Source organism: Triticum urartu, chromosome 4A (assembly GCF_056163025.1).
Source record: "Triticum urartu cultivar PI428250 chromosome 4A, HENAU_Tu73, whole genome shotgun sequence".
Lineage (NCBI taxonomy): Eukaryota > Viridiplantae > Streptophyta > Magnoliopsida > Poales > Poaceae > Triticum > Triticum urartu.
In genome coordinates this window covers 154,487,137-154,559,225 of record NC_141876.1, presented here as the reverse complement: position 1 = coordinate 154,559,225, position 72,089 = coordinate 154,487,137, and the positions used below count along the sequence as shown (strand labels likewise).

The following is a 72,089-nucleotide window of genomic DNA, read 5'->3' as shown; positions in this document are numbered from 1 at the left end:
CCTCAGGTCCAGCAATTTATTTGAGAATTTTATGAATTCCAGAAGTATACGTTTGATCCAGATTACTACAGACTGTTCTGTTTTTCACAGAATCTGTTTTTCATGTGTTGTTTACTTATTTTGATGAATCTATGGCTAGTAAAATAGTTTATAAACCATATAGAAGTTGGAATACAGTAGGTTTAACACCAATATAAATAAATAATGAGTCCATTACAGTACCTTGAAGTGGTGATTTATTTTCTTATACTAACGGAGCTTACGAGTTTTTTGTTAAGTTTTGTGTTGTGAAGTTTTCAAGTTTTGGGTAAGGATTCGATGGACTATGGAATAAGGAGTGGAAAGAGCCTAAGCTTGGGGATTCCCAAGGCACCCCAAGGTAATATTCAAGGACAACCAAGAGCCTAATCTTGGGGATGCCCCGGAAGGCATCCCCTCTTTCGTCTTCGTTCATCGGTAACTTTACTTGGAGCTATATTTTTATTTACCACATGATATGTGTTTTGCTTGGAGCGTCAATTTATTTTGTTAGGATTTTCTTGCTGTTATTTAGAACAATGTTTTGCATCTTTTATTTCAATAAAAGTGGCATTAATAGTCTTTACTATGCCTATGTTACAAGTATACATGTTGCTGTTTGAAAACAGAAAGTTCACCGTTGTTGCAATAATTCCCTAGAAAAGTCAGAATCTGATAAAATGTTGAAACATTTTGCATATTAAGCTCTGATAAATTTACTACAGTGGGAATTTTCTTTCATAATTTTTGGAGCTAGGGAAGTATGGATGTTGCAGCATTCTTTACAGACTATCCTGTTTAGGCAGATTGCTGTTATATTTGCATTGTTTGCATATGTTTGCTTCTTTAATGATTCTATTTGAGGATAGGACTATTAAATATGCAGAGGCATTTAGTATGCAATGTTGAATAATAATTTTAGTGATTTGCTACAGTATAGTATGATAAGGTTTTTGCAATGGTTTATACTAACTTATCTCACGAGTCCTTATTGAGTTTTGTGTGGATGAAGCTTTTGAGATTTAGGGAGACCGTGATATGAGAGGAATTAAGGAGGCACAAAAGCTCAAGCTTGGGGATGCCCAAGGCACCCCTAGATAATATTTCAAGAAGTCTCAAGCGTCTAAGCTTGGGGATGCCCCGGTTGGCATCCCACCTTTCTTCTTCAACAACTATCGGTTAGTATCGGTTGATCCTAAGTTTTTGCTTCTTCACATGATTGCCATTCTTAGATGTCATTTTATTTTTCTTTGCTTGCTGTTTGAATAGAGTACCAAGATCTGAAATTATTAAATGTTAGAGAGTCTTCACATAGTTGCATAATTATTCGACTACTCATTGATCTTCACTTATATCTTTCGGAGTAGTTTGTTGTTTGCTCTAGTGCTTCACTTATATCTTTTAGAGCATGGTGGTAGTTTTATTTTGAAGAAATAGATTAACTCTCATGCTTCACTTAGATTATTTTGAGAGTCTTAATAGCATGGTAATTTGCTTAAAATCCTAATATGCTAGGTTTTCAAGAATAATAAAATTCTCTTATGAGTGTGTTGAATACTATGAGAAGTTTGATACTTGATAATTGTTTTGAGATATGGAGATGGTGATATTAGAGTCATGCTAGTTGAGTAGTTGTGAATTTGAGAGATACTTGTGTTGAAGTTTGTGATTCCCGTAGCATGCACGTATGGTGAACCGTTATGTGATGAAGTCGGAGCATGATTTATTTATTGATTGTCTTCCTTATGAGTGGCGGTCGGGGACGAGCGATGGTCTTTTCCTACCAATCTATCCCCCTAGGAGCATGCGCGTAATACTTTGCTTTGATAAATTCTATTTTTTTTGCAATAAGTATATGAGTTCTTTATGACTAATGTTGAGTCCATGGATTATACACACTCCCACCCTTGCTAGCCTCTCTAATACCGCGCAACTTTCGCGGTATCATACACCTACCATATCCTTCCTCAAAACAGCCACCATACCTACCTATTATGGCATTTCCATAGCCATTCCGATATATATTGCCATGCAACTTTCCACCATCCAGTTCATCATGACACATCCATCATTGTCATATTGCTTAGCATGATCATGTAGTTGACATAGTATTTGTGGCAAAGCCACCGTTCATAATTCTTTCATACTTGTCACTCGTGATTCATTGCATATCCCGGTACACTGCCGGAGGCATTCATATAGAGTCATACTTTGTTTTAGTATCGAGTTGTAATCATTGAGTTGTAAATAAATAGAAGTGTGATGATCATCATTCAATAGAGCATTGTCCCCAAAAAAGGGAAAGGCCAAAGAAAAAAAGAAGGCAAAAAAAAGGGACAATGCTACTATCCTTTTTTCCACACTTGTGCTTCAAAGTAGCACCATGATATAGCGAGTCTCATATATTGTGCTTCAAAGTAGCACCATGTTCTTCATATAGAGAGTCTCATATGTTGTCACTTTCATATACTAGTGGGAATTTTACGTTATAGAACTTGGCTTGTATATTCCAATGATGGGCTTCCTCAAATTGCCCTAGGTCTTCGTGAGCAAGCAAGTTGGATGCACACCCACTAGTTTCTTTGTTGAGCTTTCATACATTTATAGCTCTAGTGCATTCGTTGCATGGCAATCCCTAGTCACTCACATTGATATCTATTGATGGGCATCTCCATAGCCTGTTGATACGCCTAGTTGATGTGAGACTATCTTCCCCCTTTTTTGTCTTCTCCACAACCACCACTCTATTCCACCTATAGTGCTATATACATGGCTTACGCTCATGTATTGCGTGAAGATTGAAAAAGTTTGAGAACATCAAAAATATGAAACAATTGCTTGGCTTGTCATTGGGGTTGTGCATGATTTAAATATGTTGTGTGGTGAAGATGGAGCATAGCCAGACTATATGATTTTGTAGGGATAACTTTCTATGGACATGTTATTTTGAGAGGACATGATTGCTTTGTTAGTATGCTTGAAGTATTATTATTTTTATGTCAATACTAAACTTTTGTCTTGAATCTTATGGATCTGAATATTCATACCACAATTAAGAAGAATTACATTTAAACTATGCCAACTAGCATTCCACGTCAAAAATTATCCTTTTTATCATTTACCTACTCGAGGACGAGCAGGAATTAAGCTTGGGGATGCTTGATACGTCTCCAACGTATCTATAATTTTTTATTGATCCATGCTATATTATCTACTGTTTTGGGCATTATTGGGCTTTATTATCCACTTTTATATTACTTTCGGGACTAACCTATTAACCGGAGGCCGAGCCCAGATTTGTTGTTTTATGCCTATTTCAGTGTTTTGAAGGAAAGGAATATCAGACGGAGTCGAAACGGAACGGAATCAACTAGAGAAGTTATTTTTGGAACGAAAGCCACCCGATGGACTAGGACCCCACGTCAAGGAAGGAAGGAGGAGCTCACGAGGGTAGGGGGCGCGCCCACCCCCCTGGGGCGTGCCCCCCTATCTCGTGGGACCCTCGTGGCTCCCCTGACGTACCTCCTGCACCCATATATACCTACGTGACCTAAAACTTCCAGAACGAATAATAGATCGGGAGTTCCGCCGCCAGAAGCCTCCGTAGCCACCGAAAGCCAATCTAGACCCTTTTCAGCACCCTGTCGGAGGGGGCAATCCTTCTTCGGTGGCCATCTTCATCATCCCGGTGCTCTCCATGACGAGGAGAGAGTAGTTCTCCCTCGGGGCTGAGGGTATGTACCAGTAGCTATGTGTTTGGTCTCTCTCTCTCGTGTTCTTGAGGTGATACAATCTTGATGTATCGCGAGCTTTGCTATTATAGTTGGATCTTATGTTTCTCCTCCCCCTCTTCTCTCTTGTAATGAATTGAGTTTTCCCCTTGAAGTAATCTTATCGGATTGAGTCTTTAAAGACTTGAGAACACTTGATGTATGTCTTGTCGTGGATATCTGTGGTGACAATGGGATACCACGTGCCACTTGATGTATGTTTTGGTGACCAACTTGCGGGTTTCGTGACATTGGGAACCTATGCATAGGGGTTGGCACACGTTTTCGTCGTGATTCTTCGGTAGAACTTTGGGGCACTCTTTGAGGTCCTTTGTGTTGGTTGAATAAATGAATTGAGATTGTGTGATGCATATCGTATAATCATGCCCACAGATACTTGAGGTGACATTGGAGTATCTAGGTGACATTAGGGTTTTGGTTGATTTGTGTTTTAAGGTGTTATTCTAGTATGAACTCTAGGGCTGTTTGTGACATCTATAGGAATAGCCCAACGGATTGATTGGAAAGAATAACTTTGAGGTGGTTTCGTACCTTACCATAATCTCTTCGTTTGTTCTCTGCTGTTAGTGACTTTGGAGTGACTCTTTGTTGCATGTTGAGGGATAGTTATGTGATCCAATTATGTTAGTATTGTTGAGGGAACTTACACTAGCGAAAGTATGAACCCTAGGCCTTGTTTCCACACATTGCAATACCATTTACGCTCACTTTTATCATTCGTTACCTTGCTGTTTTTATATTTTCAGATTACAAAAACTATTATCTACCATCCATATACCACTTGTATCACCATCTCTTCGCCGAACTAGTGCACCTATACAATTTACCATTGTATTGGGTGTGTTGGGGACACAAGAGACTCTTTGTTATTTGGTTGCAGGGTTGCTTGAGAGAGACCATCTTCATCCTACGCCTCCTACGGATTGATAAAACTTAGGTCATCCACTTGAGGGAAATTTGCTATTGTCCTACAAACCTCTGCACTTGGAGGCCCAACAACGTCTACAAGAAGAAGGTTGTGTAGTAGACATCATTAATATAGTTGGATCATATGGTGTTTCCCCCCTCTCTATCTTGTTGTGATGAATTGAGTTTTCCTTTTGAGATTTTGTTCTTGTCGGATTGAGTACTTTTATGGATTTGAGAACACTTGATGTATGTCTTGCGAATGAATACTCGTGGTGGCAATGGGGTATTATTTTGATTCACTTGATATATGTTTTGGCACTCAACTCGCGAATTCCCGAGGTGACATTGGGGTAATCTACGCATAGGGGTTGATGCACGCTCTTATCTTTGTTTCTCCGGTAGAAATCTTGGGGCACTCTTTGAGGATCTTTGTGTTAGATTGAGTATTATGAATCTGAAATTATTTGGTGCTGTTTTAGTACGAACTCTTGGATAGATCGATGGGAAATAATAGCTTCGAGGTGGTTTCGTACCCTACAAACGATTTCTTCTTATGTTCTCCGCTAGATAGGAACTTTGGAGTGATTCTTCATCGCACTTTGAGGGACGGTTATATGATCCAATTATATTAGCATTGTTGAGAGATTGCACTAGCGAAAGTACGGACCCTATGCCTCATTTTCAAGCATTGCAATACCGTTTGTGCTCTGTTTTATCAATTGCTAAATTGCTGTTTTTTATTGTTCCTATTACAAAAATCAATATCTACTTTCCATATTACATTTGTATCACCTTCTCTTCACCTAACTAGTGCACCTATACAAATTACCATTATATTTGGTGTGTTGGGGACACAAGAGACTTTTTATTATTTGGTTGCAGGATTGTTTGAGAGAGATCATCTTCATCCTATGCCTCCCACGGATTGATAAACCTTAGGTCATCCACTTGAGAGAAAATTGCTATTGTCCTACAAAACTCCGTGCTTGGAGGCCCAACACGTGTCTACAGAAAATAAAGTTGTGTAGTAAACATCACATATTGATCTAGTGCCCAGTGTCAGTTCCTATTTGTTGCATGTTTTTTGTTTCGCAGAAAATCCATATCAAATGAAGTCCAAACGTGATAAAAATTTACGGAGAATTATTTTGGAATATATGTGATTTTTGGGAGGTGGAATCAAAGCAAACGGGGGCCCACAACCCCCAAGGTACACCAGGGCACGCCAGGGGTGCTAGACACGCCTAGGTGTCTTATGCCCTCCTCGTAAGGCGGTTGGGCCCCTTCTTCTGGCGCACGAAAGATAATTTATGGGAAAATATCGTGTAAAAATTTCAGCGCAATCGAAGTTACGGATCTCCAGGAATTTAAGAAACCGTGAAGGGCCAGATCTGGGGAACGCGAAACAGAAGTGGACAGGGAGGGAGATCTAATCTCGGAGGGGCACCCGCCCCTCCGCCGCCATGGAGGCCATGTACCAGGGGGAACTCTCTCCCATCTTGGGGGGGGCAAGGAAGAAGAAGGAGGAGGGGGGCTCTCTCCCCCTCTCTCTCGGTGGCGCCGGAGTGCCGCCGGGGCTAGGATCGTGACGTTGATCTACATCAACAATCTTGCTACCGTCAACACCAACTTCCCCCCTCTATGTAGTGGTGTAACACCCCTTCTCCCCACTGTAATTTCTACTTAAACATGGTGCTCAAACCCATATATTATTTCCCAATGATCTATGGTTATCCTATGATGTTTGAGTAGATCCGTTTTGTCCTGTGGGTTAATCGTGATCTTGGTTGGTATGATTGAATATTTTATTTATGGTGCTATCCTACGGTGCCCTCCATCTCGCGCAGACATGAGGGGTCCCCACTGTAGGGTGTTGCAATACGTTCATGATTTGCTTATGGTGGGTTGCAAGAGTGACAGAAGCTTAAACCCGAGTAGGTGGGTTGTTGCGTATGGGATAAAGAGGACTTGATACTTAATGCTATGATTGGGTTTCATGGCCTTAATGATCTTTAGTAGTTGCGGATGCTTGATAGGGGTCCAACCATAAGTGCATATGATCCAAGTAGAGAAAGTATGTTAGCTTATGCCTCTCCCTCATATAAAATTGCAAGAATGATTACCGGTACTTGCTATCGATTGCCTAGGGACAAATGTCTTTCTTGTTGACAAAAGCTATCTAATTTTATTACCTTGTAATTAATCCGTAGTTTTATTCTCGCAAAGTACTTGTAGTTTTATTCTTGTAAAATAGTTTCATAGTTGTTCTAGGTAAAGCAAACGTCCAAGTGTGCGTAGAGTTGTATCGGTGGTCGATAGAACTTGATTTGTTCTGCCTTTAGCTCCTCGCTAGGTTTGACACTCTTATTTATCGAAGAAGGCTACGAACGATCCCCTATACTTGTGGGTTATCAGGCATCCCCGTGATGAAGTCACGTGTGTCTGGCTAGATGATGATCGATGCATCACACCAAGAGCGCCCTAAGAATATCTCTCCATCGTCGGAGGAGCAAATCCCACTCTCGAGCTATCTGGCCACTTGTCAAACTTTCTGATAAACCTGTAAGTTGTCATTAAGATCACCGTGTTACAGGTGACGTTTGAGCAACCCCAAAGCCCAATGTACGATAAGCAGTGACCACGATACTCTCATGGTCTAAGGAGCAATTTCACATGTTAACACTTTGTGTTATTACAATTGAATGCAGGCGATATTGACTCAATTCATAACAAAGAAGATTGGGTGGATTCAATATGATCATTCTTCTAACGTCGTAATCTCAATGTTGTTTTAGGATCATTACACTTAACGATATCCTAAGATCCGGAAAACATGATCACCAACAACACTTGAGCTAGTCTCAGAGGCAAGACTGTGAATCTTTTATTTAACCATTCATCATTTCACACATGCATATGAGGTTTCCACTTAATCGCATATTCCAGGATCATAGCACTTATAACATGAAATATAAACTTTTAATTATGAATATGGAAGTCTAATAATAAAAATATTGTTGCCTCTAGGGCATATTTCCAACATTTAATAAATTCCAAAAATAGTATAGATTTCAAAAATTCATAGAAAATCAACCATAACACAGACGAAAATAATTTAAGTATGAAAAATCAACAAAAAAAATCCAATATTTCCACGTGTATAATTTTCATGCATGTCAGAACAACTTATACACACTAATCAGGTCAAATTAATTAAAGGGCATTTGAAATGCTTCATTTGGAGTTTGAATTTGAATCTTTGGCTCAAATCAACTTCATTTAATCATGTTGCTAATTGCATTAGCTCAATGAACAGTATGTTGTCATGTCATGATCATGCATCATATTGTTTCACTTGCCATGTATTGAATTGCCTTCTTCTCAGTGTTTGTTCTTCGCGATAGGATCTGTTTTCGAGAGCGTGATCAAGTACCTATCTGAGGAGCAGCACCCTGCAGCTGATTGATATGTCTCCAAAATATCTATATTTTTTGATTGTTTCATGCTATTATATTGTCAATCTTGTATGCTTCATATGCCATTTTATATCATTTTGGGGAACTAACCTATTAACTCAATGCCCAGTGCCAGTTCCTATTTTTGCCTATTTCTTTGTTTCATAGAAAAACCATACCAAACGAAGTCCAAACACGTTGAAACTTTGAGGTCATTTTTTATGGACTAGAAGAGACCCTAGAAACTTCGGGGGAGGCCATAAGATCCATGAGAGATCCACAAGCTCACACGGCGCCCCCCGGTGCGCCACTTGAGCTAGTGGGCGCCACGGAGGTCCATCTGACCTAATTCCAGCGTTATAAATTCGGAAATATTGGGAAACTCCCAGAGCGAGATCCGAAACAATTTTATCGCCGCCACAAGCCTCTATTATTTGGCGATCCCATATGGAGGCCTCCTCCGGTACTCTGCCAGAGGGGGAATCAATCACGAAGGCCATATTCATCAACCTTGTTGCCTCCATGATGATGTGTGAGTAGTTCGCACATGACCTTCAGGTCCATAGCAGTAGCTAGATGGCTCTCTCTCTCTCTCTCTCTTGATCTTCAATGCAATGATCTCTTCGGAGGTCTATTCGATGTAATATTTGCGGTGTTTGTTGGGATCCGAGCTATCATGCCGTCAATGAACTGAATCGAATCATCACTCGTGGAAGCATAGAAAGAACATCAAACCCTCACATCTATATGTGATCTAGATCGAAACTTGCACCTACTCATATAACCGCTCATGATTCCACTGTTGGGAAACATAGTAGCAAACAAAAAAGATCACCCTACGATCACCTAGGAACACTATGAAGATGCGATAAACGGTTTGGATCAGTTTGTTACTGACTCTGAGTGCGACCGAAGACGAGTTGGTGTAGATTCTACTTGGAGTCCCTCGAACTGTAGATGAACGATCCTGCGAACCGCCCATGCAGTGGCGGAGCTAGCGAATTTCTAAAGCCCGGGCACATTGTAAGCCTGAGTATATTTTGTCCTTCTAAGAAACCACAAGTAGTATCACATATCTGATCTATGAAAATGTGCTCAATACTGAAATTTGAACAAACATAATTTGAATAGACACAATGTTAAATTGCACAATTTTTCAATAAATTACAGAGAATAACTCACCTAGTTATCCCATGTTGCGGTAGCCCTCGTTGACAGTTTGGTGCTAGCCGTCTCTTAGTCGTGGCCTTCTACAGTTCGAACACTTGGCAGCGTGGCACAGCTACTGCGAACGGGGAAGAGTCACCGTCCGCTTGAGCCCGAGTGAAATTTCCACGGGAGAGGAGCCGCCGCCTCAGCGCTTGCTCTTTCAATCATACGTGAGCCTCGCCGGCCTTGCCCGGCAGAGTAGTGGCCCCTCCGCGCGACGAAACTCTTGCGGCTCACCATTCATCGGTGCCCTCCGGCAGTCCACTCTCGACGAGTGGCCAGATCGTCTTTGAGATCGGAGTATCGAGCTAGGGTTTGGGTGTGCCGCGCGAGCGCCTGTTCCCATCTCCCCGAGTTCTTCGTCTCTGCTCGACAGCCAAACAATCAATTTTCTCGAGTTAGTTGTAGCCCATGTTTATGAAAGGGTGCATGACCTCTTAGTTGTGCTAAGAAAGGCCCAATAGAAAAGAAATTGACCATGCTAGCCCAGTTATAGAGCACTTCTCCTTTTTGCAGCATATTTTCACGAGTTTTCAGCGTATAAGAGCAACTATTACGATTCTTGCGGCTTAGGAAGCTCACGGGCGTTTTGGAAAGTAGCAACATCAAGCCCGGGCACGTGCCTAGGGTGCCCGGAAGGTAAAATCGCCCCTGTGCCCATGAGCAGTCCCTCGAACGGAAGACCGAAAGGACAACCTCTATACGAGTTGCAGCGTATGGTCTTCATGATCCGGCAGTGCTTCACCGTCCAGAGCTAATCATCACCGAAAAATTAGAGGAAGGAGATTAGAACCACACTGGGCTTCTAATTATGAGGATTAGAGGATCTATGTCTAGCTCTAGTTGATCAACTAGGACCAACTAGAAGTAGAACTAGAGAACTAGAGGAGGCTCCAAAATTTGTGTGTTCAAAAGGTGCCAATACCTCTAGTATATATAGGTTGAGGGGGAAGGAGGGGGTGCCACACAAGTGGGAGGACTCCCCTCCCCTTATGTTGGCCCTAGGGGGAGGATTCCTCTCCCTTGTCTAATTTGGCTTCCCCAAGTGGGAAAGGGGGGCGCCTCCCCTATTGGGCCCTTGCGGCCCAATTCTCCTTCCACCTTTTTTGCCATTAAGCCCGTTGAATATAAATAAACATAAAAGCCTTCTAACTATCATTAGATCCTTTTATTATTAATTTAACATCTCCAAAAACATTTTATACCTATATATTATTTATCGGTAATATCCGGTATTGTCCGATAAACTCTGGAACTCTTCCGGTGATCCCGAAACGCTTCCGGTTCCTCTTGAAACTATTGTGAATATTAACGGAACTATTTCATGAATTTTTTCTTATTACTCCCGTCCTACTAATACTCATCATATCATGATTACCTTAAACTTGTGACCCTGTAGGTTCGGTAAAACGTAGACATGAACAAAACACTTTTGTTCAATGATCGATAGCGGAACCATGGACGTCCATATCGATCCCTATGAGTACACGAATGACATTCGAGTGAACCTTCGGTTATCATGTGTTGTTACCTTTGCTTCGCAATACTTTACAAAACCCGAGGTGAGATGTGTATCGGTATCCTCTTGAGTCATACACATGCTCACTATACTGGTCTCCTCGTTGCCGGTTTTGTTCTTCTTTTGTCGCCGCCATGTTCCGGCATCCCCATGACACTGTCACCTATGTCTGGCCAGACGATAATGGATGCCGTCACACCGAGAGGGCCCTAGAATATCTCTTCATCACTGGAGGAGCAAATCCCATTCTCGAACTATCTAGTCCCCAGTCAAACTTTTTGATGAACCTGTAAGTTGATGTTATGATCATCGTGTTACAAATCACATTTGAGCAAACCCAAAGTCCACTGTACGGTAAGAGGTCAATATGATACTCTCATGGTCTAAGGAATTAAAACATATGTTAACACTCCATGTTAGAACAATTGACTTCTGTCGATATTATCTCAAAGTATAACAATTCACTTCTGTCGATATGATCGTTCTGCTAACGTCATACTCTCAATATTGTGTTAGGACTACCGTTACGCTTAACGATGTCCTAAGATCCGGGAAATATGATCACTAACAACATTGAGCCAGTCCTAGAGGCAAGACTAGAAACCTAATATTACCGTTTATCATTCCACACATGCATATGAATTTTCCACTGAATCGCACATTCCAGGATCATAGTAGTTATAAAATAGAATACAAACTCTTAATTATGAATATAGAAATATAATAATATAATATTATTGCCTTTAGGGTATATTTTCAATAGATGTGATGCACTTTTGGTTGTAAGATTTAATATGATGCACTTTTGGTTGTAGAAATATGAATTTTTTTCTCTATATGATGTTTTGTTTTCGAAATGATGCGGCTGTATAGTGGCTGTAGGCTGCCGCACGGTCATCTCCCATTTTACATATTCAAATATGTATCATCCACTATAGTAATAGTTTTACATCGCCAAATATACATGATCTGTTGGAGTTGGCTTTAAAAAATGTAAAATGCACTTTCCGGTGATGTGAATTATACAACACCTACATTTCCATCTCCAAATATACAACATCTATTAAAGATGATCTTAGGAGCCGTCGGAGCGGAGATGTGACAACACCAACACTATGCTTAGTTTCATAGCTAGGCATCCGATCCGTACCACCGACGAGGTAGAGGGACTTGGCGAGAGGGTGGGAGATGTTACACAGTTAGGGTAGGGAGTTCCGCCACCTGTGTCGCCGCCGCAGAGCGCGTTCAGAGAAGGACATCAGAAGCAAATTAACAAGGAGCGAGGGTCCTTTTTGCTAAATGTCCACACATATTTCTCCAGCATATTTTGTAGCATCTATCTTCAATTTGACGGCTCAAATTTCCTTTTCTATTTTTTTTACCACAAGCTCAACTTTTATCTTAGTCGTTCCCCTTTCGACGATGTGTTCGGGGATGTGATGCAGCTGGTATACGATGCTAGACTAGATCCGGACGCTCCATATCCGCCCAAATGTTCGGGTGGCCTGCCTGGGCAGAAAAAAGCCACCCAATTGGCCAACCCGAACACAGCCCAAACGTCTGGACCAACCGACACGTCCCATACCCAGTCCACATATGGGTTGGGTACGGGGATGCCCCGACACGTCCGCCATGTTGGATCCAACCCACTATGGCCCACCCCGACCCCACATATATTCATCCTTATCCGCACTCTAGACTAAACCATAGCCACCACTCTGCTCCACTCCCCTCCGCCCAAAGCTCACGTCCCGCGAATTCCATCCTTTTTCGACATTGCGAAAAGTGGATCCGACTTCGAGATGTCCCGATCCATCGACTGGAACCTCGTCCCATGCGGGGTCAAGGAGGAGATGACCGTCTGCATGGCTCTCTGCCGCTCTTGGTAGGAGTGCGCTCGACCGTGCTCGGACTTGATGTGGAGGGAATCCATTGTGTGCGCTCAAATGACGGTTGGATCCACAGGGCTGGGGACTGGAGGCGCATGACCACAGGCTCGCCGGAAGCGGTGACCATTGCCTAGCATTGCAACCTCGGGGTGGCGGCGCAACCCCTTCATTGGCCCATCGTCCTCGAGCCATCGGGCTCCTAGTCGGAGGTCAACGCCGACATGGCTCACGAACTATCTACGAATACCGCGAGGCATGCATGCAATATGAGGCACATGACGTTGGTGGCCACGATAGCCCTCGAGGTGAAGGCTGCGGAGGCGGAGTCGCGTGCGTGTCGCCTCGCGCCACACTCCAAGGGTGTCGGGGTCGGGCTCCGACCACGAGTCCGGCCCATCCACGTCTATCGCGTACCTCATCTCCACCGGCGACTTCGAGGTCGAGGGCTCCGACGAGGAGTAGGACATGAGAGACGGCGACGCCTCGTGTTCCATGTGGGATAGTCCGTGTCCCATGTCCTACTGTACCTTGCCGACGACAGGACCTTCACTTCGCAGGTCTCATGGCTGTCGGACAAGTATACTGAGGGGACAACAAGGATGGTCGCCGACGAAGAATTAGATTAGATTTTAAGTTTCATGTAAATTGTATATATTTGATGATTTGCAAATGAGCACCGATTGTGACATTGAACATTTGAGTGTTGATCGATAACCGTGTTAGATGTAAATAAGTCAGGCTTTAGCTGGGTCGGGTTGTAGAGGCTCTAACTTCGGAGGTGTTTGTTTCAGCGTTTTTTACCTGTCATCCCTTTACGCCGTAAAGGGGAAACGTTACCTACGTTTGTTTAATGCACACCGTAAACACTTTCCTCCGTAAACAGGTCCAACCCAGTTATTGATCGATACCGCTCACCCCCTACCGGTAATTGCGATACCGTTCCCTTCTCTTCCTGCACGATCCCTTCTTCCTCCCCTCCCGACCCCTTCCTCCTCGTCCGTCGCCGCCGCCTCTCCTTCGAGATCAGAGTGACCGTTGACGCTTGACATCGAAAAAGGCTGCCGGCGCTTGACATCAGAGGCGGCCGACAGTGCACATGCTCGGGACGGCCAGCGGCGCGCAAGACTCGAGCGTCCGGCGACGCTTGATCTATCTACGGGGAGGATGGCGGCCGGCGAGCAGCAGGGCCGAGCAAGAAAAGCAGGGTGATGGCAATCGATTTCTTTACGGGAATGTGAACCAAACAAACTTGCAAACTGATTACACCTCCAAGGCTGTGATCTGATTACGTTTACCATTTCTCTAGCCAAACACCTCCTTCGTTTTAATCGTCAACGCTGGATTGTAAACAGAACCTGCGAGCCGTTGTCTCTCGAGAAAAAAACCCTAAGCGAGCCGTTGATATCTCCTTCTTTCATCCTGACCGTTCATTAACTGAAGCCTCTGTATGTTGCACTCGGCCCTGACAGCGTGCCGCCTCCTCCTCATCACCAAGCCCAACGCTAGGGTTTTGCCTGCCACCGCCGCCGCCATCCGCCTCTCCTCGTCGCGAGCATCTACGGTCGCCGCCACCGCCACTGCCACCGTCGGCCCTCCGATGGAGGTGCCGTCGGATTGGACGGCCGCCCGGGTCCGGGAGGTTTTCATCGACTTCTTCAAGTCCAAGTCGCACACGCCATGGCCGTCGAGCCCCGTGGTACCCGTCGACGACCCCACCCTCTTGTTCGCCAACGCCGGGATGAACCAGTTCAAGCCCGTATTCCTCGGCACCGCCGCTCCGGACTCGCAGCTTGGCCGCCTGAGCCGCGCCTGCAACACCCAGAAGTGCATCCGCGCCGGCGGCAAGCACAACGACCTCGACGACGTGGGGAAGGACACCTACCACCACACCTTTTTCGAGATGCTCGGGAACTGGTCCTTCGGAGACTACTTCAAGGAGGGGGCCATCGGGTATGCATGGGAGCTCCTCACCCAGGTATCGGGTTCTTGCCTTCACTCCCCCTTTTGATCGCTAGCGCGTTAGGATGTATATGCACTACTGTACTTCTACATCAGATTATGGATCAGTAAAATTTAAGTGAAAGTTGGGTCCACTTTGGTCATAAATCTATCCGAACAAGCAAAAATAAGCAAATGATGTCAAAAACTTTAGATGTACAAATTTCCCACTGATTTTAAACACTGGACACCATCTTACCACATACTGTTTGCTATTTCATGTGTACAGGTCTACAAATTGCCCACTGATAGAATTTATGCAACATACTTTGGTGGTGATGAGAAAGCTGGTCTCGCTCCGGATACCGAGTCGAAGAACATATGGTTGAAGTATCTACCTAATGAAAGAGTTCTGCCTTTCGGTTGCAAGGTATCCTGGATGTGCTTGGTTTGTTGGTTGAGCTCCTATCTATTGTGGACATTATGTTGTATTAGTTTCACTTTCTCCGTTTCTGTTGGGCCTAACTATTGACTGAATTTCCCTACTAAAGAACACTATATGATGTATTCTTTGAGCAGGATAATTTTTGGGAGATGGGTGACACAGGTCCTTGTGGGCCATGCACAGAGATCCATTTTGATCGTATTGGCAATCGTGACGCAGCTTCATTAGTGAATAATGATGACCCTACATGTATTGAGATATGGAATCTTGTGTTTATTCAGGTTAACATGCTATTTTCCCCATTTCTTTCCAGATTGTCAAGCTTTAATCCCAATACAATGTCAGTTACTCTGTTCAATGTGTGCACACCTATTTGCTTATTTATCTGTTGTATGCACTGACATTTGGCTGTTTTAATACCCAGTTCAACAGGGAATCAGATGGTACTTTGAGATCCTTGCCAGCAAAACACGTTGACACTGGAATGGGCTTCGAGCGTTTAACCTCTATCCTTCAGAATAAAATGAGCAATTACGATACAGACGTATTCATGCCATTATTTGATGCCATCCACAAGGTATTTTGTGCACACTTGCAGCTTCTTTTATGCTTATGAGTTGTGGCAACAGTATTTTTCTGCAGTAATTAATTGTTACCTAAAGTAAATGATATTCATTGTTAATTCAGTATGCATTATGAATGCAGCTGGCAGGCGCTGGAATTCAACCATACTCTGGTAAAGTGGGATCCGATGATGTTGGGAAAGTTGATATGGCATATAGGGTTGTTGCAGATCACATAAGAACCCTTTCTTTTGCTATCGCTGATGGTTCTCAACCTGGTGAGTTCATACTGTTTTGGTTGGGGATACATGATTTAAAATGATTGCCATCCATTTATAAGTATGGTTAGTTTCTGTAAAAAGATGGAATAATAACAATACACCTAAATGCTTGCTGCGTTGCATCCTGCACAACAGGATGTTAAAGTAGTTCTATTTCATATCTGTCCCCAAGTGAGCATAACGAGCTTGTGCGCTTATGTTATTTTGGTTCCTTAAACTAGACATTATTTTGAACTTATTATGCTCCTAAATTTTCTGTTACATATGTATGATATTTTTTATTCAAGATATGGATGTGGCACTGGAATAAAATGAAGTATATAGACATAAAGTCACCAATAGATCATCATATCCAATTTTGAAGAATTTGAATGAAAACAGATAGATCATTGTAGTACCCATTGTCAGCCAAAATGATTAGTCATTCTAAGAGAGGCTAGGTTTTTGGACTTGAATGATTAATTTTGGTTTAAGTATCCAAGTGTCAAAATCACTAGTTTGGGGACCTGACTTGCATTTACTATTTTAGGAAGAAATGCATTATTTCCCTTCTAGTTAATATGAAGTCATACCTGCTAATTTTTTATGGGCTTAGTTCATTGCGAACCAAAATTTATAGATTTCAAATGGACCCCTGAGTTGTTATAGTTCTTATCACATGAATTTATGTGTGAAATACCAATTAAGCCTTATTTCGACTGTCTTTTCCATGGTGGAAGTGTTGGCGCTAGTGGTTGGGTGTTGTAATTAAGTGATGGGTGCTTGTTGGAATAAATATGGCAAGGATATGTTGAATTGGGCCAGACTTGGAATAAATATGGCAAGGATATGTTGAATTGGGCCAGATATGGATGTGAGACAATATTAATTAGTAGTCCAGAATGACATATAATATGAAGTGAGCAGTTAATGATTCTCTTGCTTGCTGTTTATGCAATAGAAATCACCACTTGGATGTACTCCCGAAACGTCATATATTTAGGAACAGAGGGAGTATATAGCTGCAAAATAATATGATATGTTGCACATATGTTGCAGTTACATAATATTACCTCCGTCCCGAAAAGCTTATCTCAGATTTTTCTAGATGCGACACTAAAGCTTGTCTAGATACATTCGTATCTAGACAAATCTAAGACAAGTAATTAGGGATGGAGGGAGTATTTCGGTAATAAAGGTTCAGAACAACTGCAGAAAATATATTATTGTCTTCATTCAGTTTAATGGGATTGTTTTGGTGGATCCACCATCATGGTCAAGCTATCTAGTGAGGATGGTGTAGAACTGATTTTTTTTGTCGCAACTACTGAGCTATTGTATTTTTCTTGCATTTACAAATTACAATGTTTCAGAGCTTTGTTTTGTATTATACAATGACGTTTCTTTGTTCTAATATGAGTTTTTCTGTAGGAAATGAGGGAAGGGAGTATGTTCTAAGGCGTATACTTAGACGTGCTGTTCACTTTGGTCATCAAAAATTGATGGCAAAGCAAGGATTTTTTAGCTCGTAAGAACTGTAACCTGCATCTGCTGTATTCTGTACCCTCTTTTTGATGATATATTTGCATAGCTTTTTGTTTACCCAGAATGCTAAAAATGTAATGCAAGGCTTATGAGAATGACTGTAGGAATGTCATATGACAATAAAAAAAACTATGTTCACACACAATTTTAGTTAATTTATTATGAACCCAGGGTCATGTGCTATGTGTTACTTTAATTTGGGTTTGGGTTTGTGGGGCATAACTTGGCACTGGACTTACCATTGTTCCTGCGATGCCTTTTGTTTTAGGTTCATGTGTACTTTTTTTTTGCTAGCAAAGCTTTATAATAACTAGCATTTGGTCCTGATAATGAGGCATGGTTTTGAAAGTTATTTCACTCGCAGAGAAAAAAAGTGCTAGTGCGTTTTGCCATTGCCTGGCGCCTATCTCATCTACTCCCTCCGTCCGTGAATAAGTGTACATCTAGCTTTTCTCCCAAGTCAAAGTTTTAAAACTTTGACCAATTTTATAGAGAAAAGTAGCAGCATTTATGGCACTAAATTAGTATCACTAGATTCGTTTTGAAATGTAGTTTCATAATGTACCAATTTGATGTCATATATGCCACTACTCTTTCCTTAAAGTTGTTCAAAATTTTAAAACTTTGACTTAGGACAAAAGCTAAATGTACACTTATTCGCGGACGGAGGGAGTAAGCGCACACCTAGCATGATTAAGCGCTAGGCGTTCTGTTGTTGCCTAGCACCTAAGCACACTTAAGCGGATGCCTAGGGGTGTTTTTTTTCATGACTATCTTAATAGGTCTTGATGGCGTGGATTCTTGGGCATCACTGTCCTATGCTTGAGTGTGTGTTCTGGAACTGCTGTATTTTCCATAACTTGAATATTTATTTATTAATTAACTATCACTCTCACGATTGTAAAATTATTGTTATCTTAGAATGTGTACAGTCAGATTCTGACGGTTGACCAGCAATAATTTCATTGCTGGTCTAATTTTACATGGAAAGTGCTATATATGTCCAACTAAACCTTTTTGTTTTTACTTCTGCATCATTTTTTCAAGTTGTTTCTGATTCTCTCTCCATATTTCCGGCGACTGGCATCTCTCTCTCTCTCTCTCTCTCTCTCTCTCTCTCTCATCTCTCTCATCTTTTGGTTTTCGAAGCTGGCATTTGATTTACCATTATTTTGTGTCTTGCTCGTACAGCCTTGTAGATGTTTTTGTCCGAGTGATGGGTGATGTGTTTCCTGAGCTGAAAGACAATGAAAAGAAGATTAAAGATATAATTAAGGACGAAGAGGCAAGCTTTGAGAACACTCTAGCGAAGGTATTATTATTTGCCTGGAGTATTGCATAACAGTAACATCAGTTTAGCCCAAGTGAAGTTTGTTGGTGTAATTTCATTGGAATCAAATCCGAGTCTTTGCACACTCTTAGGCAGTGTTCTCATACTTTATCCTTTTCTGTGAAGCATACTTTATCCTTCTGAACATGTGCTAGTCTCAAAGTAATTTAGCTAGTTTGTTTTTGTAGTTGCCGGAGACTCTGGGCCAGTTTATACCTTGTATCTTCTATACCACTGTTTTGCTCGTGTGATACTGCTACAGGCTTTATATATATTAACGTGTTGTGCTGAGTAACCAGGCAGTGCCTTGTTTTAACACTACACATTAAGGAACATATCCATGATGATCGTTTCGATCTTGGTTTATGGCAGCTTAGCAAACTTCAATAGTTCAATCACAGTAATTAGCATACACGATAAATTGTCTCATCTTTTCTCTGAAATGACTAATTATAATCCAATTTATTTGGTTTCTACATGGGCATGATTCTGTTTATCATGTTTGTATTTTAAGGGTAGTTCCTACTAGGTGCATTGTCATTGTATTTCATAGAGACTAAGAAAGCTTACAGTTGAAGTTTAATTGGCCATTCTTTTCTTAAAACCATCATAATATGTGTTGTCATTTCTGGTCACTGTTCAGCCAGTTAACTGAGTGTGCTGTTGGTGTAATTTTCAGGGGTATGAGAGATTTAAGAAAGCTGCAGATGCTGTCAAGGAGAATGGCGGGGCAGTACTTAGTGGCCAGGCAAGTGCTTTGGTTTTGAATTACCACCACATTAGTTGATTTATTTTGTTTTCACTAGAAGATGTTTGCACCTAAGCAGATATATAGTTTGTTTGTTGTGTGAGCACGTGTTGTGTTATCTCATTGGACAGAAGGGGGGAAAGGGTCCATTGGCAAGTGATGGTATTTAGGAGATAATATAAATTATGAAGTTGGAGTCAAGGTATCCTGATTAGTAAGATGCATATATTTCATATTAAAATATTTGGAATATGTTCTTATCCTTTGCTAGAGCGGTTGCATTGTCATCCATTTTCATAGTGAGGATTAATCTGGATATATCTAGCCCTTCCCTCCCTCTCCAATACGCCATAGAGCATTGTTTTTAAGGTGTCCCGCCTTGGATGCTCGGCAAGCGCCCTGGCAGTACCTTGCAGCGCTTAGACGTCAGGGCGGTGAGTGCTCGCCTTGGGTCGCCTTACCGCATTAAGAACAATGTCTCAAAGCCTAACCATCCTTTAATGAAAATGGTTTCCTGGCAGGGGTGAAAATGGTTCGAATATCAACAAACTGACGGAACCCCTTAACAATGGCGTTAGGAACCAGAACTTGGATATCTGACGGATACAATATCGGTAGTTATTCTCGGATGTGGTTTTAACATTGTATAGGCACTATCTGCCAGAACCAGGATACCAGGATTCATGGATTATGAGTCCAAGGACTAGTCAAGACTAGTCTATGAGTCTCAACTCCAGGGCCGACTGCACTTCAGTGTCGACTAGTCTATGATTCGCAACTTCAGTGTCGACTAGTGTCGAGTAGTCACGCTTAGTCTATGAGTCTCAACCTCGGAACGACTCGTCGACTCGTAGGATTTTGATCAGATAGTATTCAACACACTATTTGATGAGACTCCCACCTGCTCATTTGTGAGCTTGTCTGCTGGCTTCAGGTGATCCTGGTGGTTGCATTGCTTGCTTTAGAGGAAACACAATACATGGATGTGAAGCCTGCCTGTGGGATGTTAACATGGGCCGTGCTGGCTGTTAATTGGGGCTTCTTGGTTATAGAAAGATTGGTTCGGGCCTTGTGTTGAGTTTTTCGTATATTTTTTACAGCTGGACATCAAGTTGTAATGAGTGTTGACAGGTTATGGTTTGTGTGGAGTCGGGCGCGTTGTATCCTGTGCCTCCTATATGATGAGGGGGGCACCACAAGTTAGCGACGGACACACAGGGGGAGCTGGCAGCATGCGTTGGTGTCCGGGCAGCTGGTGTTGCAGTATCAATGGGAGGAGCACCCGTAGTATCCACAGGGGATGGAGGCGATGTGCACTGAACCTCTTGCTGTGATTGCTTGGTCCTCACTAGGCCAACATGCACCTCTGTTATTGCAACCTCCTCACCTAGCCTCAAAATCAGGCAAATGATAGGTGTAGGTTCATTTCGCTCAACCTAAAAAATATATTTGGCACAGTTATATATATCTAACTAGAGACTTAGAGCTATCGTATCCGTTGAGCATTATTTATGTTTCTGTTTTCGATTAGAGCATTGTTTGCTGCCGACCATATTTGGTCGTTGTTCACTCCATATTCATGTCCAGGCACTCATCCGTTGAGCATCTCTATCCGCTCTGCTTGCACCCTTACCGGTGGTTAGATGAGGGCAAGGTCTCTACCCCTCAGTCCCAGACCTATACCAAGCCATGCAGTTATCAATCTGGTTCTCCTTCATCCATCCATAGCTCAATCGAATGTTGGAACAATAATTTTGCAAGGTTGGTTACAGCTCTGAACACTGCGCACCTAAGCATCGACAGGGCTCTTCCTACCGTGGTGGAGAGGCTCGTGTCTATTGGAGAAATTAGCTGGAGACATGAGAGACTTTCCAATTAGTCGTTGCATCTAAAATTAGTATGAAAAGTAGGCATCATATGTTAGATTAGTGCTTTGTCAGCCAGAGAGCTAGTTTATCTGTGCTCTTGGGTGTGTAGCCTTCCCTCCCTAGTTTCTATTCATTCCTTCGTATTTGAGAAACATGTCAAAACTAAGGAATTCGACTATTTGGAAAACTTGACCATATTCTCTACAATAATGTGGAATAATTCTTTTCTTCGTCCTTATTTTAAGAATCGGAGTCCACTACGTAGAAATATGTCTCTTAAATCATACTTCGGTCACGTTTATCAATGTTCTGTTACATCCTGCTGAACTTTTCAAGTTTATATTGCTATCCTTCATGTATTGCAACCGTTATTTGTTCTTTCAGGATGCATTTGTTCTGTGGGACACCTATGGTTATCCAATTGATTTGACTGAGGTTTGTTCTTCATGTTTTCATCAGTAAATTTAATCAAATTAATTTGGCAGTGATATATACTTTTCATGTTTATTATGTCGTTAAACTTGATAAAGCTTTTATTGTCTTTTCTGGTATCATTGTTGTTTCCTATCTCATAGGTCATGGCAGTTGACTTCGGGCTATCTGTTGACATGGAGGGTTTTAATGCTTCTATGGAAGAAGCAAGGCAAAAGGCTAGGAATGCTCGCTACAAGGTTGTGTTCATTTCTCCTTCAATATAAAACTTAATCCTTCGCTTGTGGTCTTCTATGCTATCCAAGTATTATCCCTGCTCTTTGTTGTTTAATGATGTTGTATTTAACTAAACCTAGCATCTCTTATATGCCAGTGATGCTCAATTCATTGAGCAACTTTAGTCTGTTTATATCATACTTATTTCTGACTTTGTTTTATATGTTTTTCCTGCAGGCTGGTGGTAAATCTATTGTCCTGGATGCAAATGCTACGTCGCAGCTGCGCAATCAGGGACTTGACAGCACAAATGATAGCCCAAAATTCCAACACAAGGTTAGATGATTAGTTAGATTATTTAGTTGTGGTTTGGCTATTAGGTACAGTTCTTTCCAATATTTCAGTGCCTGTTTGGGATTTCATAGAATTTCCATTCTAGTTTGGCCCAAACATTTAGAAAGCAACCCCCACTTCAAAAATCACCTTCAAGTAGTGAATTTACGTGGCTGCAAGCTTTTGATTGTTTTTGCAGTGTTCATATTTTGAAACACTTATATATTGGTTATATGACCAATATACCTAAAATCATTTTGCAGGTACATAGCAGTGTAGTGAAAGCTATCTATACTGGCTCAGAATTCGTAGCCACTGCATCTGGTGATGAAGACTTTGGCCTGGTTTTGGAAAGTACAAGCTTCTATGCAGAACAGGGTGGTCAGGTACAACTTCATGTTTGACAGTGTCACGTTGATGTGTTGAATGAAAACGCTAATTGCAATCACCTCTAGAGTTGAAATCATGCTATGAATTATCAGCTTACCTACTGAATAAGCATGGTATTCTGTTGTTTTAGGTCATGTGGGGCCATTACTATAGGAAGAAACCCCAGCTGACATCAGCTCGATAGCTACCTTAGTTTGCAAGTTAGATATTTTCTATAGTAACCATTGAGCTGATGTCTGATGGGGTATCCTCCTGTAGCAATGGCCCCACATGACAGTATTTTTTGATAGCTTTAACAGAATTATGTTGACCTATATTGATTCATTAGTAAAGTAGACACATAATTTCTGTTTGGAAGTTATTCTTTGATTGTAACCATAACAAAAAATGATTAATGCACCCTGAAGAGTGATACCTCCCATTGGTTGAAATCTGATTGGTATCCTGTGTTGTTTGTTGTACGTCATCCTAATAATCTACAGCACTCATGAATACTCCCTCCGTCCCATAATATAAGAGCGTTTTTATATTATGGCATGGAGGGAGTATATGCTTGAAGTATTTTTGTCATTACACCATTTCAAACACCACATTACGGTTGTATACAATAGTGTTGAGGACTTTGAAGTTGCCCGTACAATACACTAGCTTCAAGTTTTTCAGTCAAATTTTGACTAAATTAATACCCGTACATTGCACAACAAGCGTTGCAATTTGCATTCAACAGCCATTGATGTTTTCTCAATTATTTGAAGTCACCGTGCTGCCATGGTCGTTTCTTGTTCTATTTCAAAGAAGCGCATGTGACCTCTTTCTTGTGTGGGGTTTGGGGTTGTATATATAAACTTTTCCTCTTTTTAATGAACGATACACAGCTCTCCTGCATGTTTGTTGAGAGTTGCACCATGCATTGTATGAATTCTCTTGACATGCCATATGATATTTTTCGAATAGATCTATGACACTGGGAGTATCGAGGGGCCATCTGGATCTTTCACTGTAAACAATGTCCAAGTGTTTGCTGGCTATGTCCTGCATATCGGTTCATTTCTGGAAGGTCCGGACTCCAAGGCATTGTCTGTTGGCGATGAAGTGAAATGCAAGGTAACATTCTTCACTGATTAATTTCTTTATACCGAATCAGTTAACCTGTGAAATTTGCTAAATCACATGGCGATACTTCTATTACTCTTGGTAGGTTGATTACACACGGCGTACTCTCATTGCTCCAAACCACACATGTACCCATATGCTGAACTTTGCTCTAAGGGTATGTTTTCAAGCCTCTCAGATTTTACAAGGAGTGCTTTTTTTGCATTCATGATGGTTTCACTATTGTAAGTGTAGGAAGTACTTGGTGACCATGTTGACCAGAAAGGTTCCATTGTTCTTCCAGAGAAGCTGAGATTTGATTTCTCCCATGGTATGCTGTGATTCTTTTTATATTGTATTCACATGATGTTTTTCCTCAGCTTGTCAACTCAACTGTTGGTACATAACAGGGAAACCTGTTCAGCCCGAAGATTTGAGAAAAATCGAGTATATAGTGAACCAACAAATAAAGGATGAGCTGGAGGTATCTGCACAAGAAATAAAATTAGCTGACGCAAAGCGCATAAATGGTCTGCGAGCTGTGTTTGGTGAAGTGCGTCCTCTTACCCAGCTTGACATACCATGTTCTAATACCTTGTTTGCCTGACCTGTTGTTTCGTGTAATTCGTTTTGCATATGGACTTTGTAGATCTACCCTGATCCTGTAAGAGTTGTATCAATTGGTCGCAAAGTGGAAGATCTGCTTGCAAAACCTGAAAGCAAAGAATGGTTATCCATATCAACTGAGCTGTGTGGAGGTGTATTTACTACTCTGTTCTATGTAATTCTACATTTGTGTGTTTATGTCATCTAAAGTTTTTGTATACCAGGTACACACATTTCAAACACTAGAGATGCTGCGGCATTTGCCCTCATATCTGAAGAGGGTATCGCAAAAGGTGTTCGGAGGATAACGGCTGTTACTGCTGAGTGTGCCTCCCAGGCTATGAAGCTGGCATCATCTATCGATACTGATATTAATGAGGCATCTAAACTGGAAGGAGCCACATTGGAGAAGGTACTAAGTGTGCTTGTCTCTCTTAGTATGAGGCTGTGAGCTATATGGTTGTGTTACTCTGACAAATTGGATAATGGATATCATTAGAAGTTACTGTGGTTTTTGTTTGTTTTCTTGGAAATATTATGTCCTTAGCCTTTATATAAATAGATGATGTCCATTGTACTTTGTAGCTATTTCCTTCTGATCTGCTTTGTATTAGACCGTATCTAAGAATGATGTTTCTTCATCAGAAAATTGGGTCCATCAAGAATACACTGGATGCAGCTGCTATCCCAGCTGCAAGGAAAGCTGATCTAAAAGGCAATATCTCAAAGCTGGAGGTCTGTAAATGTTTCAGTTGATTTGGTGCATCTTGTCAAAGAGAAGTATTTATGATACTTGGTATTCTGTTCGTAGTTAAAATGAAAGCTGATTACAGCTGTTGCATATATCAGGATCAACTTAGGAAGGCGAAGAAGAAAATGGGTGAAGAAAATATCCAGAAGGCTGTCAAGATTGCCATAGATGCTGCAGAAGCTGCTCTTTCTGAAGGAAAAACCTTCTGTGTTACTCATGCTGATGTGGGTCTTGACACCACTGCTGTCCGGGAAGCAGTTGTCAAAGCCATGAACCGTTTCAAGGTCGGTACTCCAATCCATTTCTGTCAAGTAGTGTCCCCATCATGTAAAAATCACTGTAGATTCAGCATAATTTCCAACTTGCTCCAACAATTTATTTTTGTATGAATTAAAACATTAAAGTTGTATTCCTTGTGTTCTTTGGATGTGCTGGTGACCTCATGGGTTCGACTTTTCCAGGGTTTGCCGATAATGGTATTCAGCACAGATGAGGCATCAAACAAGGCTGTTATTTATGCCGGCGTACCTCCGGATGCACCCAATGGCTTCAAGGTGTTGGATTGGCTTACACCTTCAATCGCACCACTCAAGGGAAAAGGAGGAGGCGGCAAGAATGGTCTCGCCCAGGGCCAGGTGAGGCATTATTTAATCTTTATAAGAGAAGCCCCTTTGGTCAAAGTCTACTAATTGTCGTTGCCCAATATCTGTGAATCCTGCAATGCAGGGAAGTGATGCTTCTCGGGTCAAGGAGGCAATGGAGCTTGCTACCCAGATAGCTTCGATGAAGCTGAGCTGATTTGTTGAGACTGGTCTTCATTACATGTTAAAGTGGCTGCTTGATTGGTCGTTGTCACCCTACTTTCACAAATTGTGATACGTGAAGATAAATTTATTCATGAAAATCGACTAGAAGCAGTGTCCGTTTCCACATCACAGGATGGTGTTTAAGGGTCACAGTTGTTGTGTAATTACAGTTTGGTTTATCAAATGGAGTGTTATATTTGACGAACGTTACGAATCTAATAACAGTACCGAACACCTTTTCCTAGTGTAACTGCGGCATGCTTGGTTCATCATCCGTGGTTCTTGCTATCTCATTCCTTTGCAACAATGCACCAGAAAATATTCAAAAGCTGGATTAAGATCTGTTTTTATGATTAAATCCGTTGTGATGAGATTTTCGAAATTGGATCTCATGTTGGTATGTTTCGATGATTTCTTCTAGTTTGCCATATGTAAGTTATCAAACTGTTGACTCGTCGGTCATTAATACTCTCAGTTTCTTTTTGTAAGGTGTATTATTTTTGGCATGGGATCAAGACACATAATTATAAACGACACTTTTATCACATTGATCTCCAAGGTACGATTCCCACAAAGTATCACTCAATATCGTCCTATCTCTCTCTGTTCAGTTTTGTATAAGATCGCCTCTAAGGCCATTGCTAATCGTCTCCGAGAGTTCTTGGATGATATCATCAGTGTTCAACAAAGTGCGTTTGTCCATGGTCGCCTGATTACTGACAATGTGCTAATTGCACATGAAAGTGTGCATGCGATGAGAAGAAGGAAGAAAGGGGGGAATGCTGTATGTGCTATCAAGCTGGACATGATGAAAGTGTACGACGGTGTAGAATGGCATTACTTGCAAGCAATCATGTTGAAGCTTGGTTTCGGTATGGAGTTTGTTCGCCTAGTCATGAAGTGCGTCACTTCCATCAAATTCTCAATACGGGTGAATGGTGAACTTCTTTTTTTCACTCCCTCTAGGGGGCTGCGACAAGGGTGCCCAGCGTCTCCGTACTTATTCCTGCTATGTGCGGAAGGACTAACTTCACTTTTGAACCATTTTGGTGGTCAGAGAGTAGACAAAGGCATTCGAGTCAGCTACCGATCTCCGTGGATCAATCATCTTCTTTTCGCGGATGATAGTCTAATATTTATGCAGGCAAAGGTGGACAGTGCCCAAAGGCTCAATGAGATACTGAGAATTTATGAGAGGGGCTCAGGGCAGGCTGTCAATAAAGAGAAAAGCTCTATTTATTTCAGTCCGAACACCCTTGCTCCGGATAAGCTACTGATGAAACAAACTCTGAACATTGCGGTAGAAGCTTTCAGTGAGCGCTACCTTGGTCTACCTACAGCCGTGGGTAGGATCACAAGCGGTACTTTTGACCATATTGGAGAGAGGATTCGAAGCAAACTCCAAGGCGGGTCGGAAAGAATGATATCTTGTGCTGGAAGGGAAGTGCGTATAAAGACTGTAGCCCAAGCTATACCTATTTTCAGCGTGAGTTGTTTCAAGTTAACAAAGAAGGTGTGTAAAAGCCTCACTTCCTCCTTCGCCAAGTATTGGTGGAGCAGCTCCCTAGATCGTAATTCCATGCATTGGAAGGCTTGGATGGCTTTGGCAAGTCCAAAAGAGAAGGGCGGAATGGGATTCCGGAATCTTGAGCTTTTCAACACAGCTCTTCTCGGCAAACATGGTTGGCGACTGATGACGAACCCATCATCGCTGTGTGCTAGAGTTCTCAAAGGGAGATATTTTCCCACTTGTGATTTTATGCAAGCTACAGTTCCGCGTTTTTCCTCGGCGATGTGGCGTGCTATCATTGCGGGGAGGGAATCTTTGCAAGTCGGTCTGATCAAACGCATAGGAGATGGCAGGTCGATCTCTATCTGGGATGATAAGTGGATTCCCGGCACTCTTTCTATGACTCCGACTGTCAGAAGTACTAATACACAATTGCAAACAGTCTCAGACCTTATTGATACGGTTAATTGGTCATGGAAGGCTGATGTGGTCTGTCAAAACTTCATCACCCCCGATGCGGATGCAATCCTTAATATCCTCCTGATGCGGGGTGGGGGCGACGATGTTGTTGCATGGGCTCACGAACGGTCGGGATGCTATTCTATAAAATCAGCGTATCGTGCTCTAATGACTCGTAACGAGCATCTGGCTCTAGAGGAAGGGACGATCACCGAGACTTCATCGACAGACAAACAGCTATGGTCCCGGTTATGGAAGCTTAAGGTTTTGCCAAGGGTGAGAGTGTTCTGGTGGCGGGTATTGCATGGGATTCTTCCGGCTGAATCTACTCTCATGCACCGTCATATCACAACCATTGGCACCTGCAAACTGTGTCTTCACGCAGAGGAAGACATGAAGCATGCGTTACTGGATTGCACCCACGCCAGACGTTTTTGGAACGCGGCTCCGGACTGGCTTGACATCAAGCGACCGGAGCTGCACCCACTTACATGGTCTCGGGATGTTCTTTGCGATCCAATGTTCTCTGAATCTGAGAGAGCAAAATTGGTTACTGTCATGTGGGCGATCTGGACCTCAAGAAACAATGCCACGCATGACAAGAAGGAACTTGATCCTATTCAGTCCATGAAGAAAACCCAAGAAGCTCTCACTGTCCTCGAACTACCTCGCGATCACGCGCGAATCTTGCCGGGGCATGGTTGGAGACCGTCGGACTTGGGATGGATCAAGATCAACACTGATGTGAGTGTTGCCATGGAAGCTAGAAGGGGAGGGGCAGGTGGAGTCGCAAGAACACATTCATCCTTCCTAGCTGCATGGTGCAAACCTTACCCGGGAATCACAGATCCTCTTATAGCCGAAGCACTCGCTCTACGCAATGGTGTTCTCTTTGCTCATCTTCGAGGCTATTCTGAGGTGGTTTTCGAGTCTAATAATTTGGATATTGTGAATCTCTGGAACTCGCGTCACAATGTTCGTGCGATCGTGGCGCCTATCTTGTTCGAGATTAGGGAGCATGTTATTTATTTTAAGTCTTTTGTAATTCAGCATGTAGGGAGGTCAGCTAATGTTTTGGCTCATCTTTGTGCCAAACAAGCTAGCACCCTGGATGTAACCGAATGTTGGATGGACTCCATTCCGAGTCTTCTTGTAACCAGCCTCTCAGCTTATTCAGCTGGAGCTGTTAGTGTTGAATAAAGAGCTCCCAAATTTCCCTACAAAAAAAAGACATGTTCGGATGAAATTAGCCTTGGCAAATTTGTTGTTTAGTGGCAAGTAAATCAATTAGTCCAGGATACATGCAATCAACAGAGAGATTCTTTCTTTTGCCATAATGAGAGATACAGACAATTAGGTTAGAGATACTTTCCCAACTAGATTAGACATACTTTTTCTTTTTCTGGAGGGCTAATAAGGGAATTATAAAGAATTAAAAGAAATGCATCTTATATTTTAAATTTTTATCAAAAAACAAATACACCTTATAAAAAGAAATGGAGGGAGTACTTCTCAACGTTTTAATACGTATTATTTTTTCAGAAGTTATCAACTGGTACTATAAGAGATATTGATACTGTCCATATTAATTGACAAAAAATACACAGGTTGTCAAACTACTTGTAGATAATTATTGATTTTAAAAACTAGACTTCGCCACTATTCCCTCCGGCCCATAATATAATACTCCCCCCGTTTCTTTATATAAGGTGTATTTGTTTTTTGATAAAATGCAACAATGTAAGATGTATTTTTTCTAATTTCTCGTAATTCCGATCTTGTCCCTCCAGAAAGAGGAAAGTATCTCTCCCCTGATTGCATGTATCTCTCCCTGTAAGAAAGAAAAGAAAACTATCTCTCTCCCGATTTCATGTATCTCTTCCCTTCCTAGCCTAAATGATTTACTTGCCGCCAATCTATGAATTAGACAAGGGTAATTTTGTTCTAAGTAGTCCATAATTATGTGCATTGGTTAACGTGCTAAAAATAATACATCTTAGATAAAGAAATAGAGGGAGTAGCATTTTAGCATAAAAACGGCGCTATTATATTATGAGACGGAGGAAGTACATCACTGCTATGTGTGAGGACCCTGGGAGGATCTCACACCAAGTCCAGCATCAGATGGGAAAATTTGGGTAGTTGAGAGAGACAAAGAGGGGATGGGAAAACAGAGAAGCAGGTGAGTTTGAGAGGGCACCCCGTGAACCCATGGGCATATGCACCCATTTTTCCAAAAATGCATTTTAAGCACGCTTTAAAATATAAAAAAAATTCAAAAGAAAATATTAAGCAGACATGTTCGCAAATATGTGTGTGCGGCACAAAGTTTTGTGAAAAGAATGTCATTTTGTTGTCTCCATAAAAAGGATAAATTTCAGTGCTTCTAAATAGTGTTTCACGACATAATTTTTTGTCTTTTTTGCATATACCACAAAAAATGTTGTTTTTTCATGAAACTTTATGCACGCACATGGAGACATACCCGTGCAACTTTTTCAGATTTCTTTTAGCATTTAGAAATGTGTTTTTTAAAGTGGGTTCATCCATACACTTGTCGTGAGAGTTTAGATTATTTTTTTTTCTTCGGAGTGGTACATAACCCCACGCACGTCACGGCTCACATACAGCACAGGCTAGGCCCACTCCACCTGCCGGTTGTCTGGTGACGTCGTCAGCGACGGAGCCATGACACTGTTTTGAGCCCAAAGAATTGCCTCCGTTTTGCATCACTTGGATTACCTCCATGCAGGCCGTCCCTGAGTCCCGATCTTGCCGGTTCGAGCAACTTCTCGACATGCGAGAATTTCCTTCTCTCCCACCAGATATACCAAATGGTTGTGATAATCAATATCTCGCAATCAATACCCGGAACTAGGGGCGCCAGGCCATTAGGTGTACACAATCGCGATCAGTTTGGCACATATCATTGGCCATCTGTTGTAGACCCAATATTCTCCAGATTTCATTCACACGAGGACACAGGAATAGAGCATGCCCAACACTCTCGCAATCACAAGTACAAAGAGGGCCATTGTGAGCTTGTTATTCATGTCTCTGTTGGAAAGAACTCCAAGGCATTGGTAACTCTGGTAACTTTAGCACTGATAGTATTTTAACTATAAAATATGCAGCCTGTAAGAACATCGTAACTGTGTTGGTACCTATAACATGAGTAACATGATAAATAAATGTACCGTGTGCAATTTGGTAACGTGTACTAAATCAACAACACTTATTTTTGGGACGAACGGAGTATAACATATGGATCCTGGTAACTATGTAGTAATCATGACATTCAACTTGCTGCTACCCACTTGCCATCTGAAATTGCTCTTGAAATCATAGTTATGGGATGCTGGAACATTTGGGTTCATAGAAATAACAAGATTTTCAATAACATCACTCCAAGCTCTGCCTCATGGAAAGTCCTCCTCAAGCAAGATCTCAAGATTATTTGTTGTAGAATCAAAGAAAGAAAACTTCAAACATTTCATGACTGGATTGATATATAGTTCCCTTCGAGTCCACTTGATCTTTGATGTTTCCGAAGCTAGGAATTGGCTAAACCAAATGTATTTTTTACTTTGTTAGTTTTATTAATGAAAATACCGTAGAACCATTGTTCTATGGTCAGGGCTTAAAAAATGCTCATACAACAAGTTATCCAAGTGCAAGGAAAATCAAGAGGTCTGTTGAGGGCAACAACACAAGACATACCCAGAAGGAAAAAGGAAAAGCGATATTTCAACTCATGGCTTTATTTAGGTATAAGATACATAAATCCACATTTCAACACCTGGCTTCAAACAAGACCTGTTCCACATGCACGTAAGTTTAAGGCCGGTGCGCATAGAAACCCATTCTCTGCAAATACGATTTTTTTTTTGCGGGGATGCAAATACGAATTTAACTCCAGAATATCCATTGTTTGAGGATATCGTGTCCATGTTTTGAAAAGCCTCATATGAACTCAAAACAGCACACATTTTGACACATAAATTGATTCGTACTACTACAAGACAACTGCTTCTTTTTGTTTATTAAACATGGGCAGAAGGATGGCTGAGACACCAAGACGAATAATACAATCTCTCTCAAACGGACCCTTGTTTGTTTGTCCATATGTGCAGGCGCTAGCTGCTCGATGGTGACCGATTTTATGCAACGGAAAGATTCGATGGTTCCAACTGAGCAGTGAGCTGGTTGGCTTCTTCACATGGAGTGTAATGGATAGAGGACAGCACGACATTTCCACTGCACCACCATCAACAAGCAACCATGCCTGCAATGGCTCCCGCCCAGGAAGAGCCGTTGGGGCTCGTCAAGCCTGCGCCACCGCCACCGCCCCCTTCCTTCTTCCTCGACCAACCCTCGATAACCAACGGTGGCTCACAGTCACAGCAGCCGCAGGATGACCTGGCCTTGGCATACATCTCGCGCATGCTCATGGAGGAGGACATCACCGACAAGTTCTTCTACCAACACCCTGAGCATCCGACGCTCCTGCAGGCCGAGCAGCCCTTCGCTGAGATCCTCTCAGCCTCCGGCATCGCCACAGCTGGTGCCCATGGGTCCTCCGCTTTACTTCCAAGTCAAGGCAACAACACGGGCATCATGGCTTCCGCGTTCTTGTCCAGCGAGATACATAGTCCACCCTTGTTCTTGAACGGCACAGTCACAGCGGAGGCGCCCAGGAGCGGCGTCACCATGGGCGACCTGTCGAGCATGGCTTTCTTCAAAGGCATGGAGGAGGCCAACAGCTTCTTGCCCACAGTCAATGTGATGGTGGATGCTAGGGGGCGTAAGAAGAGGTCTGGCATGGATAGCGAGACGGAGGCGTGCATGGGCAGGAGCAGCAAGCAAATAGCGGTGCGGGTGCTGGCGCATAATGATTCGGAGGAGGAAGAGACCGCACTTGAGCTGGACCTGCTCATCCTCAACGGCTATGACATGTACTCCAATGAGACGATGAAGGAGAGGGGGGGCCAGGCGGCGCATCAGAGCATTTGCAGGAAGGCGCCGTGTGTGAGGCACAGCGCGAGGCAGATGGTGGTGGCTGATCTGGAAACGCTGCTGATCCGCTGTGCGGAGGCGGTGGCTACCAACGACCGGAGCAACGCCGGCGATCTACTGAAGAAGATCAAGCAGCACTCGCTACCAACAGGAGACGCAAGGCAGCGACTGGCATATTACTTCGCCGAGGGGCTGGAGGCACGACTGGCGGGCACAGGGAGGCAAATATACCACTCGATCACCGCGGCGAATCACACCTCCACCGTGGAGCTCTTCAAAAGCTACCACCTGTGCATAGCCGCCTGCTGCTTCCTGAAGGTGTCGCTTAACTTCTCCAACAAAAACATCTACAATGCCGTGGCGGGGAGAAAGAAGCTGCACATTGTGCACTATGGTGTCAACGATGGGTTCCAGTGGCCGGATTTGCTCCGGTGGCTAGCAGACAGGGAGGGTGGGCCACCGGAGGTGAGGATCACCGGCATTATTAGCCCGCAGCCTGGGCCCTGTCCGGTTAAGCAAGCCAAGGAGACAAAACGCAGGCTCAGCTACTGCGCAAGGCAGTTTGGCGTGCCATTCAAGTTCCATGCTATCATAGCCAAGTTAGAGACTGTCCACGCTGAGGACCTCGACATCGATCCAGACGAGGTGCTCGTCGTGAACAATATGTTTCATTTCAGGACATTGATGGATGAGAGCCTCACCTTTGACATGGAAAACCCAAGGGACCTGGTGCTCAACACTATCAGGAAGATGAAACCATCCATGCTCATCCACGCTGCTGTCAATGGAGCATATAGCTCGGCGTTCTTCATGACTCGTTTCCGCCAAGCGCTCAACAACTTCACAGCGCAGTTTGACATGATGGAGAGTACCATGATGCAGAACAAAGACAAGAGGTTACTGGTGGAGCGGCACATTTTTGCACGCTCTGTGATGAATATCATTGCCTGTGAGGGCCCTGACCGGGTGGAGCGCCCTCAGAACTACAAGGAGTGGCATGCGCGGAACCAGCGAGCCGGACTAAGGCAGCTGTCATTAGACCCTGACATTGTTAAGATGCTCAAGGACCAAGTGAAGAAGCAGTACCACAAGCATTTCATGATTGATGAGGATCAACGGTGGCTTCTGCTCGGATGGAAAGGCCGGGTGCTCTACGCCCTCTCGACATGGGTAGCTGATGATGCTAGTGGCTCTCAACTGGAGTAGATGGATGGATTGAAGTACGAGTGAATATAGATTTGCCTGTTGCACTATCAGATGTGTGTTTGCTCCTTTTTTGTATGTGTAACTTGGTAACAGAGACCATTATAAGATTTCAGAGATGCAGTGAGTGCACATATATCCATTTTAATCTGCATTGTGAGAGACAAGATTATGTGGAATCTCTGCATAGCTTGGTCTGATAAGGAGACTGGATATTTCTCTTCAATTTTCTCAATCAGAGATGACATGATATGTGAGAAACAGTGCGCTTGTAGGTTGTAATGCTAACCTGGTGGATAATTTGGAAGGAGCGCGATACGCACATCTTTGACAACAATGCCTGCGATGCTGACCAGTTGTCTCTCGATATCTTTGAAGAGCTCCAGAACCATGCAGGGACTCAGCGCACAGACGGAACCCCTTCTGCCTAATCTGTTCAAGTCTTTAGTGCTGTAATAGTAGCTGAACGTACTTAGGTTAATTGTACTCTTCCTGGCTCTGCCAGCTTCTCTTAATGAATGAAACTCGCATAGCACTGCTACAATTTCATCAAGAAAAGAAAAAAAGTTAGGAATGATGATTCTGACATGATACATACAATCAGTCATCACTCTAATGTCTAATAAGATGTCAGGAAAGTATCGAAATTGCAGCTAGTTTCCATGTCCTGATTAGTTTCAGTGATGCCTTGTCAAGGTTCCTGGTATTGCAGAAACTGGAGGATGCTTGCTCAACTAGTACTGAAGGTGCACAGGTTGGGTCGATGCATGTTAGCTGTTTGTATCCATGCGTCTTTTTTCTTTTTCTTTAATGTGCATTGGAATGTACATCCTACTATTGTTTTTTAGTCGTCTGCATCGGAAAGGAAGGTCACAAGTTTGTCATCTTGTCTTCATCGTTGTAGAATCAGTCAACTGCAGACAGTCCATTTATGATAGTACACAAAACATGTAGTACGCCTAGTACAGTTTTGTTATGTGGCCTGGTCTTCCGTTGGATGGTTGGAATCATCGAACACCCAGCCAAAATCTCCATGTTATCTCATACAACCAGGACAGACTGAGAGCATAGGAGCACCATCATTCATGGCACCCACGCCCTATGTCTTTCCCAATCCCAACCTGCAGCCTGCTCCGGCGTTGCAACAGCCGCATGATGACCTGGCCCTCGACTACATCTCGCGCATGCTCATGGAGGAGGACATCGTTGACAAGTTCATATACCAGTACCCTGACCCCGCCGCGCTGCTGCAGGCCCAGCATCCCTTCGCACAGATCCTCACCACCTCCGACACCACCACCTCATCCGACATGCTCACCTCAGCCTTGCCAATCAGACATATCCAGAACCCAGCCTTCTTTTTGAATGACAATGGCGTGGCAGATCCCAACAACAGCATGGACATGATCTCGAGCATGGCATTCTTCAGAGGAATGGAGGAAGCCAACAGATTCTTGCCCAGATACAGCGGGGCCGTGGAGGGTAGTAACATGCCTCACGGCGGCGGCGGCAACGGGGCAGAAGCTGGAAGGAGCAGCAAGCAAATGGCTGTGCAGGTGCACCCTGAATCCAAGGAGGAGAGCGATATGTTGGACCAGTTCATGCTCAACAGCTACGACATGTGCACCACTGAGGCACGTGAGCGATGTGACGAGGCGGAGCAGCAGCCCATCTCCACCAAGGCGCCGCGTGGGAGGCGCGGCGCTAGGCTGGCGGTGGTGGACGACCTGGAGACACTGCTGATCCGTTGCGCGGAGGCAGTGGCCACTAACGATCAGCGCAGCGCGTGCGAGCTGCTGTGGCGGGTCAAGCGGCACTCTTCCCCAACAGGAGACGCCACACAGCGACTGGCGCATTACTTTGCTGAGGGTCTAGAGGCACGGCTGGCTGGTAGAGGGAGCCAGCTTTACCGATCGCTAATGGTGAAGTGCACCCCCGTCGTCGAGGTCCTCAAGGCCTACAAGCTCTTCATGTCCGCCTGCTGCTTCATGAAGGTGTGTTTCCTCTTCTCCAACAAGACCATCTACAATGCCGTCATGGGGAGACACAAGCTGCACATTGTGCACTATGGTGTCAATGACGGGTTCCAGTGGCCAGACTTGCTCCGGTGGCTAGCAGAAAGGGAGGGCGGCCCTCCGAAGGTGAGGATCACCAGCATTACCAGCCTCTGGCCAGGATTCCGTCCTGCCGAGCAAACTTACGATACAGGACAACGGCTCTACCGCTGCGCAAAGCAGTTTGGCGTGCCATTCAAGTTCCGCGTCATCCCAGCCAAGGCAGAGGATGTCCGGGTAGAGGATCTCGACATCAATCCTGACGAGGTTCTTGTCGTGAACAGCCTAATCCATTTTAGGTCCCTGATGGACGAAAGTGTTGTCATCGACAGGCTAAACCCCAGGGACATGGTGCTAAACACTATCAGAAAGATGAAGCCAGCCGTATTCGTCCATGCCATCGTGAACGCATCATACAACACGACATTTTTCGTGACACGGTTCCGCCAAGTGCTCCACAACTTCGCAGCACACTTTGACATGATGGAAGCCACGGTGCCACGAGACAATGATGAGAGGCTGCTGGTGGAGCGGGACATCATCGCACGATGTGCCATGAACATCATCGCCTGTGAGGGGACAGACCGGGTGGAGCGCCCTCAAAACTACAGGGAGTGGCAGGCGCGGAACCAGCGAGCAGGGCTCAGACAGTTGGCACTGGACCCAGACATTGTTCAGTTTTTGAAGGACATAGTGAAGAAGCAGTACCACAAGCATTTCGTGATCAACGAGGATCACCAATGGCTTCTGCAGGGATGGAAAGGACGCGTGCTCTACGCCATCTCCACATGGGTATCTGACGATGCTAGCAGCACTCAAGTGACATAAATTTTAAGTACCAATGGATGCTTGGGCACATTTGATCTGCTTTTGTCAAGTATGGTCCCAAACATTTTTTAGCAGCTTGCACCAGTTATGATTTATGAGGATCTACGGTGCAATCTGCAACAAGGGTCTATGTTTACCATGGTAACGATGTACACATAAGGAATAAAGTCTGGAAAATCCTTCGTTTTTTGTGGAGAAATTATAAACTAAACTGCACAATCCATGAGCCAAACCAAAATGATTTGTGGGCATACAAATCCACAACTTTAAACCAGCAGAATAGCTTTCCTACAGAAGTGATTTAGTGGTCCATGGAAACTGTACAATCCACTTACCGTTTACCACAACCATCTTCTGCATAGAAATCTCAGGAACGAATCATCCTTGTGTCATGGCATAACTGACAGCATAGTCAACAAAATACATTTTCCCTTGAAACTAGCACAAACAGTAGTACTCCCTGTTAGGAATAAGCAACTTGTATTCCCATGAGGCCATAGGCCAATATATATACATGTACAGGTGTGGAACATATGCAGGAAACCCCTTATACAACGGGATAAATACAAAGGGGTACATGACTTATATTATAACTCTAACACCCCCCTCAAACTCATGGTGGATGAACAACACTGAGTTTGGAGAGATAAAAGCCATGTTGTACTCTAGTCTGGGCCTTCGTCAGGAAATCCGCCAACTGTAACTCGGAAGGCACATACTGTAGAGCAATAACCTGATCCTGCACACCAACGCGCACATAGAAAGCATTAACACCAATATGCTTGGTGAGCTCATGCTTCACAGGATCGCGCGCAATGCTGATAGCACCTGTACTGTCGGATAAGAGCAGAGTCGGTGTAGTGACAGAAACACCAAAATCCTGAAGTAACCACCGTAACCAAGTCACCTCTGCCGTCAAAAGAGCCATTGCTCGCAACTCAGCCTCGGCACTCGAACGGGAAACTGCAAGCTGTTTCTTCGTCTTCCAGGCAATGAGAGAACCACCAAGAAAAACACAGTAAGCAGAAAGTGAACGGCGATCTGAAGGATCACTAGCCCACGTAGCATCCGAATAGGCCTGAAGCTGTAAAGAACTGGAGCGAGGAAAGAATAGACGGTGAGAGATCGTGCCTCGAAGATATCGGAGAACACGAAGAAGATGACTATAGTGAACCGAGGTGGGAGCAGAGACAAACTGACTCAGAATATGAACTGGATAAGAGATGTCCGGACGAGTGACAGCTAGATAGACAAGACTGCCAACAAGATGACGATAACGCGTCGGGTCAGGGAGAGGATCACCATCAGTAGCACGAAGGTGAACACTGAGCTCCATAGGAGTCTCAACAACGCGCTCGTCAGTAAAAGCAGCACGAGCAAGAAGATCCTGGATATACTTTTCCTGGGATATAAAAAAGCCATCAGAGGTAGAAGAGACTTCAATCCCAAGAAAGTAGCGAAGAGATCCAAGACCAGACATAAGAAACTGCTCACTAAGACGGGCCTTTACAAAGGCAATATACTCGGGGTCATCCCCCGTGATGATCATGTCATCAACATAGAGAAGAAGAAGAGTCCGACCATGAGGAGAAAGGTGAATAAACAATGCTGGATCATGAGCACTTGCTGAAAAACCAGCAGCAGTGATCACAGAGGCAAAGCGCTCAAACCAGGCGCGGGGGGCTTGCTTAAGGCCATAGAGAGAGCGACGAAGACGACATACCATGCCATCAGGAACAGAATACCCAGGTGGTGGCTGCATGTACACCTCCTCACGCAGCTCACCATTAAGAAAGGCATTCTTAACATCAAGCTGAGATATAGACCAGTGGCGTGCAGAGGCAACGGCAAGAAGTGTACGAGCAGTGGTCATATGGGCCACAGGAGCAAAAGTCTCGTCATAATCACGACCGTGCTCCTGCTGAAAACCACGAGCCACAAGACGAGCTTTGTGACGCTCAAGAGAACCATCGGAGCGAGTCTTAACCTTGTAGACCCACTTACAAGTGATCGGACGGACTCCGGGAGGAAGAGAAACAAGATCCCAAGTACCAGTGCGTTCAAGAGCAGCAATCTCCTCTGCCATCGCAAACTGCCATTCAGGATGAACAACAGCCTGACGGTAAGAAGTCGGCTCAAGAACAGCAGCACCAGCGGTGGGAAATCCAAAGCGATCAACAAGCGGACGAGGACGAGAACACAAGCCATAAGTAGGCTGAGAGGAAGATGACGACTCATCCACAGAGGCATCGACTGGTCGTGGACGACGAGTGTAATGCTGAGGAAAAGATGGAATAATAGAAGGAGGAATCGTCAAGGTAGAATCGGGGGGTGGCGACGAAGAAGTCACCGGAGATGAAGGTGTAGAATCCGGTGACATGCTGGGAGAGGAGACCGGGGAGGAAGTCACCGGAGATGAAGGTGGAGAACCCGGTGACATGCTAGGCGAGGAGACCGGGGAAGATGGTGGCTGCAAATCAACTAGAGGTGGAGAAGGAGAGGAAGTGGAACGGAGAGGTACAGGCTCGACGGGGGTGATAGGTGAGTCAGGAAAAGTGAGGAAAGAGATATCATGCACTGAAAAAGTCGAGGAAGATGGGTGTGGGTAGAAGGGACGAGACTCATCAAAAGTCACGTCTCGAGAGATACGCATCCGATGACCGATAGGATTCCAACAACGATAGCCCTTATGCTCATCACTGTAGCCTAAGAAGACACACTCAACAGACTGAGCAGTCAGTTTGGTGCGTTCGCGAGGGGCAAGAAGAACATAGCAAACACAACCAAACGAGCGAAGCATCGAATAATCAGGAGAACGATCAAAAAGTCGCTCGAAAGGAACACCACCCTGTAGAGCAGCGGAAGGCTGTATATTGATAAGATAGGTGGATGTGGAGACGGCCTCAGCCCAAAAATGAGGCGGGAGAGAGGCAGCAATCATCAATGCACGAGCCGTCTCAAGAAGATGTCGATGCTTTCGCTCAGCCACACCATTCTGAGCATGAGCACCAGGACAAGAGAATTGAGAGAGAGTCCCTTGCTCAGCAAGAACACCACGCAACATCTTAGAGATATACTCGCCAGCGGAGTCAGCACGAAAAACACGAATGGGTGAAGAGAACTAAGTATGAACCATGGCAGCAAAATTCTTATAAATAGACAACACCTCAGAACAAGAAGTCATGAAATAAAGCCATATGTAACGAGAGAAATCATCTATGAAAATAATATAGTATTTATGACCACCTTTCGAAGCGAAAGGGGCCGGACCCCATACATCAGAATGGACTAAATCGAAAGGACGCTTGGACACTGACTCACTATCTCTACTCCTAATGTCTCAGTTGGTAGGTCGCGTTCCGGGTTTTATTTTCGTCCCACCTCACCCGGTCTTTTTTGGTACTTCTTTGGTACTTCCTCCCACCTCCCTCTCAGCCGCGAAAAACCAAGGAAAACCCCGCGATCGAGTCCCGCACACGCCCAACCTCCCGTCTCACGCTAAGCCGCATAGAACCAAAAAAAACCCTCAAGCCGAGTCCCCCGCCCGCCCCCACGCACTCCAGGCCCTAACATCCCGTCGCACCAAGACAGACGAACCAAAAAAATCTACGAATAGTCCACCGGTTATTTTTCGCTGGTTTTTATTTCGCCTCACCACTTTCGTTGGTTTTATTTCGCTGGTTTTATTTCGTCTCCCTCCCACCTGTCTTTTCGCTTCACCACCCACATAAACCCATCAGATTAGTTACCATAAAAAAATCGCAATCAATCAAGTATTGATGATCAGATTAGTTACCATATAAAAAATAAATCGCAATCAATCAAGTATTGATGGGATATTTCCTTATATTGATGTGATTTCCCCTTTTTTATCATCAATCGTCTCTACTGCCTAAAAAATGCGTAGCTTTCCTTTTCGCTTCACCACCCACATAAACCCATCAGATTAGTTACCATATAAAAAATAAATCGCAATCAATCAAGTATTGATGATCGGATTAGTTACCGTATAAAAAATAAATCGCAATCAATCAAGTATTGATGGGATATTTCCTTATATTGATGTGATTTTCCCTTTCTTATCATCAATCATCTCTACTGACTAAAAAAATGCGTAGCTTTCCTTTTCGCTTCACCACCCACATAAACCCATCAGATTAGTTACCATATAAAAAATAAATCACAATCAATCAAGTATTGATGATCAGATTAGTTACCATATAAAAAATAAATCACAATCAATCAAGTATTGATGGGATATTTTCTTATATTGATGTGATTTTGCGTAGCTTTCCTTTTCCTGCCAACCGACCGCGTCCCGTCTCCCTACATCCGCCCTCGTTGCTCTGCCTCCCACACGAACAAACCCTCTCGTTTGACCTCCCCCAAACCCCGCATGATGGAAAAACCCAGCCGCCTGCTTCCCCTCCTCTCGACCGCTCCATACGTCCAGATCGCGGCCCCATCCCCATCCTCCTCTCACGTCACGGCGGCCGATGGACTGCCGCCACCACCCTCCTACTCTCTCGCCGCCGCCGTCCTCCCGCTCGCTCGCCGCCGCCGTCGCCACCAATCCCGGCGAAGGCGCCGTTGCTGCTATGTCGCCTCCTTTCCCCATCCAAGCCTGACCATGGCAACGGCGCCCTCTCATGTGTCCCGCGGTGAGGTTTGGGGAGGCGCGACCACAATCCAGTAGGGATCTCACCGCGGACCCGTCCGCTGGGATGGGTGTTGCCTCCGTTGCGAATGGGATCGAAGGGAGGGACTACTTCGTCGTCAAGGTCGGCGAGGCAGCGGCCGATTGGGAGCCCGGTTGTGAACATGGGAGTTCGTCCCCATGGAGGCGGCGGCCGTGGAGATTGGATGTGAAGCAACCCCACTTGCCGGTGGTGGAGGCTTGCCGTCCATGTGATCCTTTCTTCTCCCGGTATCCCCATTCCTTGCCTCCCATTACAAAAGCGAGCATAAATGAGAGCAGGGGCTGATTTTCATCACTTCATTTCTCATATTTTTAGTTGCTTTTTTGAGATTATACAAGATGCTCCCGATCTGTTTTGTCAAATTACTTGGATCGTCTTATGGAATTGACAGCCATCGCATTTTTCACCTCATGTTATTTCTTAATCCTTGTCCCACTAGGCATCCACTACATGTTTGGTAATGACGTGATGTTGAGGCGGCTAGGAGAAGCTCAGCAGCCAGATCAAGGGCTATCGAGATGGATCTGGGAGCCAAGCAATAGTTCTTCTGTTAAATTTTGGTTATTATCTTTTCTATTGTTACGATTGTGGGATGGTTGATTTTGACTCGGTGTAACATTTGCATTTGTTTCCCCAGCTTGTTGGCGTAGATGCGTGGCACTGCGGCAACTAATCAAGAGCGAGGGCAGTGCACATCAGAGCTACGCTGAATGTAGCGAGCCAACCACGAATTGGGTATGTTCACATGAGGGATGGGAGAGGAGAGGAACATTAACATTTTTCATGATTTGGATGAAAATTTCAGTTCATAGTTTCTCCGTACGTGGCAACACACTAACGGTACTCATGGGCTTAGAATGAAAGTAGCGCCAGCAGAATCAGTAGGTTGGATGGGAAGGCGGTTGTTGCCCTTGTCCCTTGGTGCTAGCCTACCGTGGTGGCCTCACTAACTTGCTCATTGCGAATACGAGTTCGTGGGGTCGCGAGTTGCTGCAGATTTGTTTTTATCACTTTTTACAATATTTATTGATGTATCCCTAACTCATCGAGTCATTTTTAGCTTTGATTTCCCATATACGCCAGCCTAAATATCCCATGGTCAGAATATTTGCATGGTTAGTGGACATTGTCCCTTTCTTTCTAATGTTTAATATTTTATATTGCCGATAGAAATAATTTTATCCGCTTGATTTAGGAAGTGCACATAGGTAGGTCAACATATTTTGTAGCTCTTTCGGATGTAAAAGCATATGTTGCATAAGAAATTATTATCTTCCAAGCATACTCACATTTCACTAACAAATAGGGGGAGGTTCAGACTTCAGAGCAATGATAAAAAGGTTTATTCCTCACTCTTTTGTTGGAATTTTAGTTCCAAGTTAACATGATTTCTTATCCGCTTCATAAGTCATGCATGTGCTTAATTAGGTGATAAGTAGGGCTATTGTGGGGTTTGTTTAAACTCCAGCATAAGGAATTCTTGTTTAAGAAAAAAGACTTTTGGCTTCTTTAATTACAAATTGATTGCAACATCGTGTTAGTATGTGATTTCTCACATCTGGTTGTAATATTTGTGAAGACGTGCATTGCACGTGCACTTGGAAGCGGGCCCGTGGCCCGCGCCGGACGGCGCCGACGCTGACCCGGGCCACCTCCTCCACGTATTCTTGGAGCTGTGGCTGGCCGATTTACATGAAATTAATTCCCTCAGTTCTGGTGGCAAATATAATACACATAATCCATATTGTTATGCACTAGCGTGTGTGTGTGAAATAGATGGATTATGGTCCCGTACCCAATAAGATGGATATGCGTGTGTGTTAGAGAGAGGGAGAGGGGGAGAGAGAGTGAGGAAGAGGGAGAGAGTGTGTGTGTGTGTGAGGATTTGATGGTAAAAAAGGTCGCCAATGTCGTAATATTGAACTCTTTAAGTTAACGTGGCCCCGTTGCAACGCACGGGCGTTCTTCTAGTGTGAATATGGTAACTGAATCTACTTGCCAAGACGACAACCCTGACACTCTAAAGAGACATCTCCTGAGACAGACCCCAGAAGACCTCGACGAACTAAAGAAGACAACCGAGAACCACACAGATGACCAAGTCGATGATGCCACTGCTGGAAGGAACCAGTAACGGAGGCGACAGAAGCGGAAGAACTGGCGATGGTGGTGGTAGCGGAAGGAACATGAAGCCAGTCCAACTCCCAAAGACCCTGAGAATCACGGTGGCGAGGGCCAGCCCCAACCAGAGTGTGCGTGCGACGGTCCTGGACAGAACAAGAGTCAACGTCAAGGATGACGCGACAACCAGAATCAGTAAGTTGACCAGCAGAAAACAGATTCATGGTAAGTCGAGGAACATGAGCAACATCAGGAACAGAATAAGGAGTGGTAAGATTGCCTCTACTAGCAACAGAAAGTGGAGTACCATCAGCAGTGAAGACATGAACAGGAGAATCCAGTGATCGAAGAGAGGACAAAGTGGAAGAATGAGAAGACATATGAAAAGAAGCTCCAGAGTCCAGAACCCATGGGGATGTACCTGACTGTGTAGAGGGTGATTGCTCAGTGCGGGAAGCATCAGTCACAGAACCAGCAGTACCCGTCGAGGAAGAACCTGAAGCCGCGAGCAGACGCTTAAGTCTCAGAATATCCTGGTCAGTCAAAGCAATGGCTGAAGCTGTCGAGGTAGATGACGAAGTCCCTGAAGATGATGATCGCGCCTTGCGCAGGTGTTTCTTCTTCGTGTAGCACTGAGACTCAAGATGACCATCATTGTTGCAATAGTTGCAATGTGGACGGGGACGACCTGAGCCTCCAGAAGGAGTGGGCAAGAGCGGCGAAGCACTCGAGCGAGAGGGGGTCGGTGCAGCAGGTGGCGTAGGAGCACGAGTAGCGAGCACAGAGGGAACCTCCAGCAAACCAGCCCCACGTAAGCGAGTCTCCTCAGCACGAATCTCAGAAAGCGCCTCCATGAGAGAAATACGGCCACGAGCAAACAACTGAGCACGCCGGGGCTCAAACTCCTTACGGAGCCGAGACAGGAACTCATAGACGCGATGAAACTCCAAATTGGCCTGGACAGCCTGGCAACAGGGGCAGGTACGACAACCAGCACTGCGGAGAGAATCAAGCTGGCGCCAGATAGCAGAACTCTGTGCATAGAAGTCATCAACAGTAGAGTCACCCTGCTGAAGAGCATGCTCCTGACGGACCACAGAAAGGTATAAGGCATCACCAGAGGGCTGATAGCGCTGACGAAGACGGGTCCACATCTCAGAGACAGTAGGAAGACCCAGAAACTCGGAAGCAAACTGAGGCAGAACACTAGCAGTGAGAACAGCTGCAGCACGAGCATCATCATCAAGCCACTGGGTGTAAACAGACAGAGCACCATGATACGTCTGAAGAGCCTCCTCATAAGCCAAAACCCTCTCATCATAAGCACGATCAGCAGCCTCATCAGCAAGCTTAGCCGCATCCTTGGCGGCCTGATTAGCATCCGGATGAAGAACCGGTGGAGTCGGCGGAATAGGAGCCACCGGAGGAACCGGACGTGGCGGACAGCAGACCTCGCCAGAAAGAACACCCCAGAGACGGATGCCACGCATGTGAATGCGCATGAAGCCAGTGAACTCAGTGTAGTTAGTACCATCGAAGATCACCGGACAGCGAGGGACAGCAACATAGCCCGATGCAGCAGTCATTTTTTTTGGTCAACGACTGCGTGGAAGCCCGATCCGATCTGGAGGGCAGAATCGAGCAGCTAGGCGGTGGGATCCGATCTGGAAAGAAGTAGAGGCAAGCAGGAAGATGAGCGCCTCGTCACTTGAAGCTGGCTGCAGCTGGGCGATGGGAATCGGCGACTGAGACGACTGGAGGCCCGGCGGTTGGAGGCGATTTCGATCTGGAGCGGGGCCTGGAGCACATCGATCACGGGAGGTCGTGGTGAGCGCTTCTATCTGCAGCGGAACGGGGAGGAGAAGGAGATCGAGGAAGACTTCGATCAGGAGATCAATCACACGAGGCCGGTTGGAGATCGAGCAGGACTGCTTCGATCGGGATGGATCAATCGCACGAGTTGCAGCGTGCAAAAAATTGACCTAGCTCTAATACCATGTTAGGAATAAGCAACTTGTATTCCCATGAGGCCATAGGCCGATATACATACATGTACAGGTGTGGAACATATGCAGGAAACCCCTTATACAACGGGATAAATACAAAGGGGTACATGACTTATATTATAACTCTAACACTCCCGAGTTACCTCCTTTATGAAGTTGCGATGAGATGATATCTTGTGAGACATTCCAACATCTGAAATAAAAAAGAGGGAGATCAAAAAAGATCAACATGGGAAATCAAATATTAGTGCCAACAATGCTGAAAAATACTAAGAGAAACAAGTTTGGCCAATGAAACAGACATTAGGCTGAATGGGTGCACAAGTCACAAGTGTCCAAATCAATATAGTATACCATCAAAATATTTCAAGGGGGCATTACCAAATATGATACACTAAGTTGCAACAGGAAAAAACAACAAAACACCGTATTCAAGGATATGGTAGCCAGGAGATCAGATACGCAGACCAGGCAAATGCTGAAATGGAAGACAGTAAGAAGTGAGCTGCACATCCCCCCCCCCCCCCCCCCCCCCCCCCAAGAGAAACAAGTTTGGCCAATGAAACAGACATTAGGCTGAATGGGTGCACAAGTCACAAGTGTCCAAATCAATATAGTATACCATCAAAATATTTCAAGGGGGCATTACCAAATATGATACACTAAGTTGCAACAGGAAAAAACAACAAAACACCGTATTCAAGGATATGGTAGCCAGGAGATCAGATACGCAGACCAGGCAAATGCTGAAATGGAAGACAGTAAGAAGTGAGCTGCACATCCCCCCCCCCCCCCCCCCCCCCCCCCCGCTAAGAAAGATTTAAATTCTAATTCATAGATACTTACAGTGCATGAAATAGGATCCTTCTTGTACTCCCCCATTATAATTTTACTACATTGTACATTCAATTTTTCGCGTGGTAGTTCAGATTTTTTTTAGATTGTCTTCATGTTCAAGAATATGTCAATGCTCATTCTTCATCCGACTCCGAAGGAGGAAATTTTGGATCTCCATGCATCTACTATGTTATATTGACAGGTTGTGCACAGTTAAGAAAACAGCAAAAGCCAGTCGGGCCTTTGAAACTAGTCTGCAGAAGAACGGAGCTAGAAAATGGTGGCCTATGATAGCGGAAGCTCGTGCAAGTGAATCATCATTTAAACAACCTAGGTTAAATTCTTGATAAGCAACAAATAAATGTCTCTAGTGCAATCATCTAGTTCCATCGTAATAAACAATAAAAATCAAGCGAGCTGAAAAAGAGAAAAACTGAAAGATGTAATACAACTGAGGCACTGCTTATATTGCTTATTTAACTGTGTGCAGAGCACAGTCTAGCACGCACATGTGCAGTGTTTCTAGTAATTACCAGCCATCATTCCTCAGGTAACTCTCCCTCCCCAAACCACCTGGGAGGATCATATCCCTGTCCACCTACGCTTGTATCAGAAAACAAAGCACTCATGTTCCATAAACATGATATGATGCAGAACTGGAAATGTGTAGCAAAAAAGAACACGCACCAAGAGGATTACAACGGCACAGACGCCATGCTGTCAAGATTGTACCCTTCGCAACACCATATCTTTTGTACGCCTGCATAGAGTACTCGCTGCATGTTGGCACATAACGGCAGCTTGAAGGCAGCAAGGGTGATATCTCTCCTGTTCACATAAAGCATGAGCCAGTGAGCAGGCCATGTATAGATAAAAGCCGGTCTTAAAAGCATGGTCTATGACTGCATAGTGGTAGTAACACAAATGTCCAAAAGACAACCAGAAATGAAGCGGTAACAAACTGCAAACAAGAACTTACTTTTGTAGAATTTTAGCATCGATAGTGCCACGCTGACTCCCAAATCGTTGACTTCCTCTTCTCAGAATCATAACATGCACATATTTTTGGAAAAGGGGGTCAGTTTGTTACTTCTGTAAATCAGCACAGGGAAAACACAACTCCATGTTCGATCAAAACAACGCTGAATGCATGATGTCCTAAACTCGTAATGTCTTACTTAAGCTAGTGCCTGCTCCTTGTCCTAAATTCATGTTTACAAGAGCGCATAAAGTATTGCATAGTGGCGTACGTCTAATGAGTTTTTACAGCATGCGAGTTGAAACCAACGATTCATGAGCTTCTGAGAGTTCTCTTGCACAAAAAATAGACTAAAGAAACTCACCCACATAAAGATGAAATAACTGTGTTGAACAGTCCAATACTTGGGAAACAAAACATAAACTAATACTTTGGAAACAAAACATACATAAACTAAAATAAAGGAAAAAGAAATGCATTCAGATTTCTCAATCTGTCATCACTAGACTAACCGTCGTCGTCGGCAGCACAGCAGACCCGCACCATCGGAATCCTTCTCTTATTCTTGTAGTGCGGACCAGTGAAAGAAGCTGGAGATTCAGAAACCAGCAGGCAGATAAAAGGGGGTAAAAAAGAGAGAAATCGGTATATCGGTTGCCGCAGGATAAGGTTCAGGAGAGATTTAACTGAAAGTAAGAGACTCACGTGCGCTCCTCCCGAGAGGCAAGAGGGAAGCGGAGACGGGGGCGGCCATGGCGACGGTGGCGTGGCGCCTACCGGCAGCACAGACGAGCAGTGGTGATTTTCGCAGGATCTTTTTATTGGATAAAGTTCTTGCAGGATTTGAGGCCTTTTGGGCTAAATACACTATTATCCCTACTCTATGGAAATGGTGGGCTGGGCTCGGAAAATTTTGCCCTCCGGCCCTTTCGAAGCAATTTTTTGGACCATTTTTTTTGGAAAAGAAAATCAGCCACGCGGAAGGCTATCCAAAGAACTAGACCTTGTCGGCGAATCGCACACACCAAAACCTACCAATATCAAAGCTTGTGAAGGATAAAAAAAAATATCAAAGCTTGTGAAAATAGATAGCCCTGGTGATTAGGAATTCGCAAGAAGCGGATGGAAGGTCCTAAACCCCTTTTTTTTCCCATGAAAGGCCAACCACAAGGCGACTAGGGTTTCGGCTGGTCCGTGCCGGCCGCCTTCTTGACAGCGGTGTGGTGGCCGACGCCATTGCTGTCCCAGGGCGGCTTTGGAGCGTCGTTGTTAGCCTCTCTCTCCACGACGAGCTTGACGGCTGATGAGGATCTCTCGATGTAGCATCAACTCTTCTCCCCTGACTGTTTAGATGGGATCAGCAGCTTGTTCATGGAAGTTTTGAGGTACTGAGACTGTGTTCTTCACCCTTCTCGGGGGGAGCTCCTTCTCCAAATTCGTTGCCCCCTAACAAATTTAAGTTAGGGTTTGCTGTCCTCCGACAGTGCCATCGACCGAGAATTTTTTCTGTTGTTTTACTGCCATGAGGATACTAGCATGGAACTGTCGCGGCCTCGGGAATGCCCCGATAGTCCGAGTTTTGTTGGATGTTCGGCGAGCATGTAACCCCGATGTGGTGTTCTTGTCGGAGATGCACTTAAAGAGCTATCCGGCAGAGTGTTTGAGAAAAAAATGAGGATGGATCAGAAGCTGGTGTGTGTTAGTGAGGGAGAAAGGGTGGCCTAGTGCTTTTCTGGAAGAAGGAAATAAAGATTCATAGATAGGGATTGGATCCCACATTCATTGATGTAAGAGTGGAAGATGAAACTAATAATTCTTAGATGCTAACGGGTATGTATGATGAATTTAAATGGGAACATAAGTACAAGATTGGAATTTATGAGACAACTCCATCAGAATTATAATTACCCCTGGCCTCTTATAGGGTATCTCAATGAAGTCCGGTTCTTGAGTGATAAAGATGGAGGAAATCCACGTCCGCAACAATACATACATGCATTCCAATCAACAATAGATGATTGCAGATTAAGAGACTTGGGGTACCTGGGTGATCGTTTCACCTGGCAGTGTGGACATATTAAAGAGATGCTTGACCGTGGACTGATAAATGATGCATGGGGAATCATGCACCCCAAAGCAGCACTCCAGAACATGAACTACAACCATTCAGACCACAGTCTGCTCTTGGTGGATACCGAGTACTATGCTCAAGAAGAAAATAGTGGAGAGCGAGTTAAGCGATTTGAGGCACGATGGCTCAAAGAAAGCTCCTTTTCGGAGAAGGTGTTGGAGGTGTGGCAAAGATAGGGTCAAACCCAAACTTGGGTTTGGTCCATGTGATAAATTAAACGCATGCACAATATGCTTCATGACTGGGATCAAAGGGTGCTTAAGAAACCAAAGAAACAATTACTAAAAGCACAAAAGGAATAGGAGAAAACCATGATCAGACCTATCAGTGATGAAAGTGAGGAGAAAAGGAAAGAACTATCAGAATTGATTCAATTATTATTAGAGCTTGAAGAAATCCATTACATGCGGAGACCGCGTTTCAACTGGCTGAAATTTGGTGATCACAATACGGTGTTTTTCCAGGCGTATGCATCAGTACGAAGAAAGAAAAATCTTACAAAATAGGTAAAAGATGAGGATGGTAATGTTTTGGCAGATATGACAAATTTAAGTCCACATATTCAAAACTACTTCCATAATCTGTTTACATCGATCGGAGGTGCGGCATGTGAACCCGACTATTATGGAGAAAGTTCAGAAGAAGGTTACAGATCAAATGAATGCACTCCTGATGGCGCCATATTCGTATGGCAGTTTTCAGTATAGGTGATCTTAAGACACCGGGCCAGATGGGCTCCATGCAATTTTCTTTAAAAAAATTCATGTGTTAGGTGAACATATCACCAAGGAGGTACCGTTTCCCGTCAATAACCAACAGATCCTGGTTGAGTGGAATGACACCTCCATGGTTCTTATTTCGTAGGTTGATTCTCCAGAATTAATTACTCAGTATAGGCCCATTAGTATATGCAATGTATTCCCTCCGTCCCAAAATTCTTGTCTTAGATTTGTCTAAATACGGATGTATCTAGTTATGTTCTAGTGTTAGATACATCCGTATCTAGACAAATGTAAGACAAGAATTTTGGGACGGAGGGAGTATTATATAATATTATCTAAAAAATATTAGCATCAAGAATGAAGGGTATCCTGCCAGTGATCATTTCCCCCACCCGGAGTGCCTTTGTGCCAAGTAGACTCATAAACTGATAATATCTTGATTGCGTATGAGTGTATTCATAAATAAAGAATAAGAGAGTGGGCCAAACAGGGATGTGTGCAGTTAAGTTAGAAATGCATAAGGCCTATGACGGTGTTGAATGGATTTTCTTGAAGAGTATGATGGAAATTTTGGCATGAGCAATGGATTCATATGATTATGGCTTGTGTCTCATCTGCCAGATATAAAGTTAGAGTCAACTCTCAAGAGACAGAAGTGTTTACCCCATCTAGGAGCATTCCGGCAGGGAGACCCTCTCTCCCCATATTTGCCCCTTCATCGTGCAGAAGGGCTTTCCAATATGTTGTTGTATGAAGAAGAAGTTGGTGGCATGGAGGAAATTAGAGTGTGTAGAAATGCACTGTCAATATCACACCTTTTATTTGCTGACGGTTCTCTGATTCTTATGAATGCAAATGTTTTAAATGCAACTTCCTTACAGCAGACCCTGGATACCTACAGTCAGAGCTCAGGACAACTGGTGAGTTTGGACAAATTAGTAATTTTTTTAGCCCTAATACTAGTGTGGTTTCTAGGGCAGAGGTATGCGAAATCTTACACATTAATACAGAAGCCCTGGCAGATAAGTACCTAGGACTTCTAGCCTTAGTGGGAGGTGATAGAAGTGATTGCTTCAGGCACTTAGTCGAAAGAATCAAGGAAAGGTTGATGGGATGGGTGGAAAAATTATTTCTATAGGTGGTAAGGCAATATTATTGGAAGTTGTTGCCCAAGCTATACCTATTTTTGCTATGACTGTGTTTAGCATTCCTAAGGGAATATGCAAAGAGATTACAAATATTAGTATTTCCCAGTTCTAGTGGGGAGATAACGAGGGGCATAGAAGAATGCATTGGATGGCATGATGGATTTTTGTTTTTCGAAAAGTGAAGGAGGTATGGGATTCCGAGATCTCTATTCTTTCAACTTGGCCTTGCTTGCTTAGGATGTGTACATGGTAGTCGTGTCGATGACGAGCGGCTCACGAAGGCATCTCCTACACCTCCCTGATGTCTGTTAGTTGGTCGCTGACCCTAATTTCGGTGACCCCGATTGAAACAGTGGCCAATCGGCTTGGTCATGGTAGTCGCGTGACTATCGGTCCCTTGTCCCCTGAGCTATACAACATCAAGTTTGATGTTAGTACTGAGCTTCATGACATACTGGTGAATGAGGAGATATATTGGCTCCAACAGTCTCATGAACGTTGGCTCTTGAAAGGGGACCTGAACACGGACTATTATCATAAAATTGCAAATGGCCGAAAGAGGAAGAACACAATCCACTCCCTTAAAGCTGGGGATGCGGAGATCGAGGGCACTGACAATCTGATTGCTCATGCCACGGAGTATTACAAAAATCTGTTCGGACCTGGGTCCGGTAATCTGTTCCACCTTGATCCTGACACTTGGTCTGTTGAGGAAAAGCTCGATGCTAGTGATAATGCTGATTTGTGACGTGAGTTCACGGAGGAAGAGATCAAGGAGGCGTTGTTCTCTATGGCACATAATAGAGCCCCTGGCCCTGACAATATTCCTGTTGAATTCTATCAGGTATGCTGGGATATCGTTAAAGATGATCTTGTGAGGCTTTTTATGAGCTTTCATAATGGGACTTTGGATGTTCAATGTCTTAACTATGGGGTGATCACCCTTTTGCCCAAGTCTTCGGGCGCGGATAAAATCCAACAATTTAGACCTATATGTCTCCTAAGATGTCCATATAAGCTTATTACTAAAGTTTTGGATCGGCGAGTGGAGAGGTACGCTGATAAGCTCATTAGCTCGACCCAAAATGCTTTTATCAAGGGAAGAAGCATTATGCACGGGGTGTTGTCGCTGCATGAAATTTTGAATTATACCCATGTGAAAAAAGGGTGGGGGTCGTCTTGAAGCTCGACTTTGAGAAAGCGTACGATAAGGTGAACTGGGAATTTTTGTTGGAATGTCATAAGCTTCGTGGTTTTAGTGACACGTGGTGCAACTGAATTAAACAGATCCTACTCAATGGTACAGTTAGTATCAAACTTAATAATCAGGTCGGTCCTTATTTCCAGAGTGCTAAGGGTGTTCGACAAGGGGATCCCCACTCCCCTTTCCTGTTTAATCTAGCTGCTGATTGTCTTGCGAAGATGATCTCCAATGCCCAAAATAATAACTTGCTGGTGGGTTTGGCTTCGGATCTTATTCCTAATGGAGTTGCGGTGCTCCAGTATGCAGACGATACTATTATCTGTCTGGAACACGATGTTGATAAGGCAGTAAACCTGAAGTTGCTGCTGTACATCTTCGAGCTTATGTCTGGTCTTAAAGTGAACTATCAGAAAAGTGAGATCTTCACTGTGGGGGGCGATGAGAGCACGGTGAAATACTATGCTGAGTTGTTTAACTATGATGTGGGTAGCTTCCCCATCAAATACCTCGGCATGCCTGTTAGTTATTCCACACTTAGAGATTCTGATTGGGAGTTCATAGTGGCTAAATACCTTAAAAGATTCGAGGCGTGGATCGGTAATGCTGCATCCATGGGGGGCAGACTAACTTTGTTGGACTCAGTTGTCACCCAAATATCCTTATATCATATGTCTATGTGGCTTATGAGCAAAACCTTCATTGAAAAACTTGATAAACATAGAAGGAAATTCTTTTGTCAAGGTTGTAACAAGAAAAGGAGGTATCATTTGGTCAAATGGGGCAGAATATGTAGATCTCGAGATAAAGGTGGCCTGGGAGTTAAAGATCTTCGTAAACAAAACATTAGTTTGATGGTCAAATGGTGGTGGAAACTCGAGACCCAAAATGGCCTTTGGCAAAAAATCATTCGTGCTCGTTATTTGAAAAAAAGAACTGTGGCTACGGTTGAACCCAGGTTCAATGATTCTCCGTGCTGGAAAGCCCTTCTTAAAGTTAAGGCATGTATATGGCTGGTAGAAAGATCAAAACGGAATCAGGAGATCTAACTAGAGTGTGGAAAGACTCTATTAATGGGTCTAGACCATTCCAGGACTGTTATCCCCTGCTGTTTGACATATGCACTGAGCAGGACTGCACTGTCGCAAAAGTCAAAGCTGTGACTCCCAACACCTTCTTTAGAAGAAGGCTTACCCCTGATCTTCAGATGCAATGGGAGGATATGAGGAAATATATTGACAGTATACAGCTGGGAGTAGGGAGGGACCAAGTATACTGGGGGCTAAATGGTAATGGTAGATTTTCTACCAAATCTATGTACAAATGGCTAGAAAACCCTCTTAGTGGCTGTCACTTCAGATGGATTTGGAAGGCCAAGATCCCCCTCAAAATCAAAATTTTCCTGTGGCAGCTATCTCAGGATGTTGTCTTGACTAGGCAAGTTATGAAGGAGAGGAGATGGCCTGGGGATCCCAAATGCTCCTTTTGTGACAATACTGAATCATCCCGGCATTTGTTTTTCACTTGTCCTGTGGCTAAAGTGGTGTGGCGTTGTGTTGGGATGGCTTTAGGGACGGACCTCTGTCCAAACAGTTACTGGCAATATTTCTCCTGGTGCCACACTTTCCTTCCCTATGGGAAGAAATACTATACTGTTGGCCTGGCGGCCGTTTGCTGGGCTATCTGGTTGGCTAGAAATCGAGCCACCTTTGAGAAGAAACATATTAAGACACCGTTTGAGATTGTGTTTTTCGTGTTCTCCTTTTTGCTATATTGGGCAGGTCTTCAGCAAGGTGATGGAGTCAAGGAGCTGCGCAGTGCGGCGGCGATGGTCAGGTCAAGCACTATGAGCATGATGAAGATGTGCGAGGCGGCGAGGAGACCGATCGAGGGAGAATGATCTCGCAATCTCGCCTGCTTTCAGAGTTGCCGCTGTCGTTTCCAGCTCCTGTCCATTTTCTATTTGGCTCTTGTGATGAGCTTTTGGCTGTAATAGACTGTAGTATTTCAGGTTGTCGTTGAAATATGGTGTTGTCAGGTTTTCACCCCATGGCGTTCGTTTCGATGTCGGGCGAACGCATTGAGTTTCCTGGCAGTGCCCGAACTCACTGCACCTCTTTCCCTTTTCTCCTGTTTGTTTCTCGGAACAATGTATTTCCGTTTTTTTGCAATGGAAAGGGGTCATGCCCGGTTCGAAAAAAAGTCGCGTGACTATCTGCACTAGCTCCGGTGGCCAGTAATCCTACTCTGTACGTCGGCCACGAGATGCGAAAGCTATCATGGGCGTCGGCGCTCCGACAAACAGCCGAATCGGCCAAAACACGATGTCATGACGGATCCAAATCGGCACGGCGGTGGGACCTTCGGTGTCCGTCCGACGGAGGGATCACGGTGGATGGATGGACGAGCGGCGGTGGCAGACTTCCCGGGCGAAATCGTTGGTGGCACTAGGTAGGTGGAGGAGCTGGTGCGGCGCAGGAATGTTCTGTGCGACAGTGGGGGCTAAGCGCGTGACCGACTGCGTTTTACTCGAGCCGCACAAGCGATGGAAATTTGCATTACTTGGTGCACTATTTTACATCACGGACAAAATCTGAGTAAAAACACTTGCATCTACATCATCTGTTGGAGCATCGTTTTTGTGCCTTCGTGATGCAAGAATCAGTTTTATGTACATCTACATCGTGTATTGGAGATGCTCTAACTGAACTACTACTCCTACATGATGATCACTGAGGAGGTACGGGTGGTCTCAAACAATTCCAAGCAATGAATTTTGTGCATGAAGGCCGGGAGACTAATACGGAAGAGCATAGTATTGTGTCATATCTCCCGTTCAAAGTAAAGAAATAACTATAAATCATATTTCATCATGTATTGAAATCAAGTCCCTCCATCCCATAATTGAAGACGTTCTTTGACACTACAGTAGTGTCAAAAAGTCTTATATTATGGAACGATGGGAGTATTTGTGCATCAGATATTCAGAGAAAAAATGAAGAAAGGAAAATAATTAATCCAAGAAAAAATGTATATATTTTAGAGTATCTATAGTGGTGGTTATGCAGCATGTGACTGGGACTTAAAGGGTTGGGAGATGGACAGGACGGTTGGTCATTTTTGGTGTCACCTCGCATTCATGATCAAAAGGAGCTCATCATTTATCTGCCAGTTAAGAGCTGTCACTCAACATTAATTAATTTAAAGCTAACAATCAATCAATCAATCAATCAATCAATCAAGGTGCATCATTTATCTATAGAACAATCAATGTGCATCATTTATCTATAGAACAATCAAGGTGCATCTATCTGATATACCTATCTAGTATCATACTCCATTGATCAAAAGCTTGATTAAGAAATGCAAACTTTGCAGTGTCTGGCTTGGCTAGATTGGTTAGTGCCTTTTGCTTGCTCGGATCACATGGTCCCCAACAAACCCCACATGCTAAATACACTGTACATAGCATGTACTAGTACACGACCTCAAAATGAATATGCAATGTGTGGTCAATTTAGTCATCAAATGCTTTCATCACGCGCTAGCTAAGGTATAGTTAGGTCTTAGATCATACAAAACTATAAATTTGCAGATTAATATATCCGTAGTAGTCGCCATGTTTGTCTCCAGCCTACCTTTCGGCTGCGTGTCTGCAGAGAGTAAACCGGTAGCCGTTTTCCCCCAAACAAGCACAGCGTTGCGTTTCTGATGAACACACCTGGAATTTTATATGTGTACAGGCGTCGGTGCATTGTGTACGTGCGTGCATTGGTTCTTTTAGTTGGATTTGAGCTGTGCATAACGTGATACTACTAATTTGCTCAAGTCATGCCCGAGATGTAAGCTTAATTATTTGATACACATGGGCCGTTAGGCGGAGAGAGAAAGAGTCAGGGAGACGACATCTCCTTTGGACCTCGTACTGATTGTTTGATGGACACCAATGTAATATCTCACGTCAGTTTTTATATTTTTTATTTTGGCAGAATTTTCAATCTATTCATTTTCAATCATAATAGTACAACAAACATCAGAAATAATAAAAATTACATCCAGACTCATAGATCACCTAGAGACGATTACAAACACTGAAACGAGCTGAAGGCGTGCCGCTGTCATCACCCCTCCCTCGTCTGAGCCGGACACAACTTATTATAATAGACAGTTGGGAAGTCGTCATGCTAAGGGCCCATAGGACCAACGCACCAGAACAGCAACCACCGCCGATGAAGAGAAGGTTAGATCGGAAGAAACCAACCTGAAGACACATGAATAAAGACGAATAAAGACCGAATCTGAGCAGATCCACCAAAGACAACCAACGACAGAATCTTGCGAGATCCGCCGAAGACACACTTCCACACGCTCTTCAAAGATGCTAAACGCAGCACTGGAACAGGGGGCTAGGCGGAAGAACCTTATTTCATCTTCAAGAAGCTGTCGCCATCTCATCTTGCCGAGGAGAACACAAAGCCTAATAAAACTTGAAGAAGCACCTAAAAACGGAGCCCTCCTGCCAGTAAGGGTTAGGATCCAACGTGCACCCATGGCCCTAAGGCCACATGAGGCGTGGCAGATCGGCGGCGCCGCCGCCGGAAGGCAGAAACCCGAGCCATGTTTCCTTGAAGGAGAGACGTAGGGACGAGAGGCCTCTTACATGTCAGACATCAAATTTAAATTCATAACAATTGCTCGTTGTAACATGATAACTTTTCTCACATTTTCATACTGCACGGCAATTTTCACTCCAGAACATGATAATTTTTTACACACAAGCATGGCAAAATTATCTATTTTTTGCATGTCAAATTTGGCTGTTCGTTGGAAAATGTAAAAAATCTGATGTTAGATTTTTAGCATTTTCGTTGTTTGATTTGTTAGTTAACTAGTAACATTGATGCATGAAAGCTTAGTAGTGGTGTGCCCAAAAGGCTATTAGTTGCCTAGGGAAGTGTATGGCTTCATATGCGATAAATATTATAGACAAATAATAGGATGCAACACACGTTTATTCACGGGCATCCAGTGCCAATATATAGATGTACAAAGAGATCATCACGTTCAATACTAAACCATAATGAGATGGACCGAGATTAGAGTACATGTATATGTATGTGTACATAGGGCGCTCAACACCCATCCTCAGTCGAAGCGTCGGCGTTAACGCACAGGCTGGACCGAAACTCCTCAAAAACCGACGTTGGCAACCCCTTTGTCATGATATCCGCAAACCGCTGGAGGTAGGCACGTGAAGAACTCGAACATGACCAAGGGCCACTTGCCCGCGAACAAAGTGGATATCCAGCTCAATATGTTTGGTGCGGCGATGATGAACGGGGTTAGTAGAGAGGTAGACAACGGAGACGTTGTCGCAATACACCACGGTGGCCTTATCAACAGGACAAGAGAGCCCGGAGAGAAGCTATCGAAGCCAAGAACATTCAGCAACGACGTTAGCCACTGCGCGATACTCAGCCTCGACACTAGACCGAGAAACCGTGGGATGCCGCTTGGACGACCAGGAGATAAGTGACGGTCCAAGGTAGACACGGTAATCGGTGGAACGTTTTGTGTCGGGCCGTTGAAGCATTGAGTGAGAGGCCAAGATCCATAGTACCACGAATGTAATGAAGAGTCCGTTTCACCGCGGTCCAGTGAGCATTGCTACTTGTGAGTTGCGTTGAGTTTTCCTCGAAGAGGAGGGGATGATGTAGTACAGTAGAGATAATTATTTCCCTCAGTTATGGAACCAAGGTTATCAATCCAGTAGGAGAATCACACAACAACTCGTTAACAACACCTGCACACAAAATAACAAATCCTTGCACCCAACACGAACAAGGGTTGTCAATCCCTTGACGGTTAATTGCAAGATTAAATTCTATGGTGATAGATAGATCAAACAAAATACAAAATAAAATAAATAAAGTAAAATTGCAGCAAGGTATTTTTACGATTTTTAATATATGATAGAAGCTGACCCCGGGGGCCATAGTTTCCACCACATGATTCTCTTGAAAATAGCACAAGGTGGTTAAACAAATTACTGTTAAGAAATTGATAGAAAAGAAAATAACTATAACGATGTCCAAGACAATGATCATGTATATAGGCATCATGTATGAGACAAGTAGACCGAAATGATTCTGCATCTACTACTATTACTCCACACATCGACTGCTATCCAGCATGCATCTAGAGTATTAAGTTCATAAAGAACGAAGTAACGCCTTAAGAAAGATGACATGATGTAGACAAAGTAAAATCGCGCATGAATAAACTCCATCTTTTTACCCTTAATAGCAATGATACATACAGGTCATGTCCCCTTCTGTCACTAGGATTGAGCACCACAAGATCGAACCCATCACAAAGCACCTCTCCCATTGCAAGATAAATCAATCTAGTTGGCCAAAGCAAATCAATAGATCAGAGAGAAATACGAAGTTATAACAATCATGCATAAAAAAGTTCAGAGAAAACTCAAATAATATTCATGGATAATCTGAGCATAAACTCATAATTCAACGGATCCCAACAAACACACCACATAGAGTGATTACATCGGATAGAACTCTAGGAACATCAAGGAGAACATTGTATTAAAGATCAAATAGAGAGACAAAGCTATCTAGCTACTAACTATGGAACCGTAGGTCTGTGGTAAACTACTCACGCATCACCGGAAGGGCATCAAGGTTGATGTAGAGCCCTCCGTGATCGACCCCCCCTCTGACGGAGTGCCGTAAAAGGTCCCTAGATGGGATCTCTTGATAACAGAGGCTTGCGGCGGCGAAAAAAGTATTTCGTGGACTCCTCTGTTGGTTTCCCAATTTCAGAGAATTTATAGAGGCGGAGTTAGGTCAAACGAAGCTACATGGACTCCACGAGCCACCAGGGCGTGCCCTGGTGCCTCGTGGGCCAATGCCCCATCTTCTCGTCCCCCCCGAAGCATCCAGGGTCTCTTATGTCCGGAAAAAAATCACAAAAAAGTTTCGTGGTATTTGGACTTTGTTTGGTACTGATATTCTGAAAAACCAAAAACAGGCAAAAAACAACAACTGGCACTGGGCACTAAGTTAATAGGTTAGTCCCAAAAAATTATATATAATTGCTTATAAGTGTATATAAAACATCCAAGATTGATACTATAATAGCATGGACCAATCAAATATTATAGATATGTTGGAGATGTATCAAGCATCCCCAAGCTTAATTCCTGCTCGTCCTCGAGTAGGTAAATGATAGAAACATAATTTTTGATGTGGAATGCTACCTATCATATTCATCATATAATTTTTTCTTTTGTTGCATGGACATTTGGACTTGAATGATTCAAAGCAATAGTCTATAATTTGATATGAAGACATAAATACTCAAGCATACTAACAAGCAACCATATCTTTCAAAATATCAATGCTAAAGAAAGCTATCCCTAGCCCATTATGCTCAATCATTGATCCATTCATGAAACACACTCCACATTAGCTACATCCAATGACAAGTATGACAATAGTGTTCTCTAGTTGGTTCTTCATAAGAGAAGATGGAGACTCAAAATAAAAATAAAAATTGCATAAAAGTAAATAGATAGGCCCTTCGTAGAGGGAAGCATGAATTTTGAGATGTGCGAGAGCTCAAAGCTTAAATCAGAGAGATAAAATTATTTTGAGAGGCATGCTTTTCTTGTTGTCGGGGAAACGACACCTATGGGATCCTGTGGATCCCTTCTACGGTTTGGCAGGGAAGAGGAGTGCGCAAAGAGAAGATCTAACAATCAACACGAGAGTTTTTTACCCAGGTTCAGGCCGCTGAGAAGCGTAAAACCCTAGTCCCGCTTCTAGTATATTTAGTGTTCTTGAGCTTCGGCTAGCTGCTGCGCATGCCAACTAGGCCGTAAAGTCCAAACGTCCCTTCCTGCATCGCCTTGGGCCTCGTTTTATACCAAGGGGCTACCACAATGGCGCACAGGCATACAGGAGGTGTAAAGTAGCTACCGTGTACATGCTTATCACTAACGTCTTAGGACAAACACATTAAATGCACCGGTTATGTGCCCCTAACTTTATCAGGGACGAAAATAGAGCCCGTCCCGTCCGTCGCCGCCTCACCCCATCTTGAGACGCACCCAGGATGACGAGGCATGCAATGCCAAGCTGACTGGCTAGCCGCTGCGCTGGAGCGGTGGCAGGATCTTCACGAAGATTTGCATGCCACCACGCAGGTGATTGCCTGGCTGGCTGGCTAGTTGCCGTGCTGGAGCGGTGGCAGGGTGGCGGAACCTTGATGTGTGCGAACCTTGCCGCAGGCTCGCAAATGTCCCTGGCAAGGATCTTGCCGGGGCCTTGCAAACGTCCCCGGAAAGAGCCTTGCGGGGGACTTTGCCTCCTGGTCTTCACAAATATCTCCATGCCACCACGCAGACGCCCCTGGATCTTGGTCTTGACATTGTCGATGGTGTCAGAGCTCTCAACCTCAAGGGTGGTGGTCTTGCTGAGGCTTCACAAACCATCCCGACAAGAAGCTTGGCCAGGGCTCGCAAACCACCCCGGCAAGAATCTTGTGAGGGGTTCAACTTGTCTTCTGTTCTTTGATTACTGGCTCGGATGTCGTCTTGGTCGTCTTGCATTTGCCACCAGCTGTCCCCGTCAAGCCTCACCGCGGGTACGACTGCAACTACCCATGCACAAGTAAGGGGTACGAAAGGGCCCAAACCTTATCACACCGACAGGACCCCCCGGGCCTGGGCCACACACGCGGGTGCGAGGCGTTGTTGGGCTAGGCCCAAACAGTGCGCGGGCACGCGTGGCAGGGGTTAACTGTTGTAATCATCTCATCTGTTGCGCTTCGCCATGATCCACATTGAGTGCGCGACGTGGGGTACATGTGTGGAATGGTCACAACAACAGCACGCCTGTGCAAACACCTCCTCATTGAACAGTAAAGAGGCAGCCCCACGCCTTCCCCATAAAAAGAGGAATCCGCAGAGGCGCCGCTCATTTACCTCTCGCCCATCCCAATCTAGGAACCATCGTCATCTTCCTCCTCGAGCCCGAAACATAGTCGCTTCATCCATCCGCCGCCCCTGCGCTCCCACCATCCTCGGCCTCCCGCTTCTCTCCAGTCTCTTATGGCGCCTAAAGCGAGCAAGAGCAAGGAGGCGCCCAAGGCGGGCAAGGGCAAAGACGCACCCAAAGCGGGCAAGGACAAAGATGCGCCCAAAGCGGGCAAAGACAAAGACGTGCCGGAGAGTGAGTTCATGACGACGTGGAAGAAGAACACCGTCTTCGCCCCGACACTCGACACGCATGCGCAGAAGGATCGATACCTGTGCATGTGGGGAAGAGCGACAAAGGGGCACCCCGCTACCCGCATCATCCCTGCTTCCTGCGCCACGCCCACTCCAGATAAATTCACCTTCTTTGTTGATTATCTCTACTGTGGGCTCTGCCATCATTTTCCGATTTCTTCATCGACATCATGTACACATTTGGCTTCCATCTCTTGGATTTCACACCGAATGCAGTAGCTTGTATGTCCACCTTCGCCCACCTATGCGAGAACTTTGCCGAAGTGGTCCCCAACATAGCCCTCTTCTACCACTTCTTCATCCCTCAGATCCAGCCAGGAGAGGCCCTTTCCGGCTGCGTCGCCTAGATTCCAAGGGCATGGAACAAGGAGACGTACCCCGACGTGCTCTGGCGCGAAAAGTGGGATGAGTGGCGGGGTCGGTGGTGCTGGATCACGGAGGAAGACCCGCAGCCGTTCTGTCTGCCCTGGCAAACGAAGCTGGCCCGCAACAATGGTTGGAGCACCCTCGACCCTCGAGACAAGGATCTCACGATTGCGATCGACAATATCAAGCGCCTCAAAGCTGTCGGGCTCACAATTGAGATGGTTGGCGCCGACTTCCTCCGCCGCCGCATCGCCCCTCTGTATAACAAAGTGAGACCGGCCTGGGATTACCGGAATGCAGCAGATATCATGAGGCTGTGCCCTGGTCTGAACAACAACCTGATGGTGATGCAACACGCAACCCTCTGCCACAAGATGTTCAGGGTTGACTGCAAGTTCAGGTTGCCGGCAGGAGTCATCCCTCTGTGCAACAACACCGCCCTAACCTCGATCATTGCCATGATGCCGCCGTTCAACGCCCATGGCCTTGATCAAACTTGGGCCAAGCCATCCGTGAAGCAGGTGAAGGATTTCTTTGACAACATGTCGGAGGAGGCCATTCAAGATGAGATGCATTTCATCCGCCCCACCATCGACGAGGAGGTGGCATACATCACTAGCAGGGCGAAAGAGGCGGCCCTTGCCGAGGAGGCCGGCAGCGTTGGCTTCGTGGAAGACGAAGCCAGCGCAGAGGAGGACTTTGCCGAGCAGGGGGAGCCTGCCGAAGAGCATAGTGGCGTGGTTACCGGGGGCCCTTCTGCTGAAGATACAGCCGAGGAGCAGCTGCATGAGGAGCCCATGCTCCAAAGAAAAAGCGCGTCCTTCGGCGAGCCATCTCTGGCGAGCTAGTCCAGCAGGCTTCCTCGTCCAAAGAGGTCCCCGACAAGGGGGCAGCCGGCGAGGTCGTGGAGCGGCAAGATGCTCAACAGCAACCCGTGCGTCAGACGAGGGCGGCGGCAAAGAAAGCAACAGGGGCGGCTCGCGTGACGGCGCCGGCAGCTGGAGCAAGCTCACATCAGGCTGCCGCTCCTGCCACAACCAAGCGTTTCAGGTCCCCTTCACCATCCCCTCGTACGGACAGCATAGCCGAGGTTGACTTTGACCTCTCCTCTTTTAGCCCGGGGAGGGAGAGGAGGCCAGAAGAAGAAGAAGACGAGTAAGTGCCCTGCCGCTTTCTCTATCCCCTGAGTCTTTGATTTGGCTATCTCATCTTATTTGATCTTGCCTTGGCCCATCTCCGTAGTGACACAGAAACATTGGCGCAGAGGATGGCGAAGAAGGCCAAGACTTCGACGGGCGACGAGCCCCCGGCAAGCACCTTGAGTGTGCCGGAGATGATCACAATCAGCCCGGAGTCCATCCTGCGATGCAGCCCCCAACCCAGCCACGGGCGTGAGTCCATTACTCATTTCCCGTTGGCGGGCGTTGGGGTACATATCTTTACTGCTAACCTTGCCAGGTTTGCAGGAGAAGAACAGCAACAGGAGGAGCCGCCGAGGGCCATCCCCGACATGCCGCCTCCGTCAACCACACCGCCCAGAGAGGGGTCCCCGGCAAGGGCTTCCACTGATGAGCCCTCCCGCGGGGAGGAAGAGCCGGCAAGAAAAGGCGTCAGCAGTCCTACACCGACAACAAATGTTGTCGGGGAGGGAGCCACCTCCCAATAGCTCAACACAGGTAAGCCGCCTACTTCCTGGCACTTGTCATTTTTCCAGTATGATCTTTTTCTCTTTTCTTTCTTCTTTGAACTTCAACCTTGGTTTCATCTCGTTTTTCCTCCTTGGCTTTCAGATCCCTCCTTAGCGGACCAAATGGACATCGAGGCCGTCATCGAGGAGACCGCCAAGGATGCTGCCACCGAGGCCGCCAGGGTCACTACTGACGAGGCCGCCAAGGATGTGCAAGAAAAAACTGCCACAGGGTCTGCCGAGGAGGCCGGCAAGGGGACCAGCGACCGTACTGATAGCATTCCTGCCGCAGGAGCGCCCGGTGCTACATCGGCCCCGGAGCCCTCAGTTGCCGGGGAGACGGTTGTTGAGGACTACCCGTCAACATTTGAAGCCCCTCCCTCAAGCAGGTACCTGAAAGTTGGCGACAACATGTTCGTCAACATCCCGGGGACGACAAGCACTGGAGCGCCAACAGAGGGAGAGGTTTTCGATGAAGAAGCCATTGCCGCTGCCGGGCTTAAGATTGTTGATGAGCCGCATGTCAGTAGCAGCAGATCCAAAGAAGACCAGCTCCTCCTGGCCATGAGTGACAATTTTCAGAAGCTCCAGGCGCTTCACCGTACCTGCAAGGAGAAACTGGACTCCAAGGCAGCGGTTGTCAACGCGGCAGAGGCAGACCTCCAAAAGTGTGTCGAGCAAATGCAGGTCTGGTTTGCCGAGGCCTGGCAAGAGCCGAGGACTGGCCGGGAGCAGCTGAGCCAGTGTTGGGATGAGCTCCTTCTAAAATAGTCCGATGTTGAGAAGGCACAGGAGGAGGCCGCTCAACAGGCTGCCAAGGAAGACACACAACTAAGGGAACACCGTGTCCTGCTCGATGCTCATGGAGAGGACCTTGCCACTCGTGAGGAGGCACTTGCTGCCAACCTCCGCGGCAAGGATGAGGAAATTGAGAAGCTTGTCACACAGCAGACTCAAGAGCTAGAGCAGGAGCACAAGAAGACGCTTGACGCTCTGGTCTTGGACCATGCCGGCAAGCTGAAGGAAGCCGTCAATGCTGCCGAAGCTGCAGAGGCCGCCTAGATCGAGCTGGCCGGCAAGGTGGGGAAGCTGGAGGCAGATCTGGAGGAGCATGGAAAGGAGATTGCGACGCTCAAGAGCGACAGAGAGAAAACTATCTATACCTTGGCGGAGATGCAGACCACCATATCTGACAAGACCAAGCAACTCTCCGCAGCCAACAACTCCATTGCCGATCTGAAGCTAAAGCTGAGCACACTAGAGGAGTCCCTTGAGACCAGCAGGGCTCGCGAGAAGATCCTAGCCAAGGACCTTCAGGATGAGAAGAAACTGCTTGAGAGCGCTGATGCCACCTACAACGACTATGTGAAAGGCGTGGAGATCTGGACTGAGCGCCTCATCGAAGTATTGAGAGCGTCGCTTCCACCCTTGTGGCTGGCTGGTGGCCCCCCTCTGGCACTTTCTTCACCCAATATTTTTTATATATTCCAAAAATAAGCTCTGTGAAGTTTCAGGACTTTTGGGTTGTGCAGAATAGGCTCTAATATTTGCTCCTTTTCTAGTCCAGAATTTTAGTTGCCGGCATTCTCCCTCTTCATGTAAACCTTATAAAATAAGAGAGAATAGGCATAAGTATTGTGATGTAATGTGTAATAACATCCCATAATGCAATAAATATCAAAATAAAAGCATGGTGAAAAATGGACGTATCAACTCCCCCAAGCTTAGACCTGGCTTGTCCTCAAGCGAATGCCGATATCGATAAGTATGTCCACATGTTTAGAGAAAGAGGTGTCGATAAAATAAAATATGGACATGAGGGCATCATGATCATCTTTAGAACAACAACATATATTATCATATAATTTCTTATGCTAAAGTAACAATTCATTCACAAAGTAAAGTATGAATCAGAAAATTTATTGGAAACTAACAAACTATGATCTCAGTCATTGGAGCAATTGCAATTTATCATAACATCGGAAAGATTCAATTAAAGAGCTTTTCAGCAAGTCCACATACTCAACTATCATATAATCTTTCACAATTGCTAACACTCACGCGATACTTATGGGTTCAAAGTCTCCACCGGACACCGAGAAAGATAGGGGCTTATAGTTTCGCCTCCCAACATTTTACTTCAAGGGTAATGTCAACAATAATACTTTATGATAACCTACATCCGAGTGGATATATATCCGAATCTCTCCAACACATAGAGCTTGCCAAAGGAAAAGTATAAAAAAGAAAGGCGATGATCACCATTACTCTTGTATAAGGGTAAGAGATAAAAAGTAAAAGATAGGCCCTTCGCAGAGGGAAGGAGAGGTTGCCATGCACTTTTATGGTTGGATGTAAAAAATCTTAGTGCAATAGAAAGTCACTTTATATTACCGCTTGTGATAAGGACCTTTATTATAAAGTCCGTCGCTTTTATTTCTTCCATATCACAAGTTTGTTGGAAATATGCCCTAGAGGCAATAATAAAATGGTTATTATTGTATTTCCTTGTTCATGATAATTGTCTATTGTTCATGCTATAATTGTATTAACCGGAAACCGTAATACATGTGTGAATACATAGACCACAACATGTCCCTAGTAAGCCTCTAGTTGACTAGCTCATTGATCAATAGATGGTCATGGTTTCCTGACCATGGACATTGGATGTCATTGATAATGGTATCACATCATTAGGAGAATGATGTGATGGACAAGACCCAATCCTAAGCCTAGCACAAGATCGTATAGTTCGTCTGCTAAAGCTTTTCTAATGTCAAGTATCATTTCCTTAGACCATGAGATTGTGCAACTCCCGGATACCGTAGGAATGCTTTGGGTGTACCAAACGCCACAACGTAACTGGGTGGCTATAAAGGTGCACTACGGGTATCTCCAAAAGTGTCTGTTGGGTTGGCACGAATCGAGACTGGGATTTGTCACTCCGTGTAAACGGAGAGGTATCTCTGGGCCCACTCGATAGGACATCATCATAATGTGCACAATGTGACCAAGCAGTTGATCACAGGATGATGTGTTACAGAACGAGTAAACAGACTTGCTGGTAACGAGATTGAACAAGGTATCGAGATACCGACGATCGAATCTCGGGCAAGTACTATATCGGTAGACAAAGGGAATTGTATACGGGATTGACTGAATCCTTGACATCGTGGTTCATCCGATGAGATCATCGTGGAACATGTGGGAGCCAACATGGGTATCCATATCCCGCTGTTGGTTATTGACCAGAGAGATGTCTCGGTCATGTCTGCATTATTCCCGAGCCCGTAGGGTCTACACACTTAAGGTTCAATGACGCTAGGGTATAGGGAAAGTATGTACGCGGTTACCGAATGTTGTTCGGAGTCCCAGATGAGATCCCGGACGTCAGGAGGAGTTCTGGAATGGTCCGGAGGTGAAGATTGATATATTGGACGAAGGGTTTTGGAGTCCGGAAGTGTTTCGGAGGTACCGGGTGATGACCAGCATGACCGAAAGGTGTTTCGGGAGCCCCGGCAAGTGTTGGGGGGCTTCATGGGCCAAGGGAAGGGGGAAAACCAGCCCACTAAGGGGCTGTGCGCCCCCCTGACCTATTCCCACGTGACCAGGGGGTTTGGGGCGCCCCATCTAGGGTTCCCACCTCCTGGCTTGGGGGCCAAGTCACCCAAGGGGGAGATCCCATTTGCCTTGGCCGCCGCCCCCCTAGGGGAAACCCTAGGGTGCCTCCCCTTGCCCTTGCCCCTATATATAGTGGAGGTTTTGGGGCTGCACAACACATGAGTCTCTCTCTCCCAAGGCACAGCCCTACCTCTCTCCCTCCTCGTCTCTCGTAGTGCTTGGCGAAGCCCTGCTGGAGTACCGCGCTCCTCCACCACCACCACGCCGTCGTGCTGCTGCTGGACGGATTCTTCCCCAGCCTCTCCCTCTCTCCTTGCTGGATCAAGGCATGGGAGACGTCACCGGGTTGCACGTGTGTTGAACACGGAGGCGCCGTTGTTCGGCGCTTAGATCGGAATCAACCGCGATCTGAATCGCTACGAGTACGACTACCTCATCCGCATTCTAGTAACGCTTTCGCTTAGCGATCTACAAAGGTATGTAGATGCACTCCCCTTCCCCTCATTGCTAGATTACTCCATAGATTGATCTTGGTGATACGTAGAAAATTTTAAATTTCTGCTACGATCCCCAACAGTGGTATCAGAGCTAGGTCTATGCATAGATTCTATGCACGAGTAGAACACAAAGTAGTTGTGGGCGATGATTTGTTCAATTTGCTTGCCGTTACTAGTCTTATCTTGATTCGGCGGCATTGTGGGATGAAGCGGCCCGGACCGACCTTACACGTACACTTACGTGAGACTGGTTCCACCGACTGACATGCACTTGATGCATAAGGTGGCTGGCGGGTGTCTGTCTCTCCCACTTTAGTCGGATCGGATTCGATGAAAAGGGTCCTTATGAAGGGTAAATAGTAATTGGCATATCACCGTTGTGGTTTTGCGTAGGTAAGAAACGTTCTTGCTAGAAACCCATAGCAGCCACGTAAAACATGCAACAACAATTAGAGGACGTCTAACTTGTTTTTGCAGGGTATGCTATGTGATGTGATATGGCCAAAAGGATGTGATGAATGATATATGTGATGTATGAGATTGATCATGTTCTTGTAATAGGAATCATGACTTGCATGTCGATGAGTATGACAACCGGCAGGAGCCATAGGAGTTGTCTTAATTTATCTATGACCTGCGTGTCAATGAAAACACCATGTAATTACTTTACTTTTTGCTAACCGTTAGCCATAGTAGTAGAAGTAATAGTTGGCGAGGCAACTTCATGAAGACACGATGATGGAGATCATGGTGTCATGCCGGTGACGATGGTGTTCATGCCGCGCCTCGAAGATGGAGATCAAAGGTGCAAGATGATATTGGCCATATCATGTCACTTTATGATTTGCATGGGATGTTTGTCATGTTTACATCTTATTTGCTTAGAACGATGGTAGCATAAATAAGATGATCCCTCGCAATAATTTCAAGAAAGTGTTCCCCCTAACTGTGCACCGTTGCTAAGGTCCGTTGTTCCGAAGCACCACGTGATGATCGGGTGTGATAGGTTCTAACGTTCGCATACAACGGGTGTAAGCCAGATTTACACACGCAATACACTTAGGTTAACTTGACGAGCCTAGCATGTACAGACATGGCCTCGGAACAGGGAAGACCAAAAGGTCGAACATGAGTCGTATAGTGGATATGATCAACATGAAGATGTTCACCGATGATGACTAGTCCGTCTCATGTGATGATCGGACACGACCTAGTTGACTCGGATCATGTATCACTTAGATGACTAGAGGGATGTCTATCTAAGTGGGAGTTCATTGAATAATTTGATTAGATGAACTTAATTATCATGAACATAGTCAAAAGGTCTTTGCAAATTATGTTGTAGCTCATGCTTTGGTTCTACTGTTTTAGATATGTTCCTAGAGAAAATTTAGTTGAGAGTTGACAGTAGCAATTATGCGGACCGGGTCCGTGAACTGAGGATTGTCCTCATTTCTGCACAGAAGGGTTATGTCCTTAATGCACCACTCAGTGTGTTGAACCTCGAGCATCGTCTATAGATGTTGGGAAACATCTGACATACACGTTTTGATGACTACGTGATAGTTCAGTACGTAATACTAACGGTTTAGAATTGTGGCACCAAAGACGTTTTTGAAACGTCGCAGAACATATGAGATGTTCCAAAGACTAAAATTGGAATTTCAGACTAGTGCCCACGTCAAGAGGTATGAGACCTCTGACAAGTTTCTTAAGCCTGCAAACTAAGGGAGAAAAACTCAATCATTGAGCATGTGCTCAGATTGTCTGAGTACTGCAATCGCTTGAATCGAGTGGGAGTTAATCTTCCAAATGAGATAGTGATGGTTCTCCATAGTCACTGCCACCAAGCTATTGGAGCTTCGTGATGAACTATAACATATCAGGGATAGACATGATGATCCTTGAGCAACTCGCGATGTTTGACACCGTGAAAGTAGAAATCAAGTAGGAGCATCAATTGTTGATGGTTAAACCACTAATTCCAAGAAGGGCAAGGGAAAGAAGGGATACTTCATGAGACGGCAAATCGGTTGCGTCTCTAGTGAAGAAACCCAAGGTTGAACCAAACCCGAGACTAAGTGCTTATATAATGAGGGGAACGGTCACTGAAGCAGAACTACCCTAGATACTTGGTAGATGAGAAGGCTGGCAAGGTCGACAGAAGTATTTTGGATATACGTCATATTATTATGTACTTTACTAGTACTCCTAGTAGCACCAGGGTAATAAATACCGGTTCGGTTGCTAAGCGTTAGTAACTCGAAATAAAAGGCTGTGGAGACTAGCTAAAGGTGAGATGACAATATGTGTTGGAAGTGTTTCCAAGGTTGATGTGATCAAACATCGCACGCTCCCTCTACCATCGGGATTGGTGTTAAACCGAAATAATTGTTATTTGGTGTTTGCGTTGAGCATAGACATGATTGGATTATGTTTATCGCCACACGGTTATTCATTTAAGGAGAATAATGGTTACTCTGTTTGTTTGAATAATACCTTCAATGGTCTTGCACCTAAAATGAATGGTTTATTGAATCTCGATCATAGTGATACACATGTTCATGCCAAAAGATATAAGATAGTAATGATAGTACCACGTACTTGTGGCACTGCCATTTGAGTCATGTTGGTATAAAACGCATGAAGAAGCTCCATGTTGATGGATCTTTGGACTCACTCGTTTTTGAAAAGATTGAGACATGCGAACCATGTCTATTGGTAGATATGCATGAAGAAACTCCATGCAGATGGATCGTTTGGACTCACTTGATTTTGAATCACTTGAGACATGCAAATCATACCACATGGGCAGGATGACTGAAAGGCCTCGTTTTCAGTAAGATGGAACAAGAAAGCAACTTGTTGGAAGTAATACATTTTGATGTGTGCAGTCCAATGAGTGCTGAGGCATGCAGTGGATATCGTTATGTTGTTACTTCACAGATGATTTGAGTAGATGCTGAGTATATTTACTTGATGAAACACAAATCTGAATTATTGAAAGGTTTAAGTAATTTCAGAGTGAAGTTGAAGATCGTCGTGACAAGATGATAAAATGTCTATGATATGATCATAGAGATGAATATCTGAGTTACGAGTTTGGCACACAATTAAGACATTGTGGAAATTGTTTCACAACTAATACCGCCTGGACCACCATAGTGTGACGGTGTGTCCGAACATCACAACTGCACCCTATTGGATATGGTGTATACCATGATGTCTCTTATCGAATTACCACTATCGTTTATGGGTTAGGCATTAGAGACAACCGCACTCACTTTAAATAGGGCACCACACAATTCCGTTGAGACGACACCGTATGAACTATGGTTTAGAGAAACCTAAGCTGTCGTTTCTTAAAAGTTTGGGGCTGCAATGCTTATGTGAAAAAGTTTCAGGCTGATAAGCTCGAACCCAAAGCGGATAAATGCATCTTCATAGAATACCCAAAAATAGTTGGGTATACCTCCTATTTCAGATCCGGAAGCAAAAGTGATTGTTTCTAGAAACGGGTCCTTTCTCGAGGAAAAGTTTCTTTCGAAAGAATTGAGTGGGAGGATGGTGGAGACTT

General features: G+C 44.7%; 3 protein-coding genes and 2 pseudogenes across 10 annotated transcripts; 3 read left to right on the top strand and 2 right to left on the bottom strand.

Annotated features, from left to right (window-relative positions):
• The first annotated feature begins 14,222 nt into the window (after positions 1-14,222).
• Positions 14,223-26,363, top strand: LOC125551284 (alanine--tRNA ligase). Its single transcript, XM_048714460.1, has 22 exons — positions 14,223-14,765; positions 15,018-15,158; positions 15,308-15,454; positions 15,598-15,750; positions 15,879-16,014; positions 17,428-17,524; positions 18,733-18,853; positions 19,551-19,619; positions 21,872-21,922; positions 22,063-22,158; positions 22,373-22,471; positions 22,732-22,854; positions 23,813-23,962; positions 24,057-24,128; positions 24,206-24,281; positions 24,361-24,503; positions 24,600-24,708; positions 24,781-24,968; positions 25,202-25,291; positions 25,406-25,591; positions 25,769-25,942; positions 26,034-26,363. The coding sequence occupies exons 1-22, from the start codon at positions 14,238-14,240 to the stop codon at positions 26,103-26,105; spliced, it is 3,021 nt and encodes a 1,006-aa protein (XP_048570417.1). The 5' UTR covers positions 14,223-14,237; the 3' UTR covers positions 26,106-26,363.
• Positions 26,364-31,983: 5,620 nt separating this feature from the next.
• Positions 31,984-34,441, top strand: LOC125551285 (scarecrow-like protein 33). Its single transcript, XM_048714461.2, has one exon. The coding sequence runs from the start codon at positions 32,364-32,366 to the stop codon at positions 34,302-34,304; it is 1,941 nt and encodes a 646-aa protein (XP_048570418.1). The 5' UTR covers positions 31,984-32,363; the 3' UTR covers positions 34,305-34,441.
• Positions 34,442-35,056: 615 nt separating this feature from the next.
• LOC125551286 (scarecrow-like protein 33 pseudogene) lies at positions 35,057-37,524 on the top strand (annotated as a pseudogene).
• A 192-nt stretch (positions 37,525-37,716) lies between these two features.
• LOC125553750 (membrane protein insertion efficiency factor) lies at positions 37,717-48,689 on the bottom strand. Of its 8 annotated transcripts, none has more exons than XR_015600579.1 (7): positions 48,532-48,689; positions 48,339-48,416; positions 47,827-47,883; positions 47,535-47,675; positions 47,357-47,445; positions 46,154-46,203; positions 37,717-37,922 (listed from the first exon to the last, which is right to left on the bottom strand). XR_015600579.1 is itself a non-coding variant. In XM_087518041.1 (6 exons), the coding sequence occupies exons 1-5, from the start codon at positions 48,578-48,580 to the stop codon at positions 47,387-47,389; spliced, it is 384 nt and encodes a 127-aa protein (XP_087374167.1). In that variant the 5' UTR covers positions 48,581-48,689; the 3' UTR covers positions 46,002-46,203; positions 47,357-47,386. The 8 variants fall into 8 exon arrangements, 3 of the variants coding, with proteins under 3 accessions (XP_087374167.1, XP_087374166.1, XP_087374168.1); XR_015600580.1 differs by having other exon boundaries at positions 47,381-47,445; XR_015600583.1 differs by lacking the exon at positions 37,717-37,922 and having other exon boundaries at positions 46,002-46,203; positions 47,357-47,450.
• LOC147975213 (uncharacterized) lies at positions 44,333-45,857 on the bottom strand (annotated as a pseudogene).
• Positions 48,690-72,089: the final 23,400 nt, after the last annotated feature.

Coding starts and splice junctions, on each gene's coding strand:
- LOC125551285 (XM_048714461.2), top strand. CDS start 32,364: ATGCCTGCAATGGCTCCCGCCCAGGAAGAGCCGTTGGGGCTCGTCAAG.
- LOC125553750 (XM_087518041.1), bottom strand. CDS start 48,580: ATGGCCGCCCCCGTCTCCGCTTCCCTCTTGCCTCTCGGGAGGAGCGCA. Junction 47,884..48,338: donor CTGTGCTGCCGACGACGACG/GTTAGTCTAGTG, acceptor GATTCTGAGAAG/AGGAAGTCAACGATTTGGGA. Junction 47,676..47,826: donor GATGCTAAAATTCTACAAAA/GTAAGTTCTTGT, acceptor TTATGTGAACAG/GAGAGATATCACCCTTGCTG.
- LOC125551284 (XM_048714460.1), top strand. CDS start 14,238: ATGTTGCACTCGGCCCTGACAGCGTGCCGCCTCCTCCTCATCACCAAG. Junction 22,159..22,372: donor CTAGGAATGCTCGCTACAAG/GTTGTGTTCATT, acceptor TTTTTCCTGCAG/GCTGGTGGTAAATCTATTGT. Junction 24,129..24,205: donor TGCTGAACTTTGCTCTAAGG/GTATGTTTTCAA, acceptor TTGTAAGTGTAG/GAAGTACTTGGTGACCATGT.